Genomic DNA, 72,089 nt, shown 5'->3' with positions numbered 1-72,089 from the left:
CCGCTGCCACCAGTTCTACTGGTGAGGCAGCAGCCACCGCACTGCTCACTGACGAGGAGGACGCAATTGACATTCTCGAACAAAGCCATTCCCCCAGCCCGACACATTTCATTGCGGAACGTCCAAGGGCAACGGCCAGATCAGGTAGCCATGGAACACATGACACCCACACCGTTGAAGGGGTTGGAGCCCTCAGGTGTCCTCACCTGACGCCGGAGGCACGGACCAGGATGCAGCAGCCAGCCCAACATCACATCCCACCCAACCTGACCTTGCAACCATCAGCCGGAGGCAGGCAGACATTACTGCGCTGGTCGCCCAGCATGTGGCCGAGACAGCCCATCTGAGGGATGACCTCAGCAAATATGCAGGCCAAATAAGGGAGGCCATTGAGGCCTGCACTGACAGGATCTGCCAGGAAATGGGCCAACTCCGCCAGGCCATTAACCGTATTTGGGACATCATGGAGCGGCAATACCAACCCCCAACACGGGATCAACCGGGCACCTCCTCCTCCTCGGGTTCCCAGCGGACAAGCCCCCTGCGCCACTCTCTGCGCAACCTGAGGTGCCCCACGTCACAACCACCCAAGGGTGGAGGAGGCCCTGTGGCTTAGGTCCAGCAAGGACTAGGTGGCACATGTTGAGCAGGGCACATAGACAATATAAGGCTCACATGGGGGTGTTGTGGGGGCAGGGGTGAGAGGGTGTTCTTGGGGGTGTTGTGGGGGCAGGGGGGAAGGGGTGTTTGGAAATTTGGGGTCATGCACATTTTTATCACATTATGTTCACAATACACTGTTCGGAAGTTGAAAAGCAGGCATCGTCTCCATCATTGTGTATGTGTCATTTATTGTGGACAGGGTCCTTTATGGGCCTCATAACATGCACCAGGGCAACAATACCCGTCTCCATCCATGTAATTTCCCCTTTGTACCTGATGAAATTCCTGATTCAGATGCTGACGCACATCGTCTGCCTCCTTGACATCGCCTCTTGTATGTCCTGCTGGAACATTTCACCCATTCCTAGCCCCATTCACATCATCCTCATCTGGTGGTTGCATGTCAGTGTCAAGTGGCATAGGCACATTCCATCAGATGCACATTTGTGATGCTCTACACATGCCATGGTTGTCTTTGCCACTTTGTCACGGCCGTACAGGAGAGCCTCACCCAGGCTGCTTAGACACCAGCGCATTGGAAGGCCGAATGACGGCTCTATCACGACGCGGGTACGGGTATGTGCAATATTGTAGTCCTCTTCCTGCTGGTTCTGTGGGTTCCGTACAGGGCTTAGGAGCCACCTCTTCAGTGGATAGCTGGCATCACCTGTATGGTGTGAGGAATGGGTACCTGTTACGGGTCACCTCTGGTGCCGCCTGTTGTCGTTGGTGCTGCTCTGCAATCATTTACTGAAGCCCATGTCATGATGGTGGTATTGGGACCATCTTGGTGTGGGAAGGGGTGTGGGAAGGGGTGTGGTGTGCTCTTTTGTGCTGCATGTCTCTATTGCCTCCACCTGTGCTGATTGTGTCCATCTGTGACAGATGGGAACACTGCTCAGGTCTCTTAACGGGTGCTTTTAGATGCCGTTATTAGCGCCATGCCGGTAAGGGGTTTTGGAGTCTTTTCCATGCCGCTATTGCCATGTCCGCATGGCTTGTGATGGCGTGATATTAGCCATGGCGCTATTTCCGGTATGGGGGACGCCGTACTTACCGGGGCCGCTAATAGCGGTGGGTCAGGGTCGTGATTGGCTTGGGAAATTATCGGTACCGGTAATTCTTTACCGGTATCGGTATTCTCTTACCGGACAACGTGTAATGAGGCCCACAGTCTTGGTACGTCAGAGGTAGATCAGCCCATGTGAACTGGAGTTTGGTGAGGTATTCTGGGAGAATCTCTGCTGAGTAGTTCTTGAGTTATCTGAAGGCTTGCTTGCTGGGTTTCTGATGGGTTTGCTTGACTTGTGTGATTTATTTTTTGTCATATTTCAAAGAGGATTGCAAAATGATATTACCAGTTGAGTGGGAAAGGAGAGCTGTGATGCACACCACAGTTAGTGTGATGTCTTCTTTTTATTTAGTCCTTAAACACACTTAATCGTGCCATACATGTATATATTTAATAAAGGGTGTTCGCCCAAGTGCTGTAAAATTGAAATAATTAAAAAGTAACACAATCTTGTGATAGGAGAGAGAAACCAAAATTATACTGCATGTTATTGTTGAGAAGAAGATTGAAAAAAAACATGGGCCTCATTCCAAGTTGGGCGGTAAGGGTTAACAGTCACCGGTAAGGAGACCGGTGCCCTTAAACCCTTACTGCCCAATTCCGAGGTCCCTTGACCGGAGCCGCAAAGGACGTGTGGTCTGACCACACGTCCTTTACGGGTCCCGCTAAGGGACCAGAGCGCTAAAAACAGGCCCGCTATTTGCGGGCCCGTAATTAGTGCCTTCCCCATTGGGAAGGTTGAATGGTTGGTTGAATGGGGATTTACTGGGTCCACACAGGTCGGAATGTCCCGGTAAGTCCCCATTCAACCAGACCGGTGCCGGACCCGATTTTGGAGGCAGCCATGGCGCTAATAGCGGCATGGCTACCTCCAAAATAAGAATGAGGACCCGTGTCTTCAAAGAGGAGCAAAAAGAAGTGATTCCAAGCGTTTGTGCAGTCTGTCCACTATTGCTGTGACTGCTGGGAGGAGACTATCATAAAACCCCATGCCTCTCACGGAGCAAGCACGGAGTGAGCTGAGAGTGTTCAGAGTGAGGCAGGAGTGTTCAGCAGTGTTCTGCGGTGGTGAGAGGTGGGAAGGTACCCCCCCTCTGAGCGACCGGTTGAAGAGGAGGAGAAGCCACACTTAAAATCACCAGCAGATAGGTCGGCAAAGCAGGGAGAACATTGCCAGATGTTTTCCCCCGCCTACCTACGCTCTGATTACCATCACTACACAAGTGGAGCTGCAGCACGTTGAGTAACACACAAACCGGCCAAAGAGCTTCCGCTTTGGGGTAGGGAAACATTTCTCTACAACACTAAACCCTTATCTGTAGCTTTAAATCTGACTGTTACACTGTGTGTGGGAGAGCTCTTGCACTCAACTTGAAAGCCCATTAAGTTACCAACTGAGTCACAGTGGAGGGGCCTTTCTAACATCTCATGATATCTGTCTGTAAGAAACACTGCTACGGGCTACGACGCGCCCGGCACTGCTCGGGTAAACGCGCACACAGTTCTTCACAAGGCAGGCAAATCCACACTGTAAGATTCCAAATAAAGGGAAAAACGGGAAGGGAGGATGGGGACGAAGGGCACAGCTGGAAATCACCTTTTTCTTTGAAAAAAACAGCTCATATTCTTTTAAGGAAGCAGCACCTCCCCTGCTTCCCCCAAGCCAGGAAAACTGTGCTACCACCTGTATCCAAGGTGGTGGGAACATAGAGCCAATGGTGAGCCCAGGACATTTGCACTCTATCGACAACAACAAATCATTGTTAAATGTATGTCTTTCCATATAGCAGAATTCTCTGGAGCCATTTTGCAATATTTCAAGCAGCGACCTGCCTACAAACCTCTCTGCCTCTCCTGACTCGGAATATACTTCCTCCTCTGTATATAGCACCACTGAGAGTGAAGAGGGAAAGCCGCCTTCACCCATAGCCTCAATTGGAAATGTTGGCCCCCTCTCCACCTATAGTTACCTCTATGTTGCACATTGAAGTCAAACTAGAATCACTTCTGCAACTGTGTGCGAGCTTGGCAATGGGCCAGTCCAAACTAAAACATTCTATGGGCCACTTGATTTCTCACATGATAGAGCAGCCTCCTATAAGTGCTAAACAAACCCATGCTATGCAGGAGGAATTCCACATTGAAATGAGGGGGAGGGAGAGTGAGCAGACTAAGAAAGATCTTACTTTAAAGCCCAATCATCGAATGAGCATGACTCTGTCAACATCATGGTAACTACAGAGGACCAATCTTTGGATGCTCTGTGTATCGAACTATCCATGTTGGATAGCCCTCTCTATCTCTGGGATGAAACATTCCAGGAAGTCCCCAAGATGCCAAAACATCACCATCCTATCATGACCCAGGGCAAAAGTAAAATAAAAACTCTGAAGGCAAGGAGACCAACCCGGGTTACTGATGAACGCGTGCGGATGAACCCCAGGGGCAGGAGATGGTTCAGTCCGACAGGTACAGCTGCATGGCCCCTTGGACAAATGGATGGTTGATCCACATAAAATAATGCCCAGAGTTGGTGTCCACTTGTAAAGGATCCCTCTGCTACCCAGACAAGTCTGAGCCCAACACTAATAAAGCAGAAAAATAAAGCAGAAAACTTAAAGGAACATCTTGACCACATGGTCGAGCCCAAACATCCTGTTAAGGTCCCTGAGTGTATGGACCCCTTGGGGGGCAAGGTAGCACACAGGCCCTTACTCATGATAGCTGGCTTGCGTATGTGGAGTCCACATGGGTTGCAAGTTATGATATGATATGATTGGTTATTTATAATGCACTTAATACACAGAAGTTTCTAAGCGTGGACCAGGGGATCGAACCTGTGGTGCTCTGTGTCGTCTTGCTTTCAAGGCGAGCACGTTGCCCCTGAGCTATCCTCCCGAGCATCAGCATTTGTATCGTCTCTGCCTGAGCCAGATTGTTATGCTGGCCTGAAACATCTAAAATGTGTTGAAAGATAACCCACGGGAGAAAGCCCTTTCCTAAATAGGACCTGGTTACTTAATCTGATTCACCAAATTCCAGAACCAACCGATATCACTACAAAGGACATAGAGGGCCTGGAACTACCTACTTACAACAGTGTCACGAACTGGGTCCTAGCCTCTTTGGTATCACCCATGGTGATGGAACTCATTTGTTAATACACCAGGGCTTTCATATCTTTGGGTATTTATATATACATGTGTTTCTCAAACCAGAGACCAGCATGTGCACCTAACCCTACCTATGTGGCAAATGCTGTAAGGTTCGTGTCAGAAGTGCAGGCCTCTGATTATGGAAGAATGGATGTGAGGAAGGAGGGCATTTGGCTTGTACCTCCCCATATGCCACAATGAAATACACTCCCTTTTAGGGACTTTGTCACGGTTATGTCCAGGAATTTCAGAGGCCATCAATAATTTCTGAATAACAGGGCAGTTCTTGATTTTATGATGCTTGATAATATATTTATACTACAGGAGAGTTGGCTCACTTCTAGCTTGGATATGGATGGATACACCTTATTCTTTTTATTATCCCCGTCCTAAAGTTGGCCGCCCGGTTGGTGGCCTATGAATTGGAGTGAGAACCACTCTCCAAGTGAAATAGATTACTATGGCCCACACTAAGGAATATCGATTGTGTGTTGCACTTACTGGGTTGCTGATTTGTAGAGGCAACCGGTTGGTGATGATCTTGTATTAACCACCGGGTGGTATCCAAACCAGCAAACTGAAGTATGTCCTTATTGACTTTCTAAGTCTTTGGCAATCACACCATCATAGGGCAGGAATACTGGTGGCGGTCAATTCAATGTGGATTGTTATGACTATAGGCCTAGATTGAATCAGGGTAATGCAGTCATACAAATCAAACATCACATACAGGGTCATAATTGGAGGGATTTGTTAGAGGAAATTGACTTAGAGCTTTTGAATACCACTCCTAATGAAATCTATCACACCGTGTCAATTGGCAGGCAACATAGTTGCCTTGGTTTTGGCTTTGTGAATGGCCCATTACGTAAACACTATGTTGAATATTCATCTTATTACAATGAGTGATCATGCTATAATGGACATGTAATTCAAGGCCACTCATACTGAAACTATCCAAAATATTGCCTATAACCCTACTGTGAATGCACAGGGAAACAGATTACGCTGAACATAGGGCTACATGCATGAACTAAATGTTAGACTGAGGAGGGCAGAAACAATGGGAATCCAGACAGTACAGTAAACCAGTTGGAAAAGGGAAACTTTGGTGGCTAGATATATGCCGCAGTATTATTGGAGCATAGCCACTAGCAGATGCTCGAGAAAGCAAGGAATCTCCTATGATTCAGCAATCTCAACCAGGAACAGAGAACTGCGGGCTGCTATTTGCTATGTACGAAGGCACTTCAGCATTAGCCACACAGAGAGGAAAGAATGTTTCAATGCCCTTACAGGCACATATAAACAATGGGTCGCTAACCACTGTCATATTAAGGCTAGTGCTGGATGGATGCTAATTAAAAAACTCATTAAAGAGGGGGACTCTCCCCCTAGAAAATTCTGCCAACTAATATGAACAATCTTGGAGGATACAGGGGCAGCTGAAGTTTGCAGTATAGCAGAATCCCATTGGGAAACCTTTATCAGGGAAAACTACTGGGTTGAGCAGGATCCTATCCTGACTCTGCTCTGTAGGTCCATGGACAACACTGTGGTTGGAAAGCAGGTGAAGGAAGCGGACATGCAATTGATTACAAGCAAATTATCTGCTTCCTGGTCAACTGGCCCGGAGGGCTTTTGTAATGTAATCTTCAAGAGTGAACCTGAATATTGGGCAGCAGCACTACACCTTTTATTTTTTCATGTCTGCGAGTTTGGCCAAATACCTAATTCTGGGCAACAGTCTGTTAATCCCGGTGCATAAAAAGGGATTATAGACTCTTGGCGATGCTGGAGAGTGCTTCTAAGATCTTTGCAAAGTTGCTATTCGAGATGCTGTCCAGTTGGACTGAAAATAGTGCTCTCCTGAATCTCATGTAGGCAGGTTTTAGGAAAAATTGCTCCACAATCTACCATCTGTGGGTCCTCCTTTCTCTGATCTCAGACACACTCCAATCCCCTGACAAAGCTCTGTATATATTCTTTGTTAAATACAGTTCTGCATTCGACAGTGTTCCCCAAGAAAGCTGGAGGGTTGGGGGATTGACTAATTGGTCCTGTATTTATTGAAGCAACTCTACTGTGATACACAGGTGCTGGTTTGCCTTTCTCAACTAGGTAACTTTGGGAAATGTAATCTCTACTAACAAAGATTTGAAGCAGGGCTGTGTGCCTGCCCCTATTCTATATAAGTTGTATGTGTCTGATTTCGAACCATCTCTGAGATCTGTGAACAACCATCCCCCAAGGTTTGGCAGCAAGGTTATTTACTGTCTCACATATGCAGATGATACAGTCATTTCTGACCATGAGCCAATGGGACTACAGCGCTCTATGGACGCATTGGGTACATTTTCAAAGAAAAATTGGCTAATGGTAAATGTTGCTAAAACCAACATTCTGACCATTGGGAAGAGAGCCTATTGAGCACCGTCCTTGGTTTGGAAAATGTACAGCCTGGTACTGGGCCAGGTTACGGAATACATGTACCTGGACATAACTATCAGGGCCTCTAGGGAAGAGTATCATTTGGGTGAAATTGTTTCCTCCAAATCTTGGATAAAATGACTCACCCTCAGGAGGATTATGAATATATTGTGTGGGGGGATCTTTTGAGGGCAAGATTAATGTGTACACACACTCAATTACACCAGCTGAGTGGTGGACATTGGCAGGTGCACTGGCCACAATAGCAGGAAAGGAGGACAGGTGGGGTTGTGATGGAGGTTGGTTGAGTTGGGGGCCAGATGTGAAAGGGACCTTAGTGCAAGATGGGCCCAGATCAGGACAGAAGAGCATCAGGAGAGACTTTACAAGCCCAGCACCTCAATTCAGATTAGAGATGCCAACTAACCAATTCTACTAACAATTTCCACCTCTGCACACACCTCTCAAACTCCAAACCAAACACAACCACAAACCTACAGTACAACAAACCACACAAACTTCACTACATTGCAACAACAAAAGAAAAACACACATAGACTTCCCCAACAGTACACAACGACTACCGGCCGCAAACACCCCAGGCCCAGCCAACGGACACACCGGTCTGTGGCCGTCAACAGCACATCACTGCTCTCTTGCACTTTTCCTGCTTCCGTCCACTTACTCACCCACCCTTTATCTTTCAGAGCCGCCAGTGCGCCAGGGGACCACTCCGGTGTTGATAGTGTGTGGTACAAATGTCCTTTAACATTAACATTAACAGGTATAATGTACTCATGGGAGGTGCTTTTTGAAGAACTCTGTGGTCTGGTTGACACGCCTGGAGGTGAAAATGTTACGCTCACTACTGGGATTACCTAGCTCGGTACCAGTCCAGGCAATTAGACTTGAACTTGGCTTACAGTACCTGAAATCTCTTTGTAAGCTCTCTGTGTGTAGGCTGTGAGCAGATCTCTCTTTTGAAGACTCTCATAGGCCAAGCCTCTTGAACCTGAGAGTCGGACACTCATGTGGGGTTTTCAGGAGTATTTTGGTTTAGGGAGACGGAACAAACAGTCCCGAGACATTTCTCGGACATTCGTTTGAATGACGTGCCAAAGTCTGAGGTTGAATTCCATCTTGCTAAAATTGAGGAGAAATCTCGCTATCAAGACAGAATATTATCCTTATACCAACTAGCTCTACGACCCAGATATGTGCAATACTCCCATCAAGGCAAGTTTGGGGAGACACCTCTGAGTTTTCTTACTAAGATGCGCTCTCCTGGGTTGGTCCATTTTATCCTATACCTTAGGTTCAACATTTTGCCAGTTTTCGGCTACACCGGTGCCTGTGAAGGAATGCCTAGAGAGATGAGACTCTGCAGAATGTGCAGGGAAGTGGTAGAGACCTCACAACATATCTTAACGCAATGTCGCAGGCTTCGTTGTTTGTATGATAAGAATATGCCTTTTGCAGAAATGTTGACCATGACCAATTCTGGAGTCTGTTATATGCGGCTGAATCGCTTGTTGTAGCCTAAGGAAATCTCCATATTTGGAATATTGTGAAAACTAGATTATTGGTTTGAGTGATTCAATTGTTGTTTTTATGAAATTACTTTTGTATATTATGTGCTTGAATTGTCCTGAAATGTATGTAATTTAGATGAATAATTATGTTATGCTTTTTTTATGAATGTTTTATATGTAGTTTGAAAGGTTAATTAACCAAATGCACTTAATAAAAATTTAATTAAAAAATAAATGAGATAGTGGCTCCACAATGTACTGGCCAGAGAAGGGTGTTTCAAACATTAGGTGCAAGAAGAGCAAACGAACGGAATGGGATGGAGCATATGGAGGATGTGAAAAAGCCAAAAGAAAAGTGATGAGGAATGGAGCATGTGACTGGCGAATAGGGAAAAAGTAGGGAGGAGAGAGGAGGAGCAAGTCCATGGAGCGCCTAAAGACAAAGCCGGCGGGGTGCAGGAAAGGAGCGCAAGAGAAGAGTTACCCTGGCCGTCAGTGAGTGCAGGGGCCCAGTGGCCCTGACTTTGTTTTCAGTGAAGGAACACTAACTCTCCCAATCATCTGGGAGCGTCCCCCTCAAGTTCCTAAAGCAGAGTGCAGCCTTCCTTCATTGGAGTAAGGAAATGAAGTATTTCTCACAATAGCACTTGGCGTGAATCTTCAGGATTGTGTTCGTGTAAAGATCTATCGTAGTTTGTGCACTTGGAATTGTGGGACACGTGTATGTTTGCTTGTGTGTCTTTTTTATTTCATTGCATTTTGAGTAAAGCACTTTTCTCCATACGTTTGTCCCTTTCAGAACATTTTTTTTTTGTATGCACAGTGTGTGGCAAGGAATGGAGATAGCTCAGTCAGTTAAGTGTGTGTCACTACTAACTGCATTGTGCAACCGTTCACAGGTTTTTATCCCAGTCTGGGAGAAGTACGTTAGACATTATGATCTACTGCTTACAGCAATACACAATAGAAAAGGCATGTTAGCAAGTGCTGTTAAAATGAGAGCATATAGCCTACTCAATTCAACATGAACATATTTCAATTAAGACTTCTTTTGAGTGTTCAAATTGATTTAGAATTTAAGATGGTGCTTTGCAAGGCAAGATTATTAAAAGCAAACACTTTGTTCTGCTCTTCAAAACAAAATGCAGAAATTATAGGATCGTACGTAGTGTTCATTTTACCACGCATGCATTTCTGGTGCTGGTCTTCCCCTTGCAGTAAATACATTGTTGCTTTTGCCATCACTGCCCGTTCCGTTCCCAACCCCCTTCCTCAAAGTGGGTGTTCCCTTCACCCTCTACTCCCTGCCTCAAGCACTCACAAATGGACATTACCCCCTTCCCTTTAACCCCCACCCCAATAGTCACCCCTCACTTACCTTTTCTCGTGCCAGGCTCTGCTTCCTCCTACCTCGCACTGGGTGCTTGATGTCCCTGACCCCTAAGGGCCACCTACCTGCACACTGCACATCCACTACCCTGCCCCATACAAACACCCTACCGCAGCCTCCCCGCTGCCCTGCGTGATACCTTGCAGCAATGCATGTGTGGCAAGGTAAATACCAGCGATGCTTTTGCAGCTCGTCAAAGACACGCCAACCTCTTGAATAGTTCTTGCACAAAAGCAAACATTGATCTGCTCTTTACAAGCTGCTATGCATTTCCCACTTCCCGGGTTCACTGTTCCCCTGTGCATAAGAACATTCACTTGACTATGTATGTTATGTTAGGTTAAAGGTTGTTTATACTGTATACTAACACTACCTGTGGGGTCCTTTGGAGCTCTGGTGGATCTGTAAATCAGGAGGATAAGGTGTGAAGGGGGTACAGTTTTTTGTTTGTTTTATTACCATTGAATTAGCCATATATTCAACATCATAAAATAATTTTTATAAAATTAATGGCTTTTTACATTTTTTACAAAAAACTCATTGTTACAACCTCGATTTCAACTGAATCAAAAGAGATTTTTTTTAATGACACAAAAACAAAATGTTAAAAGAGCCTTGATATTATCATACACAAGATAAGAACCAGCTAATAAGAGAGAGAAAAAAAAGAAAAAAAACAGAAGCAATATAGCAATCTAAACCAACTTACCCTTAAAGCACCAGAATTTCTTTACACAAATCATAATGTTATCTAATTATTTATATTAATGACCGCTTCCCCCCAAATCTCTCTCTTTCAGAACTGCAACTACTTCAAATGTCAAAAAGGTTTCCACACCAGATGATAATCCTTCCCAAAATATGTCTGAGTTCAACCACCTAAAGTCATGTACAAATCTCTGACATCTGGCTACTCTCGAGGCCCACATCCTTGGGCATGTAGAAAGCAAATGGCGAAGAGATTGAGTTTCCTTGTCCTCACATTTATTACAACTGCTATTCAGAACTTCCTCAATGTATCTTATTGACAGAATTTCTCGTGTGGGGAGTAGATTCAATCTGAATCTCAAGAATGTTGATCTAAAGGCTGAAGGGAGTTAAGTTAGTAGGACTGAGTGGGACCAGAGAAGAAGAGAGCTGTGATGTGCTGTAAGCAGCTTCCGTTCGGTGTACACCATTCGCTGAGCGGTTTGCTAGCCATCACGTGCGGTTTGTTGTGCTGTCGAGGTATGATTGTGTTTAGTTTAGAGTTAGAGAGATGTATGCAGAGCGATGAGGATGGTTAGTGGCGATATCTTATCGTACACCTTCGGTTTTGGGTGCCTGCAGTACATATCCCTTCCAATGTCGTACATTGTGGTGCGCTTCAATTCCCACTTCTATTTTCTGTGCAGGGCTGTGGGTCGTTAACAGGGCTGTTTAATATTGGTACCCTCTCCACCCCTGTGTTCATACTAATAGATGGCACTAACGTCCTTAGCAGGACCCGCTAGCAGACCAGGATGCTAACAACGGGCCTGTCATTAACGGGCCCGTGTTAGCATCCTCCCCATTCCCATTGAGCCCTATGGGGGCTCAAATGGGAATGGGAATGTACCAGGTCTGGGTCCCGAGAATTGGAATTACCAGGCTTGCCAAAGTCAGCATGGCCCGGTAATTCCCTATTCCTGGAACCCAGACCCAGTACCCAGTTTGGGGGTAGCCATGGCGCTAAATACGGCATGGCTACCTCCAAACTCATAATGAGGCCCATAGGAACCTCTCAAAAGTCTATTGTTAATAATCTTTGAATCTGCAGCTCCCCCAGACTGCAAAGTTACATAAAGATTAGTTCAAAAAGTTCAAAAAGTTATTACGCGTAAAGTGCGTCATACTTCACATACATTTTCCCATAGACAAAAAAGGTCAATTTTTTCAAAAGTGCACAGCCCAAACCGCGGGAAGGATTTGGACCAGGTCTGAAACAACTTGGGCATGAAGCTTTGAAAAGAGTGCTTTGCTTGGTTTGGGGTTATTCTGTGCAGAAGTTATTTAAATATTTGACGGAGAAGGGGGGGCCTCCTTTCCCCCAAATAGAGAGATCTCCCACAGTGCATTGCAGGATCATGGTTTCAGAAATGAAACAACCCTGATCTTGTTTTTCTCTCGATGCAAGACATTATGGGAAAATGAAATGCAATAAAAAGCTATTTGCAGGTCAAAAAAATACAAATGTCATAAGGGTAGAGGTGGGTGGATGGCTAGAGGGAACTGAAAGAAGTTAGAGGGAGTCCAGGGACTGAGTTTGCAACACAAAGCTTTCTGTAGCCTTGGCTATAGCCGCGAAAAGCCATCGTCTGAAAGCAAACTGCATCACAGAAGCATGGGCTCTGGGGCGAAAGGGGGCAGCAGAGGTGAGGAGGCCTTCTGGGGAGTGGGGGAGCTGGCAAAGACAAGGGGGGCACTTTGTGATGGCCTGGGAGGTGCAGGGAGGGATTTGCAGCTATATGTTTTGTGGCATCTGTGTTTTAGTTATTCGTATACGTGTAGTGATGTTGGGGATGGAAAAACACTATCCATGGCCAAAAGACCATGGTCAGTGCCTCGGAAGGTATTTTAGAGTCTTAATTATTTGGTTTGTGTGTTTTTAGATTGTTGTACATGTGAGACTGTGGAGAAAAACAGAGGAAATAAAAAATATAATAATAATAATGTTTTCTACTGTAGTTTTAGACACCCTGGATACTGTAGTGTACTCTGTGTATTGTTTCACATGCTATTACATCGTGTGCATATTCATTTTTGCTTTGTTTATTGTCATGTATTATTTTTAGCTTTTTTTAGCTTTCTTTAATTTTAGGTATCATACATTACTGCTTGAGCTGTGCTGTGGTGTATTGATGTTTTAAGTTTTGTTGTAGTTTTAAATCTGAAGTTAGTCCCTCTCTTCTGAAACAAAGTTTTGAAATCGTGGTTATGATAAAAGTCAATGAACTGTAGCCACAGGGATGAGAACTAATATGTTTTGCATATTTTATATATTTGTGTATTCATATGTCATAGGTAGACCTTAAAAGGATTGTTTTGGGGTACACTGAGTGTTTTATTTTAGGAGATCTGGACTAATGTTTTGATGTTATCAAGGAATACTACATTTCCTTAATCAGTTAAGTGTACTACGTCATGCCTATAGAAATTAGCCATGTAGAGCTGTATGTTGTTGTTTGATATCAATAATTGGTTGTTGTATCCCATGAATGCTGAAACTGATTTGTTAACATTTCTTCGGGATTCCTCAATTTTACCATTTCATTGGTGGTCCATCTCCATTTTTACCTGAGTCAAATTGGAAAAGATGAAGATGGTGTGAGGAAATAGTTGCATTAGTTTTGCCATGTCTTGTTTTTTCATTAAAGTTCTTGTAGTTACTCAAATCAACTTTCACTAGTAACTACAGAAAGCAATGATAAATGTGAAGTTCTTTTTTTGTTGGTATGGTTATTATTCGCAGCTACATAGTTCCACGCGTGCTGATTGGACAGTGTAGTATGCACGGATATCGTCATACAGCGTGGGCATAGCATTGTCAATTCATCTGCACGTGCGATTGAACAGTCCAGAGGTGTGGATGACAATGAGGCATAGATGCGAGCACGTAGCCATGTGATTACATTTAGTTGTGCTATTGGGTGATTTTGCACGCTCAGTTGAAAGCAACGGCGTGGGCGTATTCGCTTCATGAATCCCGGATGTGATTGGCTTATTTGTTGATGAGGATACACATGTAAAGACCTGGTTATCTTGCTTCAAATTTCGGGATAAATAATCCTTCTAACACGGTCGTTAGTGCGATACAGGTTCGCTTTTATTAATGGTATTTTGAGTGGTTCTTCTCAATACAATGGTGAGTGTCTAGAACACTGTTCTGCCATTTGTGCGCTAGCTCGGTCAGCCGACACGTGTTTCGACCCGGAGGGTCTTTCTCAAGGCTGAACAATATTCAAGAGTGCAAGGTGATGTGTGAATAATGATATTTTGTGACAAGCATTTTTAATTACATTGAATTAACGTGGTGGGTGATGTGAGGTGGTGGTTACAGATTAAAAGCATTACATGATTGTACATTCCATTCATAGTTGGATTAGCATAACAGTTGGAAAAAGAAAGGGGGGAGAGAGAATAGAGAGAGGTTAGCAAGAGAGGCAGGAGGGGACGAGCGGTAGGAAAATTGGTGGAGAGGAGGGTGGTCCTCTTACCATGGAAGCAATGCTGCGAGCCCCAAGTGGGGTCCTGGTCGTGTTTGTAGTGGCTGTCCTTAGGGCAGTCTTGGCTCTTGTTGGGCCCTGTAATTAAATTCATAGGGAAATTAGTGGTTGGAAGATAAACGGTGGATGGCTGTTATAATTGCAGTTTTGGAGAGCCTAGTGAGAGCCCATAGCAGACTCCCGTGCCATAGTGGCTGATAAGTAGCTGGGCCCGTTTGGGCACAATCCGTTTTTTACTCCCAGCTACTTATCAGCCACTATGGCACGGGAGTCTGCTATGGGCTCTCACTAGGCTCTCCAAAACTGCAATTTTAACAGCCATCCACCGTTTATCTTCCAACCACTAATTTCCCTATGTATTTAATTACAGGGCCCAACAAGAGCCAAGACTGCCCTAAGGACAGCCACTACAAACACGACCAGGACCCCACTTGGGGCTCGCAGCATTGCTTACATGGTAAGAGGACCACCCTCCTCTCCACCAATTTTCCTACCGCTCGCCCCCTCCTGCCTCTCTTGCTAACCTCTCTCTATTCTCTCTCCCCCCTTTCTTTTTTCCAACTGTTATGCTAATCCAACTATGAATGGAATGTACAATCATGTAATGCTTTTGATCTGTAACCACAAGCCTCACATCACCCACCACGTTAATTCAATGTAATTAAACATGCTTGTCACAAAATGTCATTTATCACACATCACCTTGCACTCTTGAATATTGTTCAGCATTGAGAAAGACCCTCTGGGTCGAAACACGTGTCGGCTGACCAAGCTAGCGCACAAATGCCAGAACAGTGTTCTAGACACTCACCATTGTATTGAGAAGAACCACTCCAAATACCATTAATAAAAGCGAACCTGTATCGCACTAACTACCGTGTTAGAAGGATTATTTATCCCGAAATTTGAAGCAAGATAACCAGGAGCAAACTCACTTCTCCTACGCACCAAATTGGGGTCCAGGCTAAACCCCAACCCACTCCTGTGATCTTGCGACACCAGAACAGTCTTACAACCCAAATAGAAGTGGCGCTCAGCATGGGCAGGTTCCAATTCTAGAGCCAACCCAGACCCTCAATTCAACACTAGGGAACCAGCCTTGCTCAAGCACCTGGATTTTTCCAAATAACTAACGCACACAAGTGAACAGCCAAGGAATGGCAGAATACATGATGTCAAGGAATGAGGACATCAGAGCACTTTTTGCCCCACGAGGATCCACAGACAACGCTTTTCGAGACTCAAATCTACAAGAAGACCTCAAACATAAGTTTATGAGACTAGAGAAATTGTCTAAAAAAGAAATCAACAAATTCTGGGAAAAAACAACAATGCAGGAATATGCGGAACAAAAGAAAATACCGAGAGGTCTCAGGATACTCATCTTCCCGGATTTTGATGACCCACTCGACTCAGATCTAGCAGATGAATGGGAACAAAATCTCATAACAGGCTCAATGAGAATGATAGAGCTGTTGATTGAACACGCCAAAAGAAAACATGAAAGGGTTGTGATCCTACTAGAAGAGTTGAAAAAGGAAATAGAGATATACGATGCCCCTAAAGCAACCAAGGAGAAACATTACAAAACCATGTATAGAATCCTCAAAACCCATCAAGACGAAGTCAAAATGAGAAAACTGCACAAATTTTTCAGAGATGACAAAGATTATAGGGAAGACCGGGTTTTCACCTACCAACCCAAATATGACCAGAACCAACAGCAACAGAAGTCCAAAGAAAGCACCCCAATAGCTCGGGGGCGAGTTCTGAAATTGATAGCGAACCAGAAGAATCATCGGATTTACTGGAAAAAGCAACAGAAAAACAACCAGTTAAGCGTTCTTTTTTAGACCAAATCAAGCTACACAAGAAGGCAAGTCGCCTGAAACCACAACCCAACAAAGAATCGGTATCTTTCGCAACACCATTGACAAATACTAGAACCCCTCAAGAAGAAGAAGAGGAGGAAGAACAGACAGAAGACGCAAGAGACCTGGAAGAGGAAATCGAACAAAGACGAACAAGGTCGCAATCACAGAAAACTGTGGGACAGAAACACAACAAAATCTAATCATGAATTTGTCACGCAAGGAGCTAACAAATTTGGAAATAAGAGTACTCAACAAGGGACTCTCCTTCTCACCATCAAGCAAGAACAGCTTTGTAGATGTACAAATAGATCTATTCAAATTCACAAGACGCCTTAAACTTACTAAATTCTTCACCACCAAAACAACGGTCTACAAACCGCCAGAAACAGTACCAGAACCCAGCTTGCTTACCATCAGAGACGTTGAAGACATCCACTTCCTGAGCACACTTGCAGAGAACAACAAGAGCAAACAAGAATGCATGCAAGAACTGGGGATTCACAATGTAGCCATGGCAATCCCTGAACTGAAAAATAAATCAAAATTGAATCCACAACTTTTTGCAGAGAACTACATAGACACCTTCCATCAAGCAGTGATCAATGACCTTCATAGATTGGAAGACCAACAAACCCGAAGTACTAATAACAAAGACAATCTAACGAAGGAGGAACAAACCGTACTCAAGAGCCTACGAGAAGAAACTAATATTGTGATCAAGGAAGCTGATAAAGGTGGCAACATAGTTATAATGGAAAAAACAGACTACATCAAAATGGCCCTGAACCACCTTGAAACACCAGGCAACTACGAGAAACTGGACAATAATCCTCAAGTCAGGATTCTCAAAGAACACCAAGAACTCCTGATCAAATACCAAACAGCAGGACTCATTACAGACGAGGAATATGACTACCTCAGAACGGATCACCCGGTTATGCCAACCCTCTACTTCCTGCCAAAAATCCACAAGACCTTTGACACCATTCCAGAAGGCAGACCAATTATGAATGGAATTGGTGGGATCACTGAAACACTAGCAAGATACATTAACAATGTGATACAACCACTTGTCACCAAGATACCTACCTACCTCAGGGATACCATGCACACCTTGGAAATACTTTCTAGAATCAAATGGGAACCAAACTTCATAATGGCCACCCTTGATGTCAAGGCCTTGTACACATCAATTAACCATGAACTTGCCATATCAAGTATGGAGTACCTCCTCAAACACGAGTCAGCGTCACACCTGGACCAAGTGGAAATGACCAAATCCTTCCTGAAATTTTTACTCAACAACAACATATTAATTTTCAATGGAGAATACTACAAGCAAACAAAGGGGATTGCTATGGGATCTAGCTATGCTCCAGCCCTAGCCAACTGCTTCATGCATGCATATGAACAAGAGCATGCAATGAAGGAAATAAAGTACACCAGCCTTATTGTCAACTGGGCGCGCTTCATAGATGACATCATCCTGATATGGAAAGGGACTGAAGATGAACTAAACAAATACATGGATTACCTGAATGCTAACAACTATGGCATTGGACTAACCAGCCACATCAGCTCAGAACAAATAGACTTCTTGGATCTCAGGATTATGATAGAAGACAACAAAATTACAACCAGAACCTTCCACAAACCAACGGAAGTGAACTCAACCCTGTATGCACAAAGTTGCCACAGAAAGAGTGTCATACGAAATAACCCGAAAGGAGAATACATCCGGGCAAGAAGGAACTGCAACACAGACAAGTCCTTCACAGAAGAATGTGACCTACTGGACCGAAGATTCAGATGTCGAGGTTACTCCACCGAAAGCCTGACACCAGCAAGAGAACAAGCTATGCACATTGAAAGAGCTACATTACTTTCACCCAAACCCAGAAGACAAGATGGCAACCCCAAGATTAGATTTGTAACAAGATACAACCAAGACAGTCATGCCCTCCAGAAAATCCTGACCAAGCACTGGGAACTACTCCGCATGGATGAACATATCAAACCTCAATTGGAAACATACCCTAGCATGTCATTCAGTAGAGCACCAACTCTAAGGAACCTAGTGAGCCCTTCCTTTCTCTCTGATAAACACATCACGGCACAGGACTGGCTCAGCAAACAAACACCTATTGGCTTCACAAAATGTGGAACATGCTCAATGTGCAAGTATGCGACTCAAACTAAGTGTGCCAAATTCACAGGTTGCCCAATATTCAAAATCACGGAGCACATCAACTGTAAAAGTAAATTTGTGATCTATGCTCTAATCTGCGTATGCAATAAAATATACATTGGCAGCACCATCCGAGAAACTCGCATCAGGATAAGGGAACATATGAACAGTATATATTCACAAGATCCAAAACTACCACTGGCCAATCACTGGCAGAAGAATCACCAGATGGATGACAAAAGCGAGATAAGGTTCATCGGACTGAAAATTGTCCGGCTGGGACCAGGAGGAGGCGACAGAATCCAAAAACTCAGACGAGAAGAAGCGCGACTAATCTGCCACTTCAAATGTGTTAAAAATGGTTTAAACAAAGGTCACAACCTCAATGTCTTTCTGTAACCTTCTCAATCCCTCTTTTGCCCCTACTCTGACACACTCCCATGGGCCTACACACCGCCCTCAAACCGCCATGGAATTGACCAGGCCTTTGGCCCTAACAACGATCACCACCAGACCCCTCTGCCATCATCATCCCAAGCCACGACGGACATGTCCGGAAGGACAAGATGCTCATGTCACACCTCGCAATGGACCCCCACCCCCAGCCACTTAGGACCGGACCAGAGCCACCAAAGGCTCATTACCAGAACTATGAGGACCAATCAGCTCCCACCAACTCAAGGTGGACCACCACCTTGACTCGGCCCCCTCCACTGCAGGGCTACCGCCACAAACCATCTCTATGGGCTTCTCCCAGCACGTCCAACTAGCGTAGATTCCATTTATCAATGACCATGCACTTTCTAGGACCCCCTTATGGCCTTCTCAGCCGGGCCCCCTCCACCAACTCTAGCCCCACATGGCCACTTCCAGCCAGTGTGCCTTCTAATACCCAATAGAGGCACACCTACAAACACAATGAGGATCTCCCTCTTATTTTAGACAACAGCAACTTAGCCTTGCACACTCCCAGAGTTCGATCCCCACCCCAATTGCCCTCAACAGGGCCCCTTGTCCCAACAGGCACCCTTGTTCTATCAGGCACCAGCCACTGTTCTGACAAACACCAATTCGCGCACATGCGCGATTGCGTCCACAGGGACACTTCATACTCGCACACACGCGGCTGCGTCCACAGGGACACTACACACTCGCACATGCGCTGACAGTCAAACATCGGCTGGTTGGCGCATGCGCGAATATTTAATCATGGCGGCACTCGATTCTTCTCAGAAGCCGCAGGGAAGCAACCCAGCACGAGAATCACTCGCATACAGGTAAGCACTCCTTTCCCCGCCAGCTCACCCAGGGGGGGGGGGGTTTCCTGCCTCAAACGCACGGACCAGACGCCCATTCCAACATGAAACGGCGCATTTGGGCACAATCCGTTTTTTACTCCCAGCTACTTATCAGCCACTATGGCACGGGAGTCTGCTATGGGCTCTCACTAGGCTCTCCAAAACTGCAATTTTAACAGTCATCCACCGTTTATCTTCCAACCACTAATTTCCCTATGAATTTAATTACAGGGCCCAACAAGAGCCAAGACTGCCCTAAGGACAGCCACTACAAACACGACCAGGACCCCACTTGGGGCTCGCAGCATTGCTTACATGCTAAGAGGACCACCCTCCTCTCCACCAATTTTCCTACCGCTCGCCCCCTCCTGCCTCTCTTGCTAACCTCTCTCTATTCTCTCTCCCCCCTTTCTTTTTCCAACTGTTATGCTAATCCACCTATGAATGGAATGTACAATCATGTAATGCTTTTAATCTGTAACCACCACCTCACATCACCCACCACGTTAATTCAATGTAATTAAACATGCTTGTCACAAAATGTCATTTATCACACATCACCTTGCACTCTTGAATATTGTTCAGCCTTGAGAAAGACCCTCCGGGTCGAAACACGTGTCGGCTGACCGAACTAGCGCACAAATGCCAGAACAGTGTTGTAGACACTCACCATTGTATTGAGAAGAACCACTCCAAATAACATTAATAAAAGCGAACCTGTATCGCACTAACTAGCGTGTTAGAAGGATTATTTATCCCGAAATTTGAAGCAAGATAACCAGGAGCAAACGCACTTCTCCTACGCACCAAATTGGGGTCCAGGCTAAACCCCAACCCACTCCTGTGATCTTGCGACACCAGAACAGTCTTCCAACCCAAATAGAAGTGGCGCTCAGCACGGGCAGGTTCCAATTCTAGAGCCAACCCAGACCCTCTACACAAGTAAGCAGTGTACGATGCGATTGGCCGGTAAAAAGATGCACAAATGCAATTTTCGAACCAATTGGCCTTTTCATTGACGCAGCTACTCCACCTTTGCTTTTGCTGTATTTAGTTGCAAATGCACATTTGGTAGATGCAGCTATAAAACACATTTAACCAAAAAAAAAATGTATACATATATATTTCAAGGGAAAAGTTTAGTTGTAGAGACGTTAAAGTGAGCAATACATTGTAACACAACCTTTGAAATTCAAGGAAAAAACTTTTGTTGCAGGGATGTTAAGGTGATGCTTTAACACAATAAATCCCTTGAAATTCAGCTAAATCCCTTGAAATTAAGCTAAAGCCACCTTAACTTCGTGCCCCCTGTTGCACAGCCTATGACCACAATGATGGCATCACTGATGATATCACTAATTACATTACAACAGTGACTGTCATTAAACAAGGCCTACAGCCATGGTCATGCATTCAGTTATGGACAGTGGCCACAACCTTCATCCATGTGCACCGTATATTTTAAAACACTAACAGGCTTCAGCCGTGTCTGCTGTACATCATATATACTGATCAAGTACTAACCATGCACTTCACCACAATACTGGCCCATGGCCACAGCCTTTGGCAGTGACCACTATATATTCTAACATATTTATGGGCCGCTGTCCATGATCTTTGACCTTGAACATTTTTTACATCTTTTGGCCATGTGCACTATATATTTTAAAATAATAAAATGCAATAAGCAATGTCGTTTGGCCATACTCACTGTATACCAGCCACTAGCCATGGTCTTCAACATAATATTGGCCAGTGGCCACATCTTTTGGCTGTGCCAACTATATATTGTAACATATTAATGGGCACTAACTACATCCTTTAGCCATGGCCACTGACTAGAGCTTTCAACGTTGTCCACTGTAAATTTTAAAACATCGATGGGCCACTAGGCATGGCTTTTAACCATGGACATTGGTATTTTTTAATACTAACCTACCACTACCTATGGCCATTGGTGCTGGCCAGTGACCACAGCCTTTGTTATGGCCAAGTACACAGACTAAAGCAAACTTTTCATGAGCTAACTTATAAATGATATGTCTAATTCCATTATTGATATAATCATGTATATTCAATGTAATCAGTGTTGTCACCAGTGATGGCATCAGTGATGTGATTTGTAATGTCATCACTGTTCTCATACAACATGTAATTAGTCATGTTATCAGTGATATCACCATTGTGGTGATAGGCTGCGCAACATAGGGGCGCAAAGTTAAGGTGGCTTTAGCTGCATTTCAGGGGTTGCTGTATTAAGCTCTCATCTTAACATCCCTCCAACTAATTTTTTTTCCCCTTGAATATAGATAGATAGATAGATAGATAGATAGATAGATAGATAGATAGATAGATAGATAGATAGATAGGCATTTGGATTGTATGAGACTTTTTACTCCTTTACATCTTTTCTTTTCCTGGGACATTTTCACATAGGACCCAGTTCAGTATATGCTAGAGAGCCCACATGCCCGCAGCTGGATCCAGTAGAAAACATATGTGATTGGTCAATTCTACTTTTAAAAAAATGTCACTTGAGACAGGTGCACTCTAATTCAATAACGTTAATATTTTGTGAGGAAACGGGACCTGTCAATACATTGTCAGCTGCTAGCAGTAAAAAGGTTCACTAGCAAAAACCAACAATTACAAAAGTAAAAAGAAAAGAAGTACTACAACTCAATGCAGGAGAACAACTCTGCTAGCTGACATTTATTCAATTCTATTTTTAAACCAGGAACACATATTTCTAAAGGATTATTATTATTATTATTATTATTATTATTATTATTATTATTATTATTATTATTATTATTTTTGTATGAGCCACTGTTCAATTGAATTGACCTTGCCTGTACAAAAATGGGTATTCTCTGCCTAAACGCAATATGCAGCCCTCCCTGTTTATGAGGGATTGCTGCGAAAAAATTAATGGGCACCGTCTAAATGGAAGCGATTCCCCTCTGGACGTGGCACATTCGGGCACCTGTTTCCAATCAAACATGCCCGCACTGTAGTTTATTTTACTAACTAGGTTTTCCTCATGCTTCTCAACAGCGCTGGCAAGCAGCTCCGCATATGTGTTCGTTGGGAGAACTTTATTTTGGCAGGAAAGCAGGGCCATCTATTTAGCAGACCTCTGAAAGTAAGCAGCTCAGCCAAGTCACTGAAGGTAGTTTAGCCAAGTGAACAGCAGGCTACCCCTTCCATTCGAAAACGGCCCCTCGTGCCTCTCTTCTTCTGCATGCAATGCCGACTCCTGGTCTCGCGCCTTGCTTATTACTTTTCAGAGACAGTTCATGAAGTATATTTCTGAGGCTATGAAACTTCACTGATCACAATGTTACAGTACAAACACCAGCTGTGTAACCTTCAAAGGGCAGAATCTTTATTTAAACGCGCGGACTATCACATTTCATTTGGTTTTATTATTATTTATGAGCAGTCAAAAAGCCACTGTCATTGAAGCGTAAAAAAAAGGTGCAAAAGACAAGTGTAACAGTAGTACACCTGTATTAACACCTTTGGTCACGCTCAAGTGCATTTTAGCGCTTTCTGAAGGCGAATGGAGGGGCCGCTGTGACAAATTCGACCGTCTCCATGGTGGGTGTGTGCTCACTTGGACTTCGATGATGGTAAATCAACCTTGTCAAGTGATGTCATCAATGACATTTGTGATGTCATCTTTGATGTCCTGGGTGTTAGTCTTAACAGTGCACGGTGGTGGCGCGAGTTATGGTTGCTTAGCTTACCATAACTGGCGAATTTCAAGGGTTTTTCGGTTTTACTTGGAACCATAACGTCCCTTTGACAAAGTTTTTTCACTGAATTTCATAGGTTTTTAGTAGCGCAACTTAACCATAACGTCCCTTTAACAAAGTTTTTTCACTGAATATATATATATATATATATATATATTCAGTATATATACTTATGTGTATATATCACTCTTAGCCAATGTCAAAGTAATCTGTAACCCAGAAACAAATGTGCAGCCATATGTATCAGGGACTGGGGTGAAACATAAGAGTAAACCTGTTATTGGGGGGAGGTGGTTGGATGGTGCCTGAAGTGAGGCAAAGAGTGGTATATAAAAATACCTCAGACATCCTTTGTGGATAGATCAACCCCTGCTCTGTTCATTGAGAACCCATTACAAAAACCTACTCTACGATAGAAAGACCAAATATCTAAAATGGAAATGGGAGGGATTGCACCACATTTGGCAGTCGAGAAACAATGTGTTGTTCTGGAAACTGATGTCCGATAGTGATCTTGAAGGGGACCCCCAAAAGTTAGCATGGGTGGAGACAGATGGAGGGCACATTACTGTACTCTTTATGTAGCAGACCCCCCTTTAAGCCATTCATTGGCCATTGCAGGCAGTCCCGGTATCGACCCATTCTTTTTTTACGCTGCAGGATGTAGAGGAAGCTCTAGCCTTATCCAAAAATGGAAAGGCGGACGTCCCAGACCTTATATCATTGGATCTTTATAAGGACGAGCCTAATCCCTGGACGGCTATATTTTTCCAGGTCTTTAGGGCAGTTATATACACAGGCAGGATCCCAGATTCATGGCATAGGGCAGACATTATCCCGGTATACAAGAAGGGAGGTAGACACAGCCCGGACAATTTTAGACCTATAGCCCTCTTTGATGGGGCTGGGAAACTGTTTGGAACAATAATCTTGAAACATCTCCAGACATGGGTGAACCATAAACAGATAATACGTGTCCATCATGCAGGTTTCCAAAAGGGACGGGGTACCATAGATCAGTATCTCATGTTGTATTTAATCATCCAAAAAAATACAGTCTTGCTAAAAAAAGGCGTTTGTACGTCCTATTTGTGGACCTTAGGACAGCATTTGACTCTGTGTCCCGAGAACAGGTATGGGAGGTCCTGGAAGAATGGAAAGTGCCAGATCACCTGATAGATATCATATCAGCCTTATATAAACTATGTCCTGTGTACGGTACAATCTGGGCTGCGATCAAACTACATACTTTGAGGTGGCTCTAGGAGTCAGGCAGGGCTGTGCCGTTGCCCACCTCCTTTTCAATCTATATATTCAAGGAATCGTAGATGAGCTAGTGAGGGGGGGCTAGGACTGCCTGAAGCTGGCGACAACCAAGTTCCCAGCATTAATCTACGCAGATGACGAGGTGCTAATAGCCACGTCACTGCAGGGCCTTAAGGAATCTCTAGCAATCTTCATAAGGATATCTAGGAAGAAGGGTCTTTGCATTAATAGTTGATGGTTATTAAAACAAAAGGCAGGAAGAGGGTCGCCCTCCAAATTACGATTGACAACCAAGTAATACAACAAGTCGAAAGTTTTGACTATTTGGGGGAGTGAATTCAGACAAGCCACGGATGGGCCCACCAGCTAGCCAGGGCAGCAGCCACGCTGAACACATATTGTGGAGCAATCTTGGCCTTCGTTAGTCATCATGGGAGTGGTGCAATTTCACCAGCATTAGAGCTATATCAGAGGCAGGCAGTCTCAGCTGCATTTTATGGTTCAGAGCTATGGGGGTACTAGAATGTATAGATCCTCCTAATAATAGAAAATAACTTTTTAAAAACATTGTTGTAACCGTGGCCAAGTGCTCCATTCGCATTGGTGCATTTGGAATGTGGCACACTCCCTCTGAGCCTATCCATTATTTATCAGCCTGTTTACCTTTGGGTCAGATTGTGGACGAGACCAGCACTTGGTCCGTGTAGGGAAGCACTGGTACTTATTATGACACTGGAAGGCACAAGTGGATTGAAATGGCTTACCGACATAAAAAACGTTTTACTCTACCTGAAAATGGATGAGTTTGGGAATGAGCCAGGCAGGCTCTGTCATTTGTACTGAAACTAACTGAAGCCCCTAATAAAACAGGGAGCTAGGGAAATGCTCATTCTCGAGGCCTCAAAGTTGAGGTTGCGGTCCACCTATTAAGCCCAGAGACACACATATGGTTGCAAACCCTATCTGGATCAGATCAGGCCTGCCACTGCAAGATCACTATATTTGAGGGTGAGATTATGTATACTGCATATCAACACTTTTACCGCCAAATGGAATGGCCTTGGTTCTGCCAGATGCCCCTTGTGTGGTTTCCCCATGAGGAGTTAATTTCACATTTTATGTTATTTTGTAAGCAATTGCAGCGGCTAAGGACTGTATACATGAGGCCCATCCTACTGGAGGCTGGGATCAAGCCATGGAATTCCTGGTCCAATCAATCACCCTCCACAACTGTTGGTGCTGTGGCCTGTTTATTGCATAGAGCATTGATCCTTAGTAGAAAAATGGTTGCCCTTCAACTGGGCAACAGGCTGTGAGTATAGCTCTCCTGCTGCTCTAGTAATCCCTTTGGGCATTGATGACAGTTTTGTTTTTATATCTTTTACCTGCACTAAATATCTTCTGTATTGAGATAACTTATTTTGTGATTTTAATGCATTTTAAATTTTACATAATGTAACCTGATGACTTAATGTCGACCAAAGGTTTTTAAATGACATGAAAAATTAACTAACAAAGGATTCATGAATCAACCCTGTGCTTTTGTTGAGACCTGTAGCTGATGGTAGCATTCTGATACTAATCAGGGTTTAATTCAAACAGGCCCACAGGCAGCCGGACTGCAGAGGCTAAAAAACTAGACAGATAACCCATGCACCTTTTCTCACGTGACTGTGTCAACCTAATACCAGCTCCCACCCTCAGTATCGATTGAAAGTGAAATGCCATGCATAGGATTCCATACAGTAGTCATCCCTGGAGGGGGACCACATTCAGAAGGTATGTGTTATTGGTTTGGGGGAGCCAGAAAGTCTGGTCTCACCACAGCTTCAAGGGAGACCCGCTGCTTTAATCAGGTACCACAGAGAGCTCCATCAACCATAGGGACCCTTTGATCCACAACAGACAGGAAGATGGGTGGGATTTAGCAATACATGTTTTCACCGGTTTACCTTTTCTGTTGCAAATCACTCTGGTTATGACCTCATGCATACAGGAGATTGTTGGTGGGGGCCCGGGATTGGTTAATTAAGGTAGGCTTAGCCTACACAATCCCGGTTCCCGATTGGCTTTAAAAGAGGGCTGAACTCCTCTTTTGGCAGATCATCTGAAGACTTTGCAAGGCATAGCAAGAGTATCTCATCATTGGACCCTGTCTGAAGGTACAGTCTGCCTTACATCTTTTACCAGTGAAGGAAGGCCAGGACCTTCAAGAGGGAAGCAAGATCCCTCCCCTAAACATCTCCCAGGGAACAAAGGGAGATACCAAATCCATAGGACCCTCCAGCAGCTCCAAAACTGGTACCCAGCCAGAACACAGCATGCCTTGCTAGGCTCTGCATTAGGTTTCCTAGGTGGAAAGTGTCAGAGAGTTTCTGAACCCAACCAAGGACAAGGCAGCTACCTGTAACACTCTCCTCATCTCTAGGATGTTCGCCTTAAAGGATTACACGAGGCAAGTGAAGAAGCTAGGAGAAGTGCATCAGCAAGCATCTACTGACGTCCACCTTAAAAGGCATTTTTTGAGCCAGTCGAGCACCTCGAGCTGCAACCGACTGCAACGCTGACTGTTACTCCACAATCGCAAAAGCCTTCCAAGATGCCTCGACCAGAGCTTCAGAACTGCTGACTAGCACTGAGATACCGATTGCTGACCCGAGCCACCGTGTAGGCCAGCCTGCAGCTGTCCATCCAGCATCACTCGCCAAACTGCCTGCCGCCTGATATCGGCAGCTGTCTCCCATCTTGAACTCTGTCGCAGAAGCTGCAAAGTGCCTTGATGCCGACTCGACCCTGTCACGCACCAAGAACTCCTACAGCACAAGGTACATTGTGGTTCTGTCCCCCTGTCCTTCTCCGAAGGCACCTAATGACATTATATGACCCATTTCTCCCTTTGTGCTGAAACCAAGTATTCTTGACCTGTTGCGATAATTTGTCACTATCCACAGTGCATCCCTTTTACTTACCTATAACTGAATAATGCAGAGTCAATTTAAAATGAGTGTTTTTACTGACCTACCTGAAGTCACTCTGTATGTGGAAAAGAAAAGTGTATACCAGTTTACTCACCTGCTTTATTTTTACATATTATTCTAAATGTGCGTTTGGTGTTGCTAGTTGATACAATATTCTTTCAGTTTATAACTGCCTTGTGCATATATAAATTAAATCACTATTTTTGTGATAACTACAAGTGTGTAAGTGTTTCTTGGGTCTATGTATGTTCTGATTTCTCTGTACTAATTTACAACTCACTTCCCTCCTCTTAAGATGAGCCTGGCTGCTCTACCACTCTACCAGCCTAAGGTAGTACAGGCCTATATTAGAAGTTAAAACCAAGGGATAAGTCTCATAGATCCGAATCCGAATTGGACTGGAAAAAAATGTACGTACCAGTAACTCAGATACCATCCCAGTGGTAATGAAAGCATTTATTTTTGTTCATAAAATATTTTTTATTGTTTTGTAGGTACAAACAAACACAACAATGTAAGGTAGTTGACATTTGGTCACTACACTTAAATATTCAAACATTCGAACATCTAAACACACAGGTATACACTTCTTCCTGGCATCTGATTTATGTTTGCATATTTTGTGAGGTTGTAACATCTGATATTTCTTGAGTTCGTTTCGATGGCTTGTATCAGTTCACTGCTCGGCGCTCAGTGTCCCCATGGCTCTTCCTTGTTTGCCTTCAGTTGTCCTCCCATCTTTGCCATATCTTGTCCGCTTTCTCTGGGCATCCCCTTGTAGTGTACACTCTCGCTTCCATTGGGACACACATGTCCACGTCCGTTACCCATTTGGCATATTGCGGCGGTGTGGCTGAGCCCCATAATTGAGCTATATTTCTTTTTGCGAGACTAGTGGTCGTTGCAAACATGAGTTTTTCAAATCTGGATAGCTCTATATTCGCATCTATCCCCAGTATCAGGAGTTTGGGGTCCATCGGTATTTCGCGGCCAAGTACTGTTGACAGTCTATCGCAGCATTGTTGCCAAAAGTCCTGTATCCGCGGGCATTCCCATAAAATGTGGAACAAGGTTCCTCTCAGGTGGTGACATCTTAGGCAGTTGGGGTCCGTCGCCCTTCCTCATTGGTACAAGGCCTCTCTGGGATAGTAAATCCTGTGTAGGATTTTAAGCTGGACCAGCCTGATTCTGGCTGAGATTGCTGATTCTCGGGGGTACATAAGTGCCACTGTCCAATCCTCTGCTTGTATTTGACCCACGTCTCTTTCCCATTTCTCTTTAAGTTCTATGAGCTCCTTCATGGCAAATGAATTGATGGCATTGTACATTGTGGATGTTACTTTGTGCCCAATTCATTCCATCACTATGTTCCTCTCAATCGGGGTGCATTCTGGTGCATTCGGTAGGTCTATTTCGCTTGCAGTGAGTGCATGTCTTATCTGTATGTAGTGGAAGTGCTCCGTGATGGGAAGATTGAATTCGTCTTTCAGGACTTGGAATGTCTTGATTTCTCCATCCTGTATCAAATCTTCTAGTGTCTGTATCCCCGCCTCCTCTTAGGCTACCCATTTGGGGATTTCTTTAAGTTCCGCAAGGTGTTTATTACACCACAGGGGTTGTTTCAATGTGATCTTACCCTCCCATCCCAGGTATTTATGCGCATCTATCCAAATCAGCGTTCTCTGAGCCACCATTCTGGGTGTGGCTTGTCAGGTTTTCTTTTGATAGAGGCTTTCTAGCGGGCTGATTCCATGGTCCGTCTGGGTGTCTGCTCTGTTGTGTGGTATCATTGGATCGGCATGCAGGATATCATTCACCACTGACATTTGGGCTGCCCAGTAATACGTCTGTAGGTGTGGAAGTCCGATTCCTCCCTCCCATATTGAGCGCTGTAGGGTTTTAAGAGCAATTTGTGGATGCCCCCCTCCCCATAGCAGTTTCCTGAGTGATTCATCTATTTTTTGGAATTCTATCTTGGGTATTTATAGCGGCGCGTTCTGGAGAACGTATCGAAATCGGGGGAGGGCCAACATCTTTAATAGGGCGGCTCTTCCCGGTAGGGTGAGCGGAAGGGTCATCCAGTGCTTCACGTCATTTACGAATCTATCCCTTACTGGGTGCAGGTTTTCCCCTATATACTGTGTTAGGTCTATTGAGATTTGTATCCCTAGATATCGGAACTGTTCTTTCTCGGTCTTAAATGGGCTGTTATCTAGAGTTGCTGCATCGAGACCCTTTATTGGAAAAATCAGGGATTTATCATAGTTTACCCTTAACCCGCTAAAGGTTCCATATGGATTTAGTATATTCGTTACAACGGGACAGGAGACCGCTGGGTCACTGAGGTAGATTAGGAGATCATCTGCATATAAGGATGCCTTGTCCTCCCAGTTCTGTGCCCATTGGAACCCTTTCCAGTCCAGGGACTCTCTTAGCATTATCGCTAGTGGTTCAATTGCGAGTGCAAATAGCATTGCAGAGAGGGGACATCCCTATCTGGTGCCCTTCCCAAGTTCTATGGTTCGTGAGGACCAGCCGTTGACTCTAATTTCAGCTTTCGGGGCATTGTATAGGAGTTTGACCCAGTTTGTGAATTGCTCCCCAAATCCCATTCTGCCCATGATGAGCCACAGGGCCTCCCAATGGACTGAATCGAAGGCCTTCTCGAAGTCGATAGTTAGCAGGGCTAATGGGTCCTGTAGAGTGGGTGATCTTTCAATGGCAGAGTGTAGTCTGTGGATATTCATTCGCGTGGATCTTTGTGGCATGAAGCCGCATTGGTCCGGGTGGACCAGGGAGGGTATCACTGTTTGCAATCTGTTGGGCAGTATTTTTGCCAGTATTTTGGCTTTGGTGTTAATAAGAGAGATTGGGCGGTACGAGCTGCATGCGTCTGGAGGTTTGCCTTCTTTGTGTATCACTACTATATTGGCTTTCCTTAGGTCCAGTGGTAAGATGCCCTTTTCCTTTGCCTGTAAGAACATTTTAAGCATATGTGGCGCCACTTCTCCGGTGCCAATTTTCTTCCATATTTCTACTGGAAGGCCATTGGGCCCTGGTGTTTTCCCATTCTGAAGCTGGGAGATGGCTGTCATCAATTCCTCCTCCGTTATTGCGGCTTCAAGATTCAGCCTCTGGGTTTCGTTCAGTGTTGGGATGGTCACTGTGTCCAATATGGTGGGGTCCAGCGGAATTGTCGGTGGGGCGTATAGACTTTCATAGTAGGACACAAAGGCCTCCGCTATGCCGGAGTCCGTTGAGACCCATTCAGTGTTTGTGATGCCTATCCGACGCACCTGGAAGTGGCTTTCCTCTCTCCTTTCCAGCCATGCCAGCATTTTGCTGGCTTTGTCTCCTGTTTCATATATCCTTGCACGTGTAGTTCTGTGCACCTGTTTTGCGCATGTCAGCGCTACGTTGTATAGCTTTTTTTGTGCCACTTGTAGAGATGTATTGTCATCTGCCGCTCCTGAGCTTATGAGGCTCTCCTCAGCACGTCTCACGTCTGCTTCTTCCACTTCTCGCCGGTGTGATTTTTTGTGTGCTGAAGTCCAGCTCATGATTTCACCCCTTAGAGTTGCCTTATATGCTTCCCATACTATTCCAGCATCGTCTACGGAGTCCTGGTTTAGTTCAAAGTACGTTGCGGTCGCTTCTTGGATTTTCTCTGTCAGTTCTGGAAATCCTAGGTAGTATGCATTCAATCGCCACCTCGGTGGGGGTTGTGGTCTTTCTGTCTCGAGCAACATCGTGAGTGGGGAGTGGTCCGATATCCCTCGGGGCTGCAGAGTTGCCTTAGCTACTTTGCGCACATTTACACCAGGGAGGAAGAAGTAGTCTATCCTGGACATCGACCCATGTGCACCTGAGTCGAAAGAGAATTGTTTCTCATCTGGATGGAGGTCCCTCCATAAGTCTTTCAGGCCCAGTGCTGATGCAAAGCTGGCCAGCTTGGTCCGTCTTGACGGATTCCTTCCTCTTTGATGTGTGCGATCCTCAGTGTTGCTCATCACCTCTTTGAAGTCCCCGCCCATCACCAGTGTATCCGCTGGGTTGTTCACTCTTATCGGCGTGATTTCTTCAATTAGGGGAGCCATTAGTTCTGGGGGTGAATAGATCGCCATTGTAGCTATGGTTTGGTTCCATAATGTGCCATGCATAAACACAAATCTGCCCCCCGGGTCTTGAATTACCTTTGTTATGTCTATCGGGGTTCTTTTGTTTATCAATATCAACACACCTCTCGAACCCATGGAGAAGCCGGCATGGATTGCTGTTCTGTACTTGGTTCTCTTGAAGAACTGGCAGTTCGTGCCCGCTAGGTATGTTTCGGTAAGCATCACTATATCTGGATCATGTCGATTGATGTATTGTGTTACTAGTCTTCTCTTTATGCTAGTTCCCAGGCCATTCATGTTCCATGTCATGAAGGAAAGCTTTTTTTCCCTATGTCCAGATGTAGCCATTGTTCACTGCGTTCCTTATCATATGCAGGTGATTGAGTCTTACCATCTTCAAGTATGTCATGTTCGAAGTGGTCCTGATGGACCAGGTGTCATTTGGATACCTGTGTAACTCCCGGTTCCCCCTCCCCATACTCCTTCCCCAACTTAAGCATCTGTCGCCCATTAAACAAAACATTTGTCTAGTCTAACTTATTTTGAGTGCTTAGGTCTCTTTGGTCTGAGTTTACTTCCGTATGCACTTGCTGCTGTGGGGGATCGTGTCGTGCTGGTCCGTGGGCCGCCAGCATTTAATTTCCGGATACTGTTTTTTCTGGGCAAGTTACGTTTCATCTATTGTTGTAGTTATTCATCTTCTCTCTGGGGTATCCCTCCCTGTTCTTGGTGGTCTGGTCCATCTGGTGGTTCATTTCGGTGCGACCTGTTCATTCTTGTTTCATGCCGTCTGTGTGGATTCCATTCCCCCTTCAGATTTCTTTCAGCCCAGGTCCATGCCTCTCTGGGATCAGTTAAGTGTATTGTGGTGCCGTTGTGGTATATCTTCAATTGCGCAGGGAATAGGAGGCCATATTTTACATTTAATGTCTGTAGACGCTTTTTTAGGGGGTCAAAGGACTGCCTCATCTTCTGCACTTCTGGAGTCTGGAAAGAAACCGATCCTGGAGCCGTTGTATGTTATCTCTCCTTTTGATCTGGCCATCTGCAGCACTGCATCCCGATCTCTGTAGTTAAGAATCTTTGCTACTACAGTTCTTGGTTGTTTTCCAGGTATTGGGATGCCTGTTGGAACTCGGTGTGCTCTTTCTATTGAGAAAAGTGATGACAGGGTCTTAGGGGCAAACAAGTCGACAATCCATTGTTCCAAGAAGAGTTCCATGCTGTCTCCTTCAGCTTTTTCCGACAGCCCATGAATGCGGATGTTATTTCTTCTTGATCTGCCTTCTCCTTCCTCCACCCTGCTTTCCAGTACTTTAATACGTTCTAGCGCTCTGTTCATTTGCTGGCCCATACCTCTCAATTCGTCTTCCACGATCGATATGCGGGTCTCGGCCTCTCCGGTGCGGGATGAGAGCTTCTGGAGGTCATGCCTCAGTAGGGAAACTTCTGTCGATATGCTGTCCATTTTGACTTCCATTGAGGTCCGTGAATTGGCAATGGTGGTCATCACGTCTCTCAGGGAGAGAGTTTCTTTGGGGTTTTGTATGTCTTCTGGTCTATTTGGTTCCATTGGCGGAGGTAGGGTGGCAGTTGTGAATTGTTCCATAGTGCTCTGGTTGCCCACTTTCTTTGTTGTTGTCTTGTCTTTGCCCATTTTGAGAGCTGTTATTGTGTGGGAATCGGACTTTGATGTTCCGTTTCGTCTCATGTGGTGGTCCGTTCGGTGTTAATTGTATTTGCTGGGAGGTTGCTATCTCAGGCGCGTGTTGTACTGTGTGGGCTTGCTGGGCAGGTTATGGGATCTCAGCTTCCTTCTACCCCCGTGTTGGAGTCACACTTGCTGCCTGGGGGGTGTCTCAGTCGATCATTCTGGGTGTGGGGCCTATCTCTTCCCCATTTGTTCAGTTCCAGAGTCTATTCAACCTCTCTCATCCCACCCTGGAATCAGGGTCCGCCCTTTCACCCACTTCACTGTTTTGGGGGTCCCAGTGTGTTCACGGTGCCTTCAATATTAAGTTGCGGGCCCCTCTTTCCCTTCTCCTTACCTATGTGAGCTGTAGGATGTCAGGAGGCGCTCAACGATAAACGGAGCGCCCGCGATTGATCGTTTCAGTTTGGGCGGCGGTGGTGCCGTGACGCCGCTCGTCTGCGCTCGAGGCTGCGATCTCCCGGTTCCACTCTGCTCCCCGTGTCTTGGTGCGGTCGCTGAGCAGGGAGACGTGGGCTCATCCGCCCGCACCCGTGGCGGGGCTGCTGGATCTGCGGGCAGGGACCCGCTATTCTTGTGTGGCCTCGACCACCTCTGCTGCTGTCTTCTTGGATGTTGACGAGCCAAGCGGCTGGCAGGGGCTCACGCACGTCTCATTGGGCTCCGATGGCCCGCTTTATCCACCTCCGGGGTAATCAGTCCGAGTTGAGCATTCGTTTCACTTATCACGCGGCGGCCATCTTGGGTTCTTGTCGGCGCCGGCGCCCGTATTTTTGCTCATACATTTTCTCTGGATCTGATTTATGCACTGTTCTGAAACTTCAGGAGGTCGTAGCTGTAGTTGTCAGCTCTCATTTAATGCATCTGGATGGCGTTTCTGTTTCAGCTATCCGCAGGATTTTGAAGGATTCTGCCGGCGGCCCAGGTGCTCAAAAGGATTACGACTCCATTTCGAGCCCGTTGGCCACGCCCCCCAATGAAAGCATTTTTTGGCTCATCCGATCTTGGTACCATTCGAAAAGAAGGTTTTCGGTGCTAATGTGGATATATTTTAATGGCTTTCCAGTGTGGCAGATTGATCCGCTTCTACAATTGCCATCCTAGGAATAAAACACCTTTTGCCAGTCAACTCGCTGCCAGTTAGGATTATATTTTTCATTCAATCGGCCTGATTATGGGCATTAACAAAAAGAGCAGAGTGAAGAGGTTGAATGTTCTACTTTCAGCTGGTGCCCAAAGAGCAGGTAGATATTTGTGATAGATGGCGGTGGTCCCAGATGCTATTTCAAGGCTGCTCTTTACTTACCCTCCTCACTAGTGGCGTCTTCCTCATGTAAAGTACCTACCTACACAGGCTTCACACAAGGCAGCTCTCCCCCAGCTCATTGCACACCACCAGTGACATTTTTTCTTGACTAAGCACTGTTGATATACCATGATAAAGAGGTCTATGTATACTAACCTTTCATCCACAATTGGTTCGATGTTCTTTCTTCTTTCTCAGTTTTCACAGACATAACAAAATTATGATTTTTAGGGATTTGTATATTTTGAGAACTAAACACTGCTCCCAAATCGAAGATTATAAATTCAGAGAAAGTGTTAAAATATTCCGAACACAATCAGGATTTGAGACAGGACATAGCCAAGAAAATGTCAGTTATGTGGGCCCAGGCGAATCTTCCACGAATAAGCTCACCTCTATTTTCTGGATTTCCCAGAATAAACTCGGGCAAGTTATTGAGGCTAGCAGTAGCAAACCCCACCATGAACTCGCTAATCAATTGTGATTTGTAAAACAAAAAACCTGTCAAAGGCCCCAGCAGCTGTTGAACAGGGTAAGATCCAACACAAGGAGGGCAATCTTCCTTTGTTTTTTGTTTTTGTTTTTTTAACAAACACATCTCTTTATTAGATGCCAATACAAACCTCACAAGACATGCATAAAAAAACATGTAACCATTTTGTCGAAGGTGGAACAGGGGCACGGAGCGGAACGCACATGAGCGCTTTGAAACACTTGCCTGTGTATAGGCGCTAAATAAATAAACATTACCAACATTACCAATTTCCAAAACTCCTATCGAGTTAACCATTTAAATATGAACACCTTTTGACCAACATGTGATTTCCCTGCTCGTGTGAATGAATTGAATTCCTATGGAATCTGGTAGCCTTTGGCAGCTGGTAAAAGCTGGAGTTTCCTTTAGGAATCCATGTTAAATGCCTTCTTCTACACGTGACCAGGGAGCATTTCCAAATCCATTTCGTGCAGGGGTTTAAAGTGACATGTAAACTCGGGCATGCCCGCATTTATGTGCTACTTTAGCAACCTGCATGTTATGGATTTAAAACACTGCAGAGGTTACATTCACTACTCAGAGTCCTACTCTTCCTCGTCACAGTACTGACAACCCTTCCCTTCTCTCAATTCGGTGAGGGTCCCATTCTCTGCCTTGGATATTGTTAACTGAGGTTTATGGGTAGGTAGGGGGTATTATACCTCAGAAGAAAAGAAAGTGAAGAAGGGTTTCTGGAGTGGAGGTGGGGCCTCAGAGGGAAGTAATGGGACAAACAAGAGGGACGTGGAGGTAATGCAGTTCACACTTGAGTCTCACTGTAAATAACACTTCAAGGAATATCAATCCCTCTATTTTGAAAATTACACTTTTAACTGCTTTACTGCCAAGTACGTAGCTGTAGCTCCCAACATTCCCAGTCACATGTGGGTCTCTTCCAGCCAGTCCTGTTTATTTTTCCATCACACTGCATGCTGGGACTTGAAGGCCTACCTTTACAATGAGAACACTGAAACTACAAGTTACAGCTTGCAATTGAAAGCAAAAACCAGTACCGGCGCAAAGAGACCCGCATGAAACAGGGATAGTTGGCAGCTATAATATGATAAGTAATTTATAACGCGCCTGTACACAAGTGTTTCTAGGCATGACAAGACACGGAAGTGGAGACACAGGGAGGACAAAATATAGCATCTTACTAGGCATTGTGTCATTAAGATCATGCAAGTGTGAGGGGGAAGGGAGAGGAGAAGTTCCAGTGGGAAGGAAGTGGGATAGTTCAATAGGAAAGCTCAAGTAAATGGTGCCGGGATGGCTGGCTCAAGTAAGTGCAAGAAAGAAGGAGACTGTAGGGTTGCAGATACAGTCCCTAAGGGCGTGCAAGGCCCGGAGGCAATGCATGGAGCTACTGGTCATGAAGGAGACTGCTGCCTATTAAGGTTCAGATGGTGGCCAGGAAACCAGTTAGAGCAGCAGACAGATAGATCAGCAGGGGAGAGAGTGAGAGAGAAAGAGAGAGAGAAAGCACAAGTGAAAAGGAAGGTATTGAGTTGCATTACAGAATCTTAGGTGGTCCTGCTCAAGTTTTAGAACAGCAGGGAGACTGTTCCAGAGGGAGGCCCCAGCTGAGGACAGAGATGTACCCCCCACTCTCTGCCCGGAGAAGCATCTGACCCTCAGAGAGTTGGAGGTGGATGAGCAGAGGGCTTGAGAAGGAAAATACTTAGGAAGAGATAGTTGGGTGTAGTGTGGTCCTCGTCCCCAGAAAGCCTTGTGGACAACGCATAGGGTCTTAAACTTGATCCTTGCAGCCATCAGGACAAGTGCAGAGATTTCAGGGCTGGAGAGATACAATCCCTGGGCTTGAGGTCAAGGACAAGACTTGATGTCCTGTTTTGGATTAGCTGCAAAGACTAAAGGCAGTCAGATTTAGAAAGAAGCTGTTGCAGTAGTTCAGCCTAGAGAGAACAAGGGCTCTGGAGAATTGAGTTTCTCAGGGAAAGTGAAAGAAGGAAGAATGTCTCTGATTAGGTGCAGTTGGTAGTAGGACTTCTTAGAGCTGTCCGTGGTGTAATGAGAGAGTAGAGGGTGGAGTCGAATATGACACCAAGGTTTTTTGCCTCGCTGGAAGGTGCAGGTAGAGGGCCCAAGGAGGGCGGCAGAGTGAAAGAGGGAAAGCGGGAGCAGAGGACCCAATGAGAAGGATGTCAGTCTTACTGGAATTAAGGCAGAGATCATTGTAGGCCCTCCATCCTGAATTGTGGATAGACAGTCAGGAATGAGCGAGAGATGAGAGTAAACTGTTGGGAGACTGAAGGGAAGCTGAGTGTCATCCGCATAACACTGAAAGTTAGGAGAGAAGGCAGAGATGAGGTGGGCCAGAGGTGCCAAAAGGTTGAAGAGCGAGGGAGAGAGGTTAGAACCCTGGCGAACATCACATGTGGAGAAAGAGGTGATGGAGAGAAAGTATCCCAATAGGACCTTGGAGGGTCGATCAGAGAGGAAGGATATCAACCAGGCTAGGGCCTGACCGTGATGTCCAGGTAGTTGCAGAGGCGATGATTTGGATGGCATGGTTGACCGTTTCGAAAGCAGAAGATAGATCAAGGAGGATGAGGACAGAAGGAAGACTAGCTTCAAGATTAGAGAGAGAGTCTTCACAGGTGTTCAGGAGAGCAGTTTCTGTGCTTCTGGCTGCTCTAAACCCAGGCTGGTGGTCATGGAGACAACCAACAGTAAGAAAGTAGAGTTTGCCCAGGAAAGGAGTGATAGAGATCGGGCGATAGTTTGCTGGTGAGGAAGGATCTGCAGAGTGCTTCTTATGGAGGGGGTGCACAACAGAGTGCTTTAGATGCAAGGAGAAAGTTCAAGTGGCAACAGTGCAATTGCAGAAACCACCCAAGGCTGTAGAGAGGGTGTCAATGTGGTCCTTGGTGGTTCTGGAGGAGCAGGGGAGCCCCTGCTTGGAGAAGACTTTCATAGACCACACTTGTCTAGCGACATCCTCAGGATAGAACACAGGGAAAGAGGAGAAAGGAGGAGGAGAGATGGCTGAGAGAGGTATAGGGAGAGGGAGAGGAGGGAGAGGACAGAATGTTCTGAGTTTTATTACTGAAGTGAGACAACAGTGCCGTGCAAAGGGCTTGGGAGGGTACAGGGAAGTAGGAGACTGCAGCAGCACTGGATAGCTCCTTGCAGATTTTGAAGAGCTCGGCTGTGTTCTAAGAGGGCAAAAAGATGTAGACTTGGATGAAAGCTCTCTTCTTGGACAGGACATAGAGTCGGTATTGCCTTTGGAGCAGGCGACAGGCCAGTTTTTCAGAGGATGAGCCTGATGCCCTCCACTTCCTCTCAGTCACCCTACACTTGTGTTTAAGGGTGGTGAGAGTGAAGTCATACTAAGAGTTGCACTTGGAAGTATGATATAAAGATGCAGTTAGGAGACGGCTGTGTCAGAGTGTGAGTCAGCCGCAGGCATAGGAGGAGGTGAGAAAGTAGCGGCAAAAGCCACCACTGACACACGCTTCATGGGCCGGATGACCGAGAAGGTGGGTGTCAGTGCTGGGGTTGGCCTCATCTAGGGCAGAGATGGTGACAGGTGGGAGGAGAGAAGAAAGTGGTTAGTCCAAGAGAGAGTAGTGGTCAGAGGGTTATGGAGAGAAATGTCTGAAGAGATGAGAACATCCAGGGTGTGCCCGGCAGAGTGTGTTTGACCAGAGGGTAGAACAGAAAGAGAGAGTCGCAGAGATTGCAAACAAGCCCAAAGGAGGTGTTAGAAGCATGCTGGTGGATGTTGAAGTCTCAGAAGAGGAGAAGTTGAAAGGTAGAGGCAAGGAGAAAGGAGGAGAGGTCAGCCCACTCAGAGAGGAAGAGGGTGACCTGGGCAGGTGGCCTGTAGATTTAGACCGGCAGACCAGGCATTCAAAGGAAGAGCAGGTCTGTGTAGTAAAGAAAGAAGCACAGATCCACTCACGAAGATCAAGCTACTTTACCTACTGGTTGGTTGTTTCTGGGTTCGGAGAGGATCTTGTAGCCATCAGGGAGGAGAGTGTCAAAACTTGTGACAGAGCTGGCTGTGAACCATGTCTCAGTGAGACCGAGGACATCCAGATCAAGTTCTTCGAGGAGTCAGCAGATGTCGGAGGAGTGCTTGACAGCAGAGCAAGCGTTAAGAGTAGCGACATGGAGCAGATTGCCACATTTGAAAGACTTCCATGGAGAGGTACAGGCATGAGGTACACCCTGCCGATGTGTTAGAGAGGCCCTAGAGTGGGCAGAGGAGGAAGAAGGAGATGGCAGCGTAGTCAGAGAGGATGAGGAGGATGCCAGAGAAGTGGCAGAGGAAGCAGGAAGCAGAGAATCCAGGGAAGATGAGGATGGTGCCAGAGAGGTGGTGGAAGAGAGTTGTGGGTAGGAGTAGCAGGAGAAGGAAGTAAGTTGAACAGACACAGGAAATATATGTCGAAACGGAGGAGATTGGGATGAAAGCACTGGACCAAGACGGTGCCTTAATGATGGTCTTGTAGGAGTGGATGGGGTCCAAGAGGACTTCCCAAAGAGTGTCACCATGAATGAGAGAGGAGGAAAAAGGGAAGAGAACAGAGACCATAATGGGGGTCCATAGGCCTGGAGAGGGAACAACAAAGAAGATGTTGGTAAGTGTCTGTCTGGAGGAAGCACTGGTGTAGTTATCAGTGATAGGGAGGCCTGGGTTGGAGACAAGTATGTTCCTTTTGAACTTCTTCCTACCAGACATAGTGAAAGGGATAGGATAGGAGATAGAGTAGCAGTTAGTGAAGATAGGGGAGACTGAGAGCACCATAGAGGGCAGGAGGATGGAGGGTGGGTGGGGTCATGCACTAGGGGCACACGAAGGGGGAGAGCCCAAGGGGAGGATGGGTACAGTCAACATTGAATACAGTAGCAAGAGCAATCACAGTTAGGGGGGGACCCAAAGAGAGGGAGACAGTGCAGTAATACAAAAGAAACCACGGGGGGCGGGTTGCAAGAGAAGCAAGAGGAGCAATGTAAACAATACAATATAAAAATATGCAATACAGTAGTGACCCCTGGGGGACCTAGAGGAGTAAGAAGAGAAATGCTCACAATACGACAAAACATATACAGCACAATCATTATAACTGGGGGGCTGGAGAGGTAGGAGAAGAAAGAAGTGGAGCCGGAGCTGCAAGGGGGATAGCACACGTGGAGTCAGGCAGGAAGGGAAAATATGCCCAAGTCCAGGAGAAGTGGAGCCACGTTGCAAGGGGAACAGCGCACGTGGAATAGGCAGAAAGGGGAAGGACGGGCAGGGCTGGGAGAAGAGGATCCTAAATTGAGAGGGGGATACGCATGTGCAGTCGGGTGTAAAGGGGAAAGATACACAAGGCAGCAGATGAGGATCCTAAGTTATGAGGGGAAGAGCACACGTCGAGTTGGGCGGAAAAGAGATGGGGTACCAATGCTGGGAGAATCAGAGCCTGAGTTGCAAGGGCAACAGCACACATGGAGTTGGACGAAAAGGGGAAGACGTGTAAGGCAGGGGAGTTGCATGGAGCGCAGTAGTTGTTATTCTCCCTGCCTGCACCTTCTTACCTTTTGGACGCAGATGGACAGTGATTTTTTCGCACGCTCGCATTTTGCGCCGGTACCCCTTTGCCACCAAACACCTGCATCGCACAACACATCTGCCTTGTCCTCCGAAGGCTTTGCTGCGGGGAGTCCGTACCTCGGTTTTAAAGGTTTCGATGTGTGGATGTAGGCGCAACATATTACGTGTTGACGGGCAGTGTCTCTTGGGCACCTGGGTCGCACAACACTGCAGCCTTGTCCTGCGCTGGCTTTGCAGCAGAGGGTCCACTCCTCGGTTTGTAAAGGTTTTATATATGTGGATTGTAGGAGCAACATATTACGTGTTGATGGGCAGCGTCTCCTACACAATTGCATTGCACGACTCCGCAGCCTATCCTGTGAGGGATTTGGAGCAGAGGGTCCGATCCTCGTTTTTTAAAGTTTTCGATGCGTGAACGTAGGCACAACATATTACCTGTCGGCAGGCAGTGTCTCCTGCACACCTGCGTCGCACAACACCACAGCCTTGTTCTGTGAGGGCTATGCATAGCTATTGATGTCCTCTAAAATACCTTTATCTGAGGGTGCAGTTCTACCGTGGTATATTTGAGTGTAGCTAAGGAATTAAGGAAGGATTAGTTCTGCTAAAAAATGACACAGTTTAACTTCAGAAATGCGGGTGACAGCACTCTGTAATCTTGCATTTCTGATACCCTGTTTCCCACATCCTGCCAATAATTGGAAGCATTAAGGGGAGGGAGATAAAAGCACGTCCGCGTGGGGTGAAGGCAAGTGCTGATGTTCCATGATGGATAGGCGTCCTTTTATATACCGGCAGCAGAACAGAGCTGTGACACCGATTACAGTTGATAAAGCGAGGTTTTATTTCGCAAGTGAATGCTGTTTGACAGGCATGCTGCAATAACCCGATGCAATCAATGGTGTACGTGCCTGCGTGCTCAGGCAACCAGCTGCTCCTGAAGTTTCAGCGTGAGGTGTTTTCAAGACTGGAGATGCTCATTAGCCCAAACCATGAGCGCGAGTTTCTGGACCATATTGAAATCAACATGTCTCAGTGCCAACGAAATTACTTTTGCAAATATCGTTTGAAATATGCATGGTATTAAAATAAATACTGAATTCGCATCTATAAATCACTTACATCACTTACAAATGCCATATCATAAATAGTTCCTAAAGAAGCATTGAGCAACTATATGAGTGAGCAGCATAATGCTCAACTGTAGAAGCACTGGCAAAGCCAACAGTTTTGTATTTTTTTTGTAGCACATGCACCTACGCAATGGTAGTACCTGGCCATAAGAGGGTAATATCTGGCAAATGTGGTTAGTATCTGTTCGCTTTAGGGTAGAACCTAGCAAATTCTATTTAATGCATATTCAAGAGCCAGAAATGTTCACTTTGCCAATACATATTTTTAACAGCAACTCAATGGAAGAAACTGATGGAATGGTATACATATTGCTTTTAAATCAAGTGGCTGAAGGTTTACTTACTTAAGACTGTTTTTGTACACCATTAGCTGGTTTACTGCTGCAAGTAAATCATTAACATTCAGATGACTGTTTATAAATAACAGTGACATCCCCTTTAAAAGCACAGCACTAGAGCAAGACAAGACAGGGGTGTGTGTTTCAGGCAGGGTGACCAGCTGGTAGTGGTAATTGCCATAGAGTGCAACATAGCCAGTCTCGGGAGGATAGCTCAGGGGCAACGTGCTTGCCTTGGAAGCAAGACGACACGGAGAAACACAAGTTCGATCCCCATCATGGTGGTCAAGTCAAAGAGTGGGAAAATACCAAACAGCACCCACAGTCAGTGTGTCCCTCCAACCATCATATCTCCCTCCTGAGCAATCCTGTCCAAAATCTGTTGGAACCATCTTACTGCCAGAGCTGCGTGATGGGACCAATAGCAGGAATAATTGTCACTAGCGATTCTGAGTACACTATACTGAGTAGGTGTGGTCATTCTAAAAATTGGAGTCTGGTGTAAGAGTGTGCTTAGCTGTGTGCGTGCCCCATCCAACCATGTGGATTGCATGTACATAAAATCCACTCCCTTATTCTCTTGCCTGGCTTCGATCAGGAGTGGTGTATCCAAAGAACCCCTTAGAGTGATGGGATTAAGAGCCGACCCCTAAAATCAATTTACCAATTATCTTCAAAGGTGCTTTCATTCTCTAACTTCTCCCAATCTAGTGGCTTTGCCAAAGCTTGTCTAGGGCGATTTTCAAGACTTCTATCTTCCCACTACAGTACTTTGACTCTGTTGAGGCACTGGGCACTGGGTTTATTTACCCAGCACTCACCCAGTAGGCAAGGAAACTATCGGTGTGCGCATAGGTATTGATTTAAATCCATTGTTCATTCACTTTAATATTTGCAATTGTTCTTATTTTATTGATTTGAACTACTCTACTGTTTTTAAGTGTAACGTGTAAGAAGTCTGATTTTGAGACTACCAACGTTGTACATATATGTGTATGTAATTGTGGTTTGGGGTTATATGATTTTCTTTAATTGTTATTTCTTAATGTGTTAAAGGCCTAATAAATTAGTATATGTTTGTACTCCTGGGTGGATTCTAATACTTGATGGATTTGTGTGCCTATAACAGAATTTATAAACCAACCCGGTTCTCCTGCTCAGACGGAATTGACTTGATGGAGATTGGCGCATACTGTGTTCACTAACCTCGGAACCCCCTAGCCGAGCTGGTTCTATATATCCCTCCGAACACTTAGCAAAGATGGGTGACAGAGGTAGTAGATAAGTTGGAATGGTTCACAGTCTGGGTATTTGTCAACACAGGGTATTGATACTTTGATACCTCTTTTGTTATTGGTGCGATTCGCACATTGTATCTTCGATCTCGCTGGATTCCTTGCATGGACTACTGGAGTAAGACAGGTTTTCAAAACGAATAGAAGGTCTACTTGCTCCTCAGAGAAAAGATTGAACATGTTGGATAAGTGTTTGGCAATTGATCATGCGTTAAAGAGAAGACATCTGGTAGCATCCATATTAAGCTGGGTATTGAAAGTGGGAGAGATCTGTCATATGATTGTGTATTTTTTTCATCTGATTCCCCAGGCTTTTAGTTAAGAATTTCAGAGTTGTAAACGATGGGTAGGTTCTTACTGGGATCAGGGTGCATAAACTGAAGGCTTTGTGTGTTGGTTCTGTCCGTTATAGGTTCACTTTTAATGAAAGGTGTGTTTTGTGTGAGAATTCTAGCAGTTGTGGCATTATAGATGGCTTGACTAGTGACGAGATGTGGTGCACACATCACTGACCTTGGAACGACAACGAACCAGGAGAAACAAAAGAGTAACAATCAGTTATCAATATAGCCAGGTCCACGACTCATCAGCCAAAAGTTGAAGAAGTGACTAGGAAGACACCAGGGGGATATAGGACACAGACCAATGAGATCTGGGCAGCTCAATAAGTAAAATGGCACAGCCAGCCAACAGTTGAGGGTGTCCAAGCATGTGCCACAATGTAGCTGGAGCAGAGTAGTGGTGACTGCTAGGAAGGATTTCTGAGCCTATAATAGTGAGGGGATTTGGTATGCCAAATTAACGGATAAGTACATGATTTTCCCACCTGGTGTATCCCGAGTCCTTCAATGTGACATGGGCTCAGCTGTGAGTGAGGCTTATACTTCGGTAATACGGGTATGTGGTAGGTGGGTGCACAGCCCACATTTCGCCTGAAGAAGTAGCCCTTTGCACTTTTTGTTGGCTTTTCTGGGTTTCAGATTGTATTTTTCCACCCATCAAGGCATCATTTCCAACTCTGACTGAGAGAATGGTTCTATTTTTGTGTGCTCTGCCTTACACCCATATGACTGCCAAAGCAGATGCACCCCAAACATACCTCAAAGCGTCCTAGAGAGGATACCCCCTCTCTCATAGTCATGTGGCTTAGGCTGGTGGTTGTCATTTTCACCTCTGTAACATGGTTCCACATTGTCGAATTCATTTTACTTGATTGGGTTCTTTTTGGCCCCTCCTACATTACCCTAAATGGAGGTTGTCAAATGGATCAGATTCTATCTTCCTACCTACACCTACCTCACTAATAACTCACTGCTTAACGTCCATCTTTAAACCACATTTCAGAGGACATTAGATGACCCTTGGGTGTGGCACACCATATGTACATTACTAACATAGGCTTTTCCAATCAACCTTACGCCACCCCAATACAGCTACGAATATCCTCTCAACCATGGCACTGCCCTTATGGCAAACACAATCCACAGGGCTCGTCTTCCCGCACGTACACAGCAGGACCAATATTCAGCACACAAGTAAGGGGCGCTTTCGACTTGCACTCATCAACACCACAGACTGTCTGATCATTGTCTTTCTCTGTATCCCTATTAATACAACACCACAGTCTGTCTGATCCTTGTCTTTCTCTGTATCCCTATTAATACTACCCATCCCCCTTTCGTTACAAAGAGAATCTCAGTGAGTCCAACATTATTGGCAGAAGGGCATATACAAAACCACTTAAACTAACCTCATCTTTACTTCTCATTCCAATAGTTTCAGCTTATAGACAGTGTTTTTGCCAGAAAAGTCCATAACCCATAGGATTACCATGCTAGCCTGAGTCCCCCTGATCCACCAGCCAGCATGCATTTCTGCGTGGTCAAGGTGGAGGTTCAGTTGAGGGAAGTCCACCCTTTAAACCATCATCACGCACTACAACGACATCAGCTAGAGACAGTCCCGGAAAGCAAGCCATTTGTTGCTGAATGGATAACCATTTTTTCGCAAAGAAGGAAATGGACTGTTTACTTGTTGTCTGATAAAACTAGACCTTTAAATAATCTGACAATATGATAACAATACTAAATTTTGTTGATAAACCATATTCATAGCTGCCTCTCAGCAATCACAGGCAATAATATGATATTTTATTTATATCGCGCGCTCTTACACAGGTGTTTCACAAGACAGTGGGCCTCATTATAAGGCTGGCGGCCACGGTATGAACGGTGCCAGTAAGGCACCAGCACCGTTCATCGCGGACCGCTGCATTACGAGTTCTGCTTATGGGTTCCTGACAGCCGCCCAGGTCTTACCTGGTCAGCTATGCGGCACCCGCGATAAGAACCAACCATGCTCCCCACCCCCATTCTGTCCTATGGGGATGGGGAGCCCGGAATTACCGCCACCCACGAATGGGCAATTCCCGGCCCACTTATCTCGTAATGGGCCGGTTATTGCCCAATCGCGGGACGCAGTGCCGGTAATGAGCGTGGCAGTAGCTACAGCCATGCTTGTAATGAGGCCCAATTTCTAGCAATAGTTCCTATTAGAACATGTTTGTCTGGGTCCATGGGACTTACCACTGGTGTTCAAGGTGCTGGTTGCTGATTAGGCTGGAGTGGGTGGCATCTCAGAGTTTGTGTTTCAACACATTCATAAAATATGGCTCCAACGTTACATTGCGATGCTCGTGCACATAGCCATTGCATATGAATTCTTGTGTACATCAGGCGAGCTTACAGCGCCACCTAATAGTCAATACTAAAAATGGAGATATAGGGGTTCATTAAGGTTTCACCAGTTCAGAAAAAATGCTGGTAAAAATAATAATAATTCTGGTGCAGGCATTTTTACCTGACTGGGGAAACACAAATTTGCTGGTGGGAGCCACGGATCTACCGACAGGCCTGACCTTCCAGTAGATCAGGCCTTCACCGGCAAATCAATGCTGCAATTAGGTGCTGGTAATTGTGACAATTCCCTCCATGGAGTACTAAGGGATTCCATGGAATGGGGAGTTAACGGCATCCCAGCTGCCTGTAATATCCCTGTAATAACCGGATATCAGGCGTTGGGAATGCTAAGACCGTTTCAATGGCATCCTGCTGGAATTACCTCCGGGATACTACCAAACTTGGAATGAGGGCCATAGTGTTGCTTCCAGGTATAGACAGCAGCAAATGGCAGTGACAATGGGCCGCAACATGGGTCCAGAGGTAACCCTGCTGGTGCTGCCAGCGGGTTCCCGCTTGACCCGTAATAAAATTACCCGCACCTGACTTCCCGGTGCCACCTGGCTATTTCAAGTCCAGTGACTGGGAAGTCAGGCACCAGTAATTTTGTTAGTCCCCATTCACATGGAGTCTCATAGGACTCCATGTGAATGGGGACAGGGGAACACTGGCTTTGTTAACAACGGTGCTGGTGCTCCCGTGAGTACTCTGCGAGCGGGTGCTGTCCGACCCTGCAGATCTGAACCTGGCGGTAGGCTGGCACCTGCCTGCAGAGTTGAAGTGTGCCGTTCCGGAAACAACGGTGCGGTTAGGCTTGCCGGCAGCGTTGTTTCCGGACTGACACTATTGTAATAAGGCGCAATGAATATACAACACACTACAGAAGCATTGGTTCTATTTATTACTAATGCAGTTAACTATATGTGGCAGCCCATCCATATTGTGCAGTGCTGCATGCCTCATGGCCTATGACAGAATAGTGCATATCCCATCTGGCTACAGAGGAGTGTTCAAGGATATTAGTGGAAGTGGGTAAATAAATAAGGCTTCCCTGTTAAGTATAATCTTTCATAATTCCCCATCGTAGCCTCATTCTCTACTTTTGTGATTGCTGTGAAGTGATCTGAGCATAACCATGCCATTATAACACCCACATTACGCGAAACAGCATAAAGACTACCTTGAAAACACCTCCTGCAATGTTACTGTTCTCTACACTAGAGGTGCACAATACCCTAATTCCATAGCTGCAAAGATAGGGCTACGTAAGGTTGCAAATACTGAATTTTGTCATTTTCTGCTTTGAACCCTCAGTTGCACATAGGTAGGAGTTCAGAGCCCTAAAGCAATTCCCTTTACTTGACCTAACCGCACATCAAGATTTGTGCTGTACTCTCAGAACCCCATATTAGTTATTTTGGCAAATTCTATGCACTTGGCTAGTGTAGTCTTGTTGCTTAACCTGCAATGTTCTGCATTACTCTTTGCCACTGCACACATTGCCCTTTCACATACCTAGATGTGGTCTTTGCTGTGAGTGATGCTCTGGATCAGCTTTTCGTCCAGTGTGGGTACCTCGTCCCGAACTAGCAAAGACAACAATCCAGTAAATGTTCCCATAGATGTGCTTCCCAACTTCCTGCTGCCTCCACGCATGTGGGATGCCTGTCATTGTGCTGAGCAAATCCCGCCTGCTGTTAGCGTGTTGCTGCAGTTTCTAGTTCTAGCCTAGAATTTCCACAAGGATATCAGAGTTTCTTGGATGGAACACTGGATCAAGAGTGAGTGATCTAGGCTGGGGCCTGATTATAAAGCCTCATCTATGAAAGGACCACCAGTGAGGAATCACGGGATTTGTAGTGTTTTATGGGACTAGGGAGTCAATGTGGCAATTATCGAGGATGTGACGCTCAACTTGCTGCATAAACCTCATTCCCCTCCACCTGTCCTTCTTGCAAGTCCACCAGTGCTGGCCCCAACTATTGTGTTGCCAGCATGTATTTTCATTTTAACCAAAGGATTCCTGTGGAATCTGCCTGACATTTGAATCTGCCATAATTCCATAGGAATCCATTGTAAATTCTGCCTGCAAAGCATTATTGCCTGGCTGCATTTAAACAGTGATATTTGTGTATCACAATATTTTTGCGGGGATATTAACACATGGAACCATTTACACCTTCTCCAAAACGGATTGGTGAGTGAGGAGCAAAGGTGATTTCACTCTTCACATTCCCACACACCCCTTCGGCAATTCTTCTTGAAATTTAGGAAGGTTATCAGCTGACACTCGATGTTTCATCGGCCCATCATCTGCAAATGTGGGCACATAATGGCTCTGCTAAATTTCCTGTCATTCTCTATCTGCTTTGACATTGAAGCCTTGAATAGCTCCTGAAAGGTGCCACAAAGCATGTGTACATTTAATACAAAATAGTTATTAAAATCACATTAAGGGTTTGACTTAATGCATGCGAAAAGCATTGTAATTCAGAGAGGCTTCTGGACTTGGGAGTGTGTGTATAATGGAGGGTAGAACTGTGTAAATGTATTCAAGTTATAATGGCTGAATCAGGAAGGGATGGTTATCTGAGCGCAATTATGATAATTTGCCTTCCTATGCACGGTTTTTATTCAGAGCAGCTCTAAGAGCAGTTTGCAAACAATAGAAGGTCATATGCGGCTGGGGTGCGATGTCACACTGACTCACTTTAGTTGTGGGGTGCATAGCGGATATTGTTGGACGAGTACCCATGTATATAGGGTTGAACAGCAATTCATTGTTCCACATCTAACTGTGCATTCATTTTAAAATATAGGGCACTGATCTTTATATGCTGCACAGATAAATACCGCTCCTACTAACCCAGCAATTTCACTACTGTATGAAATGGCCAGCCCAATCCTTGTAGCCTCCTGTTGTAAAGCGCTCTGCTGATCTTGAGCTAGGTTTGTTGGGATTTAACCCTGGTAATTTTTTAACATTGTTGGGACTATTTGCACCTGGGATTTAACCCTGTTATTTTTTTTTAACTTTGTTGGGATTTAATCCTGTAATTACTCAGATCAGGATTAAATGACTGGGAACTAGAGTGCGCGCCTGACCTTCTTTTTCTACTACATGTATTGAACATTTGCAGTCACACAGATCACTTTGCAATGCACCCATGTTGTAACATTTGCCTCTTCATTCCTTTACTGCTTCTCTCTCTCACTTCGAACTCAGGGGCACTATGTTTGTCTTGGAATCAAGACAATGTAGAGCATCACAGGTTCAAATCACATTCCAGCGCTTCGAGGTGTGTCTTGGGTATTGCTCACACTATAAAATATTAAAAAATGGCCCTCTTCTTTTCTCACCCATGTTCTTCCCCTATCTTCTCCTTGACCCCAACCCTAACCTTTCAGCTAACCTTGCCATATCCATTGATACCTTATCAATGTGAAGTTGAGAACAAAGTGAAGATATGAAGTAAACGAACAAAGAAGTAAATGTCAGATGAAGTGAATGTAGTAGGGTTAAGTGAAGGAGGCGGTGTTTAGGCGCAGTAAAGGTGGGATACTGAGAATGAAAATGCACACTAGTATCAGGATTAGTCAGAAAATGTTGCTAATTTACTTCTAGATTCAATGTAAACAGATAGCCCTGTCCACACATTGGGCCTCATTAAATGTTTGGAGGTGTGGGAGAAAAGTGGCCGTAATTCGGTTATTGCCATTTTCTTTGGTGGTAACAGAGTTACCGCTGTTTATTCCTGCACTGCCAAGACATGCACAGACATGATGCACAGACACTCACAGACATGATGCACAGACATGATTACTGTGGTATACAGTGTTAATAACCAAAAATAAATAACGATAAACATTGTCAGTAACACCTGAATCAAGAAAACATTACGACATTTTTTATAAAAGTATATCTGGGGGGTGGGGTAAGAGATACAAAAGGGTGAGGGCAGTTGGATGGTTAGTAAAGTGTGGAATCCCCCCCAAATAAAAAAAAAAAAGAAAATTCAAAATGTGTTCGTTATTTAGGTGTCACTAAAAATGTATATCGTTATTTAAGGTGTCATGGAACCGATTACTGTGCAGTACATATGCTTATTTTTGGAAGTAAATTGACTGAATCAACTCCAGCTTGTTGCTGGTGATAAATCCTCTACTTTACCTCCAAGAACTGGTGAATTTACCACACAGTAATGCAATCAGTGGTAAATTCACACAAAATCTCCCCAGAGTTCTTTGGGCTCTAAACATGTGTAATTAGACGTCCTATCAGCACTTATAATTGCATGGTAAACCCACAGGACCAAGTGATGGTAATGGTAACTGATTTTGGATTTGCTGCTGAATTACCACCAAACTTGGAATGAGGCCCAATTGTCTGTTACAAATTATGGGCTGATTCACAAAGGTGAGTTATATGTGCACAGTATACGAGGCGTCTTGTAGGTACGTGTGGGTCACTTTAATCCTGTACCGATCGTAACTCACCGGCAGTTGCATGGACTCAGCCTGTACATAATGATCGATGTGAGGTACGAGCATGACCTGCACACCGCAGGGGGGCAGAGTGTGAGAACCGCCTCCATTTACACCATCCGTTCTGTGCAAGAAAAGTGCATGCATCTCTGCCTGGAGGAGAGGCTGGAATCTTAGCTGGGAATCTGAGAAGAATGTCAACTTACTTTGTGCAAATGCTAAAACCATGCAGAATCTGTTGGGGTGCATTAACATTCCCTCTGCAATCCATGGGTATTTTAGGTGTTATTTAAGACTGTTTCTGTGTCTGGATGAAAAAGCAGCAGGTATTCCTGCATTTGTGCGCTGTCTTAAAACCCATGCACAAACATGTAGATATACTCAGTCCTCTGAATGCAATATATTTGCTAAATCCAAATTGGCGCCTGTGTGTTGGTTATGTATGTCCAGATATGGTATTAAAAAAGAAAAATGCGTAACATCTGTGTAAAGAAGTGTCTGACACCAATTATGTGTGAAATTATCTAAAATTCAAAATGCCAGAATAGTGTTAATAGATTGATTCTTAGAGATGTATCTTCTCATTTTCAGGTGACATGTCTTTTCAAAAGCAAAAGGCCAGCACTGGTCTTTACTTTGGTGCAAATGTAACATTTTGAAACAATTGCATTGTGAAAAACTTGTACACAAAGGGACATGTGCATTGAAAGAAATAATATTGGGGGGAGGGCCAATGAAAATAGATTACAATGGCACCTACTTGAAGAAAACCGTTAGTCTTTACACCAAGCGAAAAACATGGAAGAAATCTTACTGTTCCTTTAAAACTGTGTACATTTGTTCAGCCCGTTCTTACAAGGAGTGTGTATGTGTTGGCCACCTATGTGATTTTGCGAAGTTCCCATCTTTACAGCTGCGTGAATTGAGAACGATGTGATTATTTTACACCAAATCTGGTGGCAACATTTGTCCTGCCACCAATCTCTTTGTGGCTAAAAATAAATGCTCACCTACCTGTAAACGCGTAAAGTAGTTCACTACAGTGCAGTTCTGCTGACGAATTTAAATGCATAACCCAATTTGAAAAGTTAATTACTTGCTAAAGTACTCTTGGAGAAACATAAAAACACACATAACTATATTAACAAGCTTTATTTATAGCTAAAGTACATATAATATGCTTAGGTATGTTATGGCAACGTGCACCTCTGTGTGCCCTTCCACTTCAGCAACAGCTATTTTAACAGACATCCACTATCGCAAAGATTCAGAATAATTTCAAGTTATTTCTTTCCACCCCCACTTCTCTTCACACAAGGCACAGCGGTTCCAGTGTCAATGAACAGTTAATTACCGGCTCAATGTTGCTGTCTGTAAAGAGCAAAATGCTGTGGGACGAATGCCTCCTCTCGCGGTAAAACTGAAAGTAGGGATGGTAATTATGCTACTACGCTATCTTATGCCATCACAGGAACTCTACAATGGAAGAAGGTTGACAATTACGTGTCTACAAAGACACATCATAGAGGCCTGTGTAATCACTGGAACTTAGATACTGTTCTTATACTGTGCATATCTCTCATTCCATCTGATACAAATATACCTTTCAAATTCAAAATAAGACAGTTACCTACATGTTTAGCTTTTCCAATGACCCTTCCTGGAAGCGATAAGTGGTAATTCCAATATTTAAGAAGGGGGACAGAAGAGACCATATGAATTACCAAGCAATATTGACCTTTCAGATCTCCGAGAATGGCATATGTTATGCCGGGAATGGATAGTTTAATGAAAAACAGAAGATGCAGAACTACATTTGTGGAAACGAATTTGCACATAGTGTCCATGATTTCAGTGGCAGTGGAAGTCCATGTATGTGCACCTCACTCATGATTTAGGGAACAGCCTAGATAATGCTTCCCTTTGGTGAATGTCATTGGGTGTTTGTGATTTGGGAGATGGTTCCCGCTATGACCCCAACATTCAGTGATTTGGGCGCAGCCTGCCTAAAAAAGATGGAGTATTACATGGCACGCATGCTGAAGTGGGATGTTATTGCGTAAAGAACGTATCTTGGATGACAGTGGACTCCGAGATGGAGGTGAAAACTAACATCAAACAGACCCCCAATATCTGTCATTGCTGTGACAATGTGTTGGTGCCTGGAGCCAGATCAGCTTCTGAGACTGGGCATACGGGAGGCTATGAACCAAATCTTGCAACATGTGCAAAAGGCATACATAAGAATTAATTGAGAAATCTGTGCCTCATTTAAGTTTTACCTTTAACTTAAATTTAACATATTATTAAAAAGTAAAGTTTAACTTAAACTCTGAACCCTAACCCTAATTTCTAACTTTAACTACAAACTACAAACTTAACACTCTTCACACTCTACAATAATTGCAAACGCTAAACCAACCAAACTATAAACTAACTGTAAATTATAAACATTACTAAATAATAAACTACTTCACATACTAAGTGTTAGGAACTTTTTTTCTTGAATTAACTTTTCCACCATAGTCTATGGACACCCAAACGTGTTACTTTGCTTTTTGCAGTGAAGTGAAGCCTTCAGCTTCATGGCCTTTTGCCATTTCTTATGGCAAAACCGAATAGTCAGTTCTGTGAAACTATGTTTCTATCAGTTCTATGACTTTGTTGCTTGTTTGGGTAAACTTTTAACATTGCACAATGCATCTTCTAATGAAGTGCAATAGGTGTTCTATTTTATTACCCTATGCTACACTCAGACGATGTTTGGGTTAATTTCTTTTAAATGTGCCTAAAGACAAGCTCGAGGCAGCAGTTACTTTTTTCAATATTTTGAATATATGTTATTTTATCTTTACCTTGTTTACCATGTTTGGCTACTAACTGTGACTAGTGTCCTAAAAATGGCCCTGCCACAAAGTTTTCAGTTTTTCTTTTGCCCATGTTGTTTGTTGGCCTTTTTCCTGCCTTGTCATGTCAGGAAATTCCTTTTTTGGTCATGTAGTTCCCTGTGAATGCCTTGGATTTCTCAGGCTACTGCAGGGCATGTGTGTTGCAAGTCAGGAAATGGGTTGGGAATGGCTCGTCCCAATACACAAATTGGATTCTGTATGTCTGCATGAGTATCACTAACAGTAGTCCCTGATAAGAAGAGGAGTCCTGCAGCCACTCCTCAGAGATCCTGTGATGAGGCAAGTAACATGCATAGCTGTGAAGACTTCAGAAGACCTGTGGGTCGATCTTGAGAAGGCCCAGCATCCAACCTTTGCTGAATTCCCGGTGGAGCCCTGTCTGGCTGCCCTCTTGAGCCCACATTGTACAATATGTATGTTTCAGATATGAGTGACAACCATATCTCATCCAACCCCATAATCTTCCACCTAAAGTGAGAAATACCATCATAAGTTGGTTAGCTCATGCAGACAATACCATTGTGGTAGATCAAGCACTGATTGGGTTACAGTGAAGCATGAACAAACTGCAAATTATCAAAAAACAACAGACAAAGTATCAATTATAATAAAACCAAAATTATGAGGATCTGGACACACCAAAAATGGCCCAAATATACAATCGGAAGATGGATAATGTGAATATTGAGGTGGTGCTCATTGATGTGTTTTTGGAAATGTTCATCTCAGACAAAATGACTGATTCTATGCTGGAGAACTTTATGTGCCAGAAAATAAAAATAAAAAGGTTCGGGGCAATTATGTATTTGATCAAACATACAAGTAATCTATCTATTAAAGGTTTGGTGAAACTGTATAATTCATGCCTAATACCATGCCTAGCATATGGACTGGAGGTATTCACCATGAAGGAAATAGGGTTGGTCAATAAATTGGAGAGGAAAGTATGGCGCACAGTGCTGGAACAACATAACAATGCCCCAGTGTAGGCGATGGACTGCGAATTAGGCCTGACAATGTTGGGTACTCAAATGAAAATAAGGATGGCATTTTCTATACCCGCATACTACTTAAGACAGTTGACAAGGAATCTCTGTTTTTGGTCTTCAGTGGCATGTTGGAGTGGAATGACCTGTGAAGTCATTTGAAAGAATGGAAACATGATGTCATGGCGCTCTTTGATGAGATTGGTTTGAAGTTTAAGAAAGAAAGCCCGGTAATGCTAATGGAATGGGAAATAAAAAATCTGGCAAGGGTCTGGGATCGCAATACTAATATCCCGAAACTGTGTAAAATGAGAAAATATGGGATATATGTCAAACAGAGCTTCCCAGTCGATACACCATGTACTTACCTTACAAAACACTGTGACATAAAAGTTAGAAGATTTATGATGATTCTCAGATTGGAGTTGCTCACAACCTATTGAAGAATCAGGGCATGAAATGGCATCCCATATGCAAAAAGGGCTGTGCCGACTCTGTAACATAGAAATTGAGACTTCGAGACATATATTAACAAACTGTGAGGAGATGGGATATATACATAAAAAGGGCTATCTTAATCTGAGATATGAGCTGTCTCATTATACCTCAGATCATTCATGGGCGCTAATACTTTGAGGGAATGCAACAGTTCTGAATTTTACAGTATACCATATGTGTCAAAAAATTCAAGCACTATTGGAAATGGCTAAATGAAATGAAAAGTTTTTTAAAGGTTAGGATGAAGTATATACAAGGGGAACACTAACTCTTGTTAGAGAATTTAATCATGTTAATATATAATACAGATGAATGGAAATTGTTTTATATAACAATATACATATATGTATATGGAAATGGAGAAAATTTAATTTATAATTGTATTTCTTAATGAATGTTTTTTATTTAATGAATGTATTTGTTATACTTTTTCCATAATGTGTTAAAAGGTGTATTTAACCAATAAAATAACACAGAAAAAAAGAAATGTGTTCGGAAACTGTTCTCTTGAAGCAACCTTTCCTCCATAGTCTATGGACACCCAGACTTTTTACTTTGATTTTTGCACTTTGTCCTGACTTTTTGCACTGAAGTGAAGTCTTCAGCTTCATGGCCTTTTGCTAATTTATTATGGGAAAAATTACTAGTCAGTACTGTGAAACTATGTTTCCCCTAGTCTTGTGACTTTGTTGACTGTTTGGGTAACATTTTAACATTGCCCAATGCATCTTCCAATGGAGTGAAATGGGGTTTCTACTGTGTTACCTTAGACTACACTCAGAGGATGTTTTGGTTAATTAAATGTGCCTAGAGACAAGCTGGTGGCAGCAGTTACTTTTTTCAATATTTGTACTATATTTTATTTTATCGTTACTGTGTTTACCGCGTTTGGCTACTAACTGCGACTAGTGTCCTGAAAATTGCTGTCCAGTTTTCGGTTGTTCTTTTGGCCATTTTGTTTGATGACCTTTTTCCTGCTTTGCCAGGTTAGGAAATTCCTCTTGTGGTCATGCACTTCCCCGTGTAAGCCTTGGATTTCTCAGGTTAGTGCAGGGCATGTGTGTTGCAAACCACGAAGTGGGTTGAGACTGGCTGGTCCCGATACACAAACTGGTTTCTGTATGTCTGGAGTGGATGCATGAGTTTCACCAACAGTAGTCCCTGATTGGACCGGTTCTGGGGTGTGAGTGAAGGTAAGATCTTCATTGGTTCAACTGAGTTTTTGTTCTCACCTAAGTTTTTCTATAAGAAGAGGAGTCCTGCAGACACTCCTCAGAGATCCTGCGATGAGGCAAGTTTCCTGTGTAGCCGTGAAGACTTCAGAAGTCCTGTGGACCGATCCTGAGAAGGACTAGTGACCAAACATTGCTGCAGTCCTGGTGGAGCCCTACCTGGCTGGTGTTTTTTGAAGTCCTTCATTGTTGCTTTGAACCTGGGCAGTTGTGGGAACATCCTTTCCTGAACAACTTCTGGTAACTCAACATGTTGGAGACTTGGGAAGTGTACCATCTCTTGGACTGACCAGCTTCAATTTGGGCTACCATAGTAGAACAGTTGTCGTTCTGTTTTTCAGCTTGCATCTCAAGGGGTCAATATCTTGCCCTGTAATAGTCCTTCCTGTGAAATGTCGGCATCCTAGCATTGATTGGTCCCAAGATAGAGGACCGACTTCTACCGTGATACCTGTTTTCCCTGCTGCCACTTTGCAAAAGTGGCCGTCCCTGAAACTTGTGTTCTTGCATCTGATCGACCGTCCTGAAGAGTTCTGCACAGGTGCCTGCTGCATTGTTCGTCGAGAGGAGGTTGCACCAAGTCCAGTACCTGACACTGAACTCTTTTTGCACCCACAGCTCCTGGGCTTCTTCGACCAGAACCAATGATGGAAAAACCAACCTCAAGCAACCCTCCAGCAACCTACCAAGTCTGGCTGGTACGTTACAGCGATAATTACCTTCCCCCAAATCTCCACACATGAAAAGTTTGAATAACTAGTGTAACTTTTACAACTGTTTGGCTATGGCAAACCTTGTTGCTGAAAGCCTGTCCAAAGCTGGAAAAAGTCTTATTCACTAGAATGTGTCCTCTTCTGACTTTCGTAACATCCCTAAAACTATTGGAAACTTTGTGCACGTTTGGCTACAATGCCCCTCTACAGCGTAGGGATGGGCTTTACAAGTTAGGACTGATATTCCTGTGAACTGTTGGTGTAATCATTATATGCTTACCTTCCCTTTCAGCTATGGGAGGGAGGGGGGGTGAACCAATTGTTTTACACTACCACACTGTGATTGTATATATGTATTTTACTTTAAAACATTGTTTGATATTAGTACCTGCTATTAGACATTGTTCATGGTGTGTTTTTTGGCCATAAATAGATCATGTTTGTACTTAGCTGTCTAAGTGTAATCCTTGACTGCTCACTGTGTTGGACTCAATGGCGACCCATTACAACACTCAGATTGTGCAAGTGCAGTAAAAAGAAGTGCGGGCGGGGGGCGCAAGAAGGGCCTCTGGATATGCGAGTGCAAAGTGGAGGCCAGGTGGACAAGTGCCAGGGGAATCAAGGTCCATGTGCTAAGTGCATGGGAACAGGGCTGAAAGTGATCGATGAGGAGCAGGCCCAGCCAGGATAGAACAGGGGGAAGCAGCCTAGAAGGGCAAGTGCAGGTTTAGGTGTGAGGGTTTAGGGAGACAAGTGCAGGGGTAGACTGGCCGAGGTAGACCTGGTTCTCTGTAAGAATTTGAAGAAACCAGGCAGCCAATCAAAGAGGCAGACAAGGGCATTAGCAGGGGAGGGGGAGAAGGAAGGAGGACGTGAATCTTGAGAAGCTTCCAGAACTTAAGGAAACCCCATTGCCTAGGATTTTTAGACATGGATGTTTCTGCTTCACCTTTGTGTTTCATCACATACGGTGTGCTCTTCAAGGAGGTTTTGAAACATAAATAGTTTTAAATGGTCTCATGTGGAAACCTCCTATATGGGGCAATGCACGGGTTGGTCATTTTTGGGTGTCAGCAGAATGGCTAAAATGGCCTCAAACCTTTTAACATATGGCCATTACTTTGTCAAACTGTTTCTTTTTTTCAGAAGGTCCTGCACCGTAAATTTCAAGCTGCGCACAAAATATTGCACATTGTATAAGTTACCATCCATCCCTTCAGTCACAATATAGATTACACTGTCACTGACAACAGAAACAGTGAATTTACATAATGCCAACCAAAGCACTGACTTTACATTCTCGTAGGATGTTTGCTTCTGTATGCACTTTCTCCCTGGAAATCATTGAACAAATGCTTTACTGGTGATGGTTTTGCTTTATGTCAGTTGAGGTGATCAGGTTTAATGGCTCATAGAGCAGTTCTTTAGAAGAAATCCAACGTGCCATGATGCACAGTTAATCAATTGCTGTCCATATCAGTTGACTTTACACAATACGTGATCTGAGCGGTGTGGGAGCTCTTATCTTGCTGGACCTCTCTGCCAGCTTTGACACAATGAGGCACTCAGTCCTTCTTGACCGCCTTCCCGGAGCCGGTATATCGGGAGTCATCCTTTCCTGGTTTCAGTCTTTTCTTTAACAATGCTCTCAGACTCTTCCTCCTTTTCATCCTCTTCCTGTCACTCTCTCTTGCGGTGTCCCTCAGGGCTCAGCTATTTCCCTTTTGCTATTTAATGTGTATATCCACCGCTTCACTAAACTCATCTCTTCTATTGGGTTCATCTGCTACTCCTTTGCAGACGATACCCAAATTCTTTTCTGTCTTGATCTTTCCTTATCAAATACCACACTTAGGGTCTCATCATGAGTTTGGCGGTAACCCTTGAAATCAGGGGTCACGCTATCAGCGCCGATTTTAAGGGTCCGTCGGATCACGAGTCCATATACCGCTGGCGCTATTACAGCCGGCGCAAGTACAGCCGGCTGTACAAGCGTCGGCTGTAAAAGCGTCAGTTACCATTTGCGCTAAGACATCAGTAATCACGAGTCCGGCGTAGGCACAATTAGCGCCAGAAAAGCGGCGGATAATCTGCCAAAAATATCCCCAGCAAAAAGCTGGAGACAACAGAACACAGGCCACAGCAATAAGGGCTCATGTGAAACTAATGCAAATCAGAGGCCTACAAAGGACCCACCCATGCACAACACACCCTCCCCATCACCATTACACCAGCAGGAGGAGGGAGGAGACAGCAATAAGGGCCCAGGTGAAAATAATGCAAATCAGAGGCCTGAAAAGGACCCACCCATGCACAACACACCCTCCCCAAAACCATTATACCAACAGGAGCAGGGAGGAAACAGCAATATGGGCCCAGGTGAAACCAATGCAAATCAGAGGCCTACAAAGGACCCACCCCTGCACAACACACCCTCACCAACACCAGGCTGCCATTTGGAGCCGGGAGCCTTGATGTTGACTTCTACCTGCTGCGCCTGGAGCTACAGAGGCTAGCCAACCAGGACAGGGCCCTGGGAGCGCAGGGGGTGGTGGGGATGAGGAGAAGGAGGAGGAGAGCAGCACCATTAAGGCGGCCAGCCATCCCCAGGGTCAGGCCAACACCATGGGCCCTGACTGATGGGCAGTTGGTGACAGAATATTGGCTGGACAGGGCAACCATCACCCAGTTGCTGGACACAATCCAGGGCGACATCGGCAGCCGCATAGCCACCAGCACATCAGTACCTACCCTAGTGAAGCTTGTGTCTGTGCTTCAATTCCTTGGGACTGGCAGCTACCAACATACCGTTGCCATGATGCATGGAATGGCCCAGTCCACATTCAGTGCCATGCTGGGACAGGTGCTCGATGCACTGTTGAATCATGTAAACGAGCACATCGCATTGCCAGCCACACAGCCACAGGTGCACCAGCTGAAGGGTCAATTCTATGCCATTGCCCAAGTCCCGAATGTAATAGCAGCCCTGGACTGCACACATGTGGCACTCGTACCACCCCAGGCACATGAGGTAGCCTACAGAAACCGGAAACAGTACCATTCCCTCAATGTGCAGATGACATGTGGTCCTGACCTCACCTTCAGTCACTGCTGTGCCCGCTACCCAGGATCTACCCACAACTCTATGGTCCTGCGCAGCAGTACCCTGCCGGCGTACATGGAAAGGCACCAAGGGCAAAACACATGGGTGCTGGGTGAGTAGAAATGTATACCATAATGCATGTTAATCCACAACTGATGGGGCTGGTCACATACAATGAAATCCATGATTCCAATAGGCAGCACCATTACTGCAGCATTCACATTCAAGCAGCTTGCACGACAAACCTTGGACATCTCCAACACAGCAGAACACACCCATTCAGGATGTAAAAGACATGTGGCGCACAGTGACATATGGTAGGCCCACCACCATAAAGCCTCCTGTGTGAGTAGCACTATGGCTCCCAACAGTGACACAGTACAGAAATCCCACCCTGCCCACCCGACAGTAATGAAAATCTAACCCATAAATTGCCACATCCACAAATACACCACACATGAGCAGACTGAGTAATGGCAATGTACATCCCACAAACACTGTCCCCAGAATGGCCAAGCATATGCATGGAGAACAGTACAGAATAGTGACAAACAGCAAATGCAACTGCAGCCAAATGGAATGGCAATGACACATGAGGCAGCCAATTCTGTCACGCAGAAGTAGATGGAAGGGCCCCCATACCCAATGACAAGTGAATGAGTACTGTTACATCCTGAAACATAGGCGTTCCAAGTTGAGAGTACCTCATTGATTTAATTGTGCCCGTAGAACAGCACACTCCACAATGTTGTAGACCTAATGACAAGTATGGTAAAATGACACTGATGACAGAGCTCTGTACACCCACTGGACTTAGCTTGTCACCATACCGGCTTTCTCTCCCCTGCAGGTGATTCTGAATATCCCCAGTACACGTGGCTCATGATCCCTGTGCGTCACGGCAGCACACACACGGCAGCGGAGCGGGCATACAACCTTGCCCATGCTCGTACACAGATCTGCATGGAGAGGGCATTTGGACTGCTGAAGACACGCTTCCGGTGCCTCGACCGCAAGGGAGGGGCAATGACGTATGCACCAGAAAAAGTTGGCAAAATTGTACTGACATGTGCCATGCTGCACAACATCTGCTGCTGTCGCAGAAATGTTCCACTGCCCCCTGATGCTCATGTGCAGCCACATGAGGATGGGAGTGAGGGTGATGACGTGCCAGAAGGTGTTGAACATGCACAAAGGTTTGGGCCGAGGGAGGGGAGGTTGGCCAGACAGGGATTGATTGATGCATTTTTCTAACACGGGTGATGGGTAAATTGAACAGATGTCACTTCAACATTAAATTGGATTTGTCAACAATCACTACTGTCCATGCTCTGTGATTTTTCAAACGTGATTTATTTTCAGTCCAACAAACCCCTTTTCCCCCAGTGAACACCCAGCACACAATACCCCCTGCCCCAGTGAACACCCAGCACACAATCCCCCCTTCCCCCAGTGAACACCCAGCACACAAACCCCCTCCCCCCAGTAAACTACCCACAACTGTGCAGATAGGTGCATGTGTCTTATCAGGGCACCAACAATGATGCCATGCACGACTAGGATGGTTGTGGGCGCTTTCCTTTTCCGGGCCCCTCTGGTGTGCATGCCCTCAGGTGACGCATAGACCGGCGCCTAGGAGATGTCTCAAGGGAACCCTCTGTGGGTGTGGTTGATGTTGAAGGGGCTGATCCGGTGGCCTGCATGTGCTGTCGCATGAAGTTCTTTCCCTCCCTTGTATGCTCAGCAAGTGCTGACACTGCCTCGCTCAACTCCCTCACTCGTTGTCCAGACCCTGTCAGGGCAGCGGTACATTTTTCTACGACTCTGAGTGTGCACGTATTGTCACGCGCTATGTATTTGCATCCATGGCGTATAGATGCACTGACAGCCTTGATGTGCCGGCTCTGCACCTTGGCCATTGATTCTACCCTGGCCTGTTAGGCCTCAATCACGTCGAGTCGGCCCATCACTGCTGCCCCTGTGACGAAGGTGTGTCATGTGCTGGCCTGCCACTTGTGCGCTGTCTGGTCTGGGGGGGCTGCATGGGGACATGGCGCCGGCTTGGATTGGGCTGCCAGGATCTGAGTGCCGGTCTTCACTGCTGCCATATGATGGCGTGTCCTCGTCCGGCTGTGGTGTGTGGACAAGACGCACATGCACATGTGGGGTTTGTGCTTGCTGTGTGCCAGGCCTTGGGATTCCCTGTGGTGTGACCATCCCTTCTGCATCACTGCTTCCGGGTGAATGCTGTCCTCCTGCATTATGAGCATGTGGAGATGTAACTCCCACGTCGGGCTCTGATCCTCTGCATCGGGGCTGTGTCTGGTGGCTTGGGGAGAGCTGGCGGTGGCCTTCCTGCAGGCATGTGGGTGCTGCTGCCGTCTGGTAGGGCTGCGTTGGGGTGAAGTGGGGGGTGGCCTGGGTAGTCTCCCTTCCGTGCGGCCTCTTTGTGGGGTGGTGGTGCTGGTGGAGGCTCGCTGCCGTGGGCGCTGTGTTGGTGTGGCCTCCTCCCCATCATCTTCGTCCTGTTGGGTTTGACGTGTGCCTGTGGGGAACATAGGGTGTGGTCTGAGTTCAATGCTACCTACATTTGTGTCATGCAGTACATGCTAACAAGTGGGATTGAAGACAGTATCAATCACGCATTCAACTTGCATTCTGTTCAGTCGCCATGTGGTGCTTGGTGTGAGTGAGTATGGAGGTACGCTGCATGGGAATGTTTGAGTGACAAGATTGCATGCGTGGTTGGGGTGCACTGCGCTCAGGGTTTTAGGGGTGTATTCATGCACACTCAAACTCTACGTAGCTGTCCCATGGCTATGGATGTCTATCCCCTGCCCCTGACATTGATGCACTGCACGTGCAGGGTCGTCTAGGCTGCACTACGGTTCAATGGATGTAGGCCTCACTTATGGGTGTCTGCAGTTCCTCACACACATTTCTTCAGATTCATTCACTCAGGGTCTGCATGTGTGGAACTTTTAGTTGCATGCATTCGGGGGTGGCACTCACCTGCATTTGGATCGATGCCAGTGCCTGCCTCCGCTCCACCAATTCCCTCGATGGTGCCAACATCTATCAGGGCAGTAATATTCTCCTCCCAAGGTGTGAGTTCGGGCGGTGGTTGCCCTCCTCCAGTGCCCCTGCTTGCACTCCTGTGCTGTGACACGATGCCACGGACTCACACACGCAGGTCGTTGAGGTGCTTGTGGCAATCCTCTCAATCCCGGGGCACGCGCCCCACACCAGTGACTCTTTGGCTGATGGTGCGCCAAATTTGTGCTCTGTGCTGGCCACTGGTTTTGCGCTGCTGCAGCCCCTCATGATGTGTCTCAGCCTCCTCCACCAGTACAGCTAGCTCCTGGTCGCTGAATTTGGGCTTTCTCACCCTGTCCAGGGCAGTCTTGCCCCTAGTGCGCTCCCGTGACATGTTTTGGTGTTAGATGGCGTGGATGGCTTCCAGGGGCTGTCATATCCGATGAATTGTGATTTCCAAGATGGCCGCCGCTTTGTTTCCTGTTCCGGCGGTGACGCGTTTCCCGTGCGCTAATAGCGCGCGCTCACGGCGTGCGCTATTAGCGCGATATGGTGATAGCGCACGGTGCACCAGATTTAGGGCTTCGTGCTATTTGCGATAATGCCATGGACCGGGGCGCGTGCACGATAACTCGTGATTTGGCAGATTATCTGCCAGGGCCTTGGCATTAGCGCTATTTACGTCTGACGGGAAAACCACCGCATTACTGCCGAGCTCGTGATGAGGCCCTTAGGCTCAGATTCTTGCCTTCAATTGGTTGGGGAATGGATGAATCTGAATTGGTTAAAACTCAATGGTGACACAACAGAGGTGCTTGTGGCGGATTCCTCAATGGAGACCTCTCTCTGGACCCCTCTGTTTTGCCCCCCCCCTTTGTCCATTCCTGCCTGCACTTCCAGTGGTAAAAGACTTGGCAATTAAGATCTGATCCTCCTTTTCAATGGAACCTCAAACTAAAGCTGTTTGTCAGAAGGGTCATCTACAGCTGAAAATCTTACTTTAAGTACTTCCTTTTGAACCCACAAATGGGCCCTTTTAAATCAGTAACACATCATACAAGGATGGGGATTCCGAATAACTCTTACACCAAATAATAAGATTGACTCAGGAAGTTGGAAAAATGTCTCCTCAAACTGTTTAATTTCAATTGTTGAAAACAGGGAGTTACAACAGACATCAATGGACGTTCAATCGTGCTCTCAATTATTTTGCATAAAAACACACTTAAGTACTAACAATTCACCATAATGATGTCATACTATCTGGCAAACTAAGAAAAAACTGTGGGGAGTTGTGATTGGCTTAAGGGGAACATCTAAGTATACTTCCCTTAAGCGATTGGGTTGTGATTGGGTCTCTACAGTAAGGTGGACAACATAGGCCCACCCCTAGTGCAAGTCATCTTCATCAGTTACTAGGTACGTGGTACACCATTGGCTATCAAACTATAAGGTCCCTCGTTATAAGGCCTTCTACAATTGGTTGGCATGCGTGTACCCTTCTGGAACATTTGCCTCACTTAGCAGCACCTAACCTGGTAACCCAGGTGCCAATGGGTGGACTTGACTGTGTCCCCCCACCCAATTAGCCCTACATGTCTTATTGCTCATGCCTTCTGCCATCCAGATTGTCTTTGAACTTGTCCATGCAAAGTATCACTGCTCATGAGAATAAAAGGGAGTAAAGACACACTCTTATCGCACTCCAAGTCTGTCCGGCCAACTCCTATTTCCATCCTTGACTCACGTGAGAGGGGACCATATTTCGGCCTGTTCTGCAGCATTTAATTGTCTTGAATTAATAAACTTGGCATTCATGATGTTCTTTCTTGCACCTTAACAAGGGGTGGTTCAGCTTCTCACATTCATTGTTTTTCAAGGATAGAAAAACAGTTATTGGCTGCTTCATCCTTTGACGATAGGCTAGACAACTATTGAAGGCCTTTCCTCGATCTTAAGCTATTTTCTTGCTGCAAAACAACCCTTTGATCCTTCTTTCTTCATGGGTCCGAGCTTACTAAATTCTTCACTTCGCCATTAGAATCTATAAGGTCTGTGCATCTTCTTCTTTGACCATTCTTCTCAGTGTGTCACACTCATTTCTTGTGACGTCACCAGCCTCTTTTCCTCTTATCTTCATATTCCTTCAGGTACCTCCTCTAAGAGATTGTCATCTCTGCGAGGGTACATCACATAGGGTCTTCTCAATGGATACATTTTCTCAACACTCTCTGTGGAATTGGCACTATCACTCGTGTCGTCCATGTCGCAATTTCTGGTTTCCAACATATAGGCAAGATGGGGCCGGGATTTCCTGTACAAGCATTTAGCTGCTCCTCTACACTCTCCCCTCTGGTTGATTCAAAGACCACTCGTTCATCAGTGTCAACATCTTGGTATCCTCTCTTGAGGAAGTGCTTCTTCAGAGTCCTGATTTTCACTACTCCCTTCAGGGATCCTGCTGACTTTATAAGTTCATCAACACTCCAGGTCATGTAGCTGCACTGTCCATTCAGATTACAGTAGATGCATCGTCCCTCATACTTTTGTGATTACTTATATGCAGGAACTTCGTTCCCTCAGGTGCTAAGATGCTGGCCTGTACATATGTTCTGATCTCTTCATCTGTCAATTCCTTGGCACTAAGCCCTAACTCGACATCGATCATGATCTTCATTCCTACTGCTTTCTTTGCTGTCTTCTTGCACTGTGTGATAATTATCCTGATAACACAGAATCCAAAAATTATTATCACCTATACTGCTCCCAGGGCCCTGAAAATATTCGCCATCTATTGTGGAACCGATGAGAAGAAAGACGCAAACTAGCTGTCATCTGTAATATCTTTTGTTTCATCTTCCATCTTGTTGTGTAGTTCCGTCAGCAATGTTATGGCCTCTGTCAAGGTCCCATTCTTTTCAACGTGAGAAGGTATGAACGTGCAACACGATTCTCCAATGTTGGCACAAACTCCTCCATCCATTGATGTAATCATATCAAGGACATATCTGCTCTGGAGGGTCATCAATCTTATAGCCCTCAGTTTGTCCCTGACAGCATTAAATCCCTTTATGGTGGTATTGATCATCTGCAGGAGCTCCCAGTGAGTGATCTGTAAGAAGTTTGCATTCGCCATTGTCTGGATCGCTGGCATAAAGATAGTCGTGATGATTAAACTAGTTTTGCTGAATAGCCTATGCTCATTAGGAATAGCATTAAACGCTTCTATCTATTTAGCTGAGAAATAATTCTCCCACCTTGTTCGGTTGAGGAATTCAAGTGATCTTCGCCTCAACAAATGAGCATCCGCCTTCGAAACTCTCCAATGTTCATGTCACTTTGAGGAATCATGAATCAGCACTATAGAACACATCCCTCTCCAGTCTTTGAGCAGCTTCATGTAGGCTCTGGACCCACAAGTCCAATAGTGGTCCATCAGAACTACTGCCCCATCCTACATGCCTGGTATATCAATAATTCGGCCACACTGGTGATTCTCTCCAATTTTCTTCATTGATTATTTCTGAAACACAAAGAAGTACTTGCTAGAGGTATTATCTGCAATGGTCCTCCTTTATTGTCAACCCATGTCAACAACTTCACAATCTATGACCAATGATTCTTGCATTCGTTCTCTGCCGTATCTATAACTGGTTCTTAATACCCAGTTAATACTGCTGCTTTACACACAATCAGACCATCAACCCATCCTCCTGCAGTAAGCACTATTCCTTTGATTTTCAACAGACCTCTTTCCCAGCATCTCTGTTTTTTTTTTCTTTATTCTTGTCTTAACAATCTATCATCTTATTTTCTTCCTTTCGGATTCCTCCTCCACTCAGGCTGTTCATATCTGATCACTAAATTTTGTCTTCCTGGCTTCCCTCTTGTCTTCAAATATTGCACACAGTTATCTTCTCTTTGAGATGTCTTTCCAGTTACCCATATCAGGGATGCTGTTCTGCCTTGGAACGTTCCTCTTGTCTGGAAAAGCGTGAGATGCATTAGGCAATGACCCCTTTGCACTGGTACTTCTGTAGCTGTGAATATGTTAGAGGTTCCCATGGCATAAGGTATGAGTGCAGAGACATTGGAGCTCTCCTTAGAAAAAATATCTCTCCCACCTTCTTCATGTGCTGATACCACATGTTATTACCCAAATGTGCTGTACTGTCTAGATAGGTCTTCATCCCATTATTGTCTTCCTCTGTATTTCTCCTGTGTCTCTTTAATACAATGTTTGCAGCCCATGGAAACAACTCTAAAGAAGTTCTATGCTGGGGAGAAAACACATGAGACCTTGGCTCATTTGTAATGGGCAAACCTACAATAGTCTCTGGAGTAGGGAGAATCAGAGGGACTTTTTTGCCTTTTTTGGATCTAAAGTATAAACAAGGTGAATCATGAGAAACAGAAAGACACAAAGCATAACTGTGCATATATATATATCACGAACGAACATAATAATTCCCACCACTTATGTCACTCTGGAACTTCTTGAGCTTGCTCATTCTCTGAAATCGTGTTATCTTCAACATTTCTCATTTTTGCTGCAATTTAAGGAAGGGAAAACACTTTACTCAGGTAACTATAATAGGTTTGGTAGCTGCAGTAGTTCCTCTACTATTGCTATAGGCAGCTTTCTGATTGCAGGGACATTCCTAGAATCCTTTAAAAAAGTGTGGATGCCCACATCTCTTGTAACATGGGCCGGATAAGCTCAAAGAATAAACACAAAAATAGCAAGCACGATACGATGCACATCACGATCTGGGAAAACCATAAAATCAGCCAAACAAATATTCAATAAGAAACAGATAGGGGTACTGTTCACTTTCCCAATTCATAACCAAATGTTATCGATTAGGCATCATTTTGATATATTGGCATTTCTTTAAAGTTCATTTTCAAAGATCCCTGTGGTTCAAGCAAAAGAGATGCACACCTGCTATAATATCTATAAGGAGTGTTTAATGGCAGTCCAAATTCAAATCTGCATTTATCAGTCAGTTTGTAGCCTTATTGTCCTTCTTCTTTGTCATCGATCGAGTCTGCACAAGCTGAAATTCTTCTTCTTGTCTTGCTTCTGGATCGATGGCTGCGGGTGCTGTGACCTCGCCGGTGTGGGGCTTGACACCGTTCAGGTGGATCCAAACTTGTCTGCCTTGAACCTTTAATGCTGAAGGAGGAAAATTCTCTACTTGTGCATAGGCACGTTATAAATGCCATATCATATTATACACATACAGGCCATCAAACCTTGACTCATGCCACTTCCTAGTGAAGTTTCTGATCAACACGGTATCACCGGCAAAGAGTTTTGCTTGAATTGATCTGAAATGGGAGAGATACTAGCAGTCATACATGTCAAATTATCAGATAATTAATTTCCTAAAACTTTTGCTTTACTCTGGGCATCACTTCTACTCCTCGATGGAGTCAAAGGTGTCCTCATGTGTATTCCTGTCACTAATTCGTGGGGTGTGAGGTGATGGTCCGAACTAAGCTGATTCCTTAAGGCAGATCAAGCTAAGGGCAGGCAATATTGCGATCCCTTTTTCAGTGTCAGTTTGAGCTTGCCAATCCTTTCTTTAATGGGGCCATTGAGTCTGTCACATATAATCCGTTTGCTTGCAGGTGATAAGCTGAAGAAAGCTTCTGCTTAATACTCAACAATAATCCTATCTGTTCAAACATTTCATTAACAAAATATGGCCCCTTAATTGATCTCAGCCCTTCACGCAATCCCTATCTTGGAAAGACTTCACGTAATATAAATGTCACTGCACAAGTTGCATTAGGGTGTGTACATGGACCTGCTTGGATCCACCTAGAGAAGGGACACACCACCACTATCAGATACCTGTATCCACTACATACTTGCAGCATATCAACATAGGCAATATGTAAATGCTGGAAAGGACCATTCAGTCGAGGAATTAATCCTCTAATCATTTGCAGTATATGCCCAGTGGTAAACTTTTAATGTTTGATGCAGTTTACTACATGAAAAATGCAACGTGTTCCAACAGGTTTGGAACACACCAGTCTTCCTCAATGGTTACAGAAAGACACTCCCTAGTTAAATGCGTGAGGTAGTGGATCTGTTCAAGTGCAACACTCAACAGGGTAACTAGCACCATCGGCTTTCCAGTGCCGTCCTGTGGCCATAATGCCTCAGTAGGGGATAAAGAACACCCAATTAATTTCCACAATTCCTGCTCTTTTTGTGGTGCACTTCATTGAACCTCCATTAATTGCATTCTTGGTAAATGATTACATCCTTCTTTCACTACCATAATTTTGACTATTTTTGCTTCAACATCTGGAGTATCAAAACTTAAAATATCTGGTGAATACGCAATACTTTTGGCTTCTGCATCCGCGGCTTTGTTCCCGCAAGAAATGTCAGTTTGCTTAATATGTGCTGCACATTTAACTATCACTATGTCTACTGGGAGTTGTAGTGCCTTAATAAGCCTGTCAAATAAAGATGTTTGCTGCACTGGAGTGCCGTCCATCTCGGGGGTAGCCCCTACTTTTACAAAGTGCTAGTCCTGCATGTGCGGTTGACATCACACAGGTGGAGTCACTTCCTGTCATTCATGATTCTCAAGCGTGACAATAATTGCTACCATTTCTGCCGCTTACACTGAAAAGTGAGATAGTATTCTTGCACTTCCTACAAATTCGAACTTGCCATTTGCTCTGTGCCTCACTACAGTTTCAACAGAATGGGCCTCATTACGACCCAGGCGGTAAGGGGTTAACAGCAGCGTTAACAGCGCCGACCCTTACCGCCTGAGTACGAGGTCCCTTAGCGCCATGGCGCTTTTAACACCTGCTTTTAGCAGGTGTTAAAATCCATGGCGCTAAGGGACCATGGAGTTAATTACGCCACTGTAATTTACGGTGGCGTAATTAACGCCTTCCCCACTCCCATTATACCCTATGGGGCAAAAATGGAAATGGGGAAGGGTAAATGGGGATTGGGGACTTACCGCCCCGCCAAGGTCGGAATGGGGCGGTAAGTCCGCCAACCACCATGGCGTAAACGTAGTTTACGCCATGGTGGTAAAGTCACGGCCCAGGCGGTAACTTACCGCCTGGGTCGTAATGAGGCCCAATGTCTTTCTCCACTTTTTTGATCAATTTTTGAAGAACCATCAATAAAAAGAATTTCCCCTCCTGACAACGCATTTTTCTTTACGTGTGGTATGTCATCATAAAACTCTATATAATTTGCTCTGTCATGCACATGCTTGCCCTCTGCCACTGGCTCAGCTACAAAGTTGGCAGGGTTCACTATTTTAGATCTGACAATTTTAATCGCTGGGTTTGAGATTATCAATTCATAACAGAAGCTCTCTGGGATGTTAATGTACCTTTGGGTTTCTCTAATATGGCAAACAAAGCATGTTCTACAAAAAGCATCATAGAGCAGCCCACCACAATGCTTGGAGACTTGTCAATTGCAAACGAGGTGGCTGCCAATGACTGATCGCAAGGAAAGTGTCCCCTCATAACTGGGTCTAGAATTCCAATGTAATACGCTAGAGGTGCATACCCCAATGTGGTCCTCCGTGTGAGGACTGCAGTCATGACTGTCACGTTTGTGTGTGAAAATAAGGAAAACTCCTCAGCATAATTGGAAATTCCTAAAACAGGAGCTGAACAAATTGCTTTCTTCAATTCTTCAAAACCTCCCTCCATTTCCTCAGTCCATTCTATTTTCTCCTTGTTTGCCTGTGTTTTCTTCAAGGCCTGCAAACGGGTTCTTGTGTTCAAACTGTAGTGAAACACCCAGGCTCTTCTATGATTACATAGCCCCAAAAACTTCTGAATCTGCTTTACTGTGTGCGGTTTTGCAATCTTCATGATCGCCTCAGCTCATCCAGGTGTCACTCTTTTTCCCTAATGTGATATTAACTGGCCTATGCATAGCACCTCTTCTTGAAAATGCTGTAGCTTGTCTTTGTCTATGTCATCTATGCACTGTATCACAGCAGTCTTCAAATCATTATTTCCTAAGTCCATCTGTAGGACTCTGTTAAAAATTGATGGGGACTCACAGTACCCTTGGGGCAGACTAGTGTGTATCAGTCGAGTTTAGCGGAATGCAAATTAAGTCAAGTCATGTGAGTGTTTGTTTAACGGGATTGAGAAAAACACATTTTTCAAATCTATCACTGTGAAATATCGAGCTTCTACTGGGGTACTGCATAGTATTGTTGCTGGGTTAGGAACTAAAGGAAACTCTGCATCTACAATCTGGTTAATCTGTCTCATATCTTGAATGCATCTCCACAACCCCCCCTTTGATTTTTTCATAAGAAACACTTCATAGGGAATACCATGGTGTGGCACGAAGATTCTGACGGTACCAGGATACCTTGTTCCATCAGTGCTGAGATAGTCTTAAAAAAAACTCATCCACCTCTCGATACATTGGGTACTGGCTTGCTTGAGGTAAATTTGCTCCTTTCAGCTTTATTTTAACTTCCCCTACCGCCTTCAAAAGACCTAGACCATA

Source organism: Ambystoma mexicanum, chromosome 2p (assembly GCF_040938575.1).
Source record: "Ambystoma mexicanum isolate Mex_15411 chromosome 2p, UKY_AmexF1_1, whole genome shotgun sequence".
Lineage (NCBI taxonomy): Eukaryota > Metazoa > Chordata > Amphibia > Caudata > Ambystomatidae > Ambystoma > Ambystoma mexicanum.
Note: the sequence above shows the minus strand (reverse complement) of the source record.